The sequence below is a fragment of the Rhineura floridana genome, chromosome 4 (assembly GCF_030035675.1).
Source record: "Rhineura floridana isolate rRhiFlo1 chromosome 4, rRhiFlo1.hap2, whole genome shotgun sequence".
Lineage (NCBI taxonomy): Eukaryota > Metazoa > Chordata > Lepidosauria > Squamata > Rhineuridae > Rhineura > Rhineura floridana.
Genome location: NC_084483.1, coordinates 64455254 through 64527342, shown reverse-complemented (window position 1 = coordinate 64527342; position 72089 = coordinate 64455254). Strand labels below are relative to the sequence as shown.

At 41.7% G+C, this 72089-nt stretch overlaps 1 protein-coding gene across 5 annotated transcripts; it reads right to left on the bottom strand.

Annotated features, from left to right (window-relative positions):
* Positions 1–18233: 18233 nt before the first annotated feature.
* On the bottom strand, positions 18234–69105 carry TTK (TTK protein kinase). Of its 5 annotated transcripts, none has more exons than XM_061623199.1 (23): positions 68674–69105; positions 58024–58221; positions 56218–56361; positions 54673–54898; positions 53764–53870; positions 53014–53157; positions 45041–45137; positions 44870–44951; positions 44684–44781; positions 42854–42941; positions 39031–39154; positions 38389–38555; positions 37323–37492; positions 36697–36823; positions 34971–35063; positions 31609–31766; positions 31372–31523; positions 29461–29585; positions 24559–24639; positions 22665–22841; positions 21116–21206; positions 20842–20933; positions 18234–18938 (listed from the first exon to the last, which is right to left on the bottom strand). In XM_061623199.1, exons 2-23 carry the CDS (start codon positions 58052–58054, stop codon positions 18849–18851), a joined length of 2664 nt encoding a protein of 887 aa, XP_061479183.1. In that variant the 5' UTR covers positions 58055–58221; positions 68674–69105; the 3' UTR covers positions 18234–18848. The 5 variants fall into 5 exon arrangements, with proteins under 5 accessions (XP_061479183.1, XP_061479182.1, XP_061479184.1 ...); XM_061623198.1 differs by lacking the exon at positions 68674–69105 and adding an exon at positions 68558–68642; XM_061623200.1 differs by lacking the exon at positions 58024–58221 and having other exon boundaries at positions 68674–69104.
* Positions 69106–72089: the final 2984 nt, after the last annotated feature.

Below are 72089 nucleotides of genomic sequence, written 5' to 3'. Positions count from 1 at the left end.
CTGCATGCCACTGAATTATACCCCTCCACAAAAAGGCACAAGAGCAGACAAGGCTGATTTTTTCTGATCAGTTGGCCACTTCTTCATTTATTATGATAGTAGAAGGAGTTCATGGTGGCATACACCCCCTCCCCATTTTATCCTCACAAGAATCCTATGAGGTGGGTTAGGCTGAGAGATATAGTGATTGGCTCAAAGTCACCCAGTGAGTTTCATGGCTGAGTGGGGATTTGAATCCTGGTCTCCCAGACCCTAGTCCAACATTCTAATCACTTTAAAACAATGGCTCAGCTAACTAACTGGCAGATGCAAGGCCAGGAGAGTCTAACTGGAAAAGGATTTTATAACTGTGGTCTTACCTACTATCTCATATTCTGCAGAACATGTCACTTGGCTCACTTGCTTGAGTCACCTAGAACTACCAGTTTAACCAGGTTACTCCCTCAATCCTTTCATAATTATCTTTTGAATTAGTACTCGTGATATCAAGAAAACATTTTCTGAATAAGGTTATAAAAAAACTTTGAAGTTGTGTAATTTCTGGTTAAACTGGGTGATACTCTGGTGACAACCAATATGTTGCAGGCTTTCAAGGGTCCCCCTCCCAAAGTGATTAAAATATTTTATACCTGAATCTGTGTTCTAAGAATGCTGTACTTTTTCTCCTTCTGGCAAAAGATCTCTCTTCAAATTTAAAAGCATACACACTTAACATTACCTGATGAGAAAAGCCCTTGCATAATTTCATTGTCACTTGCAGTCCAGTCTGGCAGAATTTCCTCATCCAGAGTGTTCCTATTGGAGTTAAAAGGGATTACTCCATTTGAAACGTTACTCCCAACAGTACAACAATAAAATGACTCCCCCTGTGGTCCAGAATTATACTCCTGAAATAAAGAAAGCTTCAGCTAACCAGGGGTAGATTTTTGTGTGGAAGAAGTCAAACTTCCGTCCCTGTTCTCAAAATAAATTCCTGGATCCAGCATTTTTAATTCCAAGTAAAAACTACAAAGAGTCCTATGGTACATTAAAGATTATCAAATTTATTATGGCAGAAAGTGTGAATTTTTAGTTTGCAAATATATAAAGGAGAAAATTGTAAGGTAGGAGTTGAATGGCAATGAGCTTCAGAATAATACAGTTGGTAATAATGAGCTTACATGCATGTTCAATAGGCACTTATTTTACAGTAGCTGATTGGTAATAATAGATGAAGCTAACAGGGAGGGTGTGGTTTGAGGAGGAAAGGGAGTGTCAAGGGTCCCCTTGATAGCCTATGTCCAAGGGACCCCAGAAACCTGGAGCTGGCCTTGAGTGATAGTGTGAATGTGAGAATGGGAGTGCTCAATGATGACAATGTAGACAGTCCAGAGAACCCCTGCAGTACATCCATGATACCAAAAGAACTGATGTTCTAAACGTCCGGGTAGTACTACAAATTCTCCTGACACTTCCAGTTACAGTTGCCAGTGGCAAATGTAGCTTTTCAAAATTGAAACTCATCATGGCTGCCCATTAGCTACCAGACTAATTTCAAGGTTCTAGTTTTGGGGTACAAAGCCCTATACAGCTTGGGACCAGGATACTTGAAAGATTGTCTTGTCATTTATATACCCAGTCGATCACTGCGCTCTGCAGGTGAGGGCCTCCTGCAGATATCATCTTATTAGGGGGTCCATTCCACACAACATAGGAAATGGGCCTTTAGTGTAGTGGCACCTGCCCTTTGGAATTCCTTTCCCTTAAATACTAAACAGCCTCCATCCCTGTTATCTTTTCAGCCCCTACTGAAGACCTTCCTCTTTCAACAAGCCTTTTAAGTAGAGACCTTATCCTAGTCTGCATCTATGTTGGAATTGTTTTCTAAGATGTTTTAAAAGCTTTGTAAAAATATGTTTTTAAATATATTTTGTCTTAGTATATTTTAAAGTCTGTTTTTAATTATGTTTTAGAGTGTTGTTAGGGTTTTTGTTCGCTGCCCTAGGCTCCTGCTGGAAGGGTGAGATATAAATTGAATAAATAACTAAATAAAATAAAACAAACCATACTTATGATCTACTATGGCTGATGAGAGGTTCACATCACTTGCTATCATATCCACATTTGAGAACGACACTGCTCAAAAACCTGATCTCTCAGTCACTGTGCTACCATTTGCATAAGCCAAAGCTCAAAAAGCCACATTCTGAGCTGGGCAGCACACGATGTAACCCTGCAGAACTATTACAGGTTTTACTTTCAATCTTTTTTGTTTTGTAAGAGTTCCTATCCTTTGGTGAGCATTCTTTATTTTAGAATAACCTTTATTTTTATCTTTAAAAATAATAAAGAAAAGTTATAAATAAAAAACATATCCAGCTGACCTCTTACAGCTTACGGTTTTATTTTATTATTATTTATATAGTGTTTATAGTATTTGAAGTGCTAAGTGCTCAAAGTAAAGCTGTGTTCCACTTATTTTTACCTAGCACAAATGACATCAAAGTGGAAGCTGAAAAGAAATATACTTTAACGCTAATTGAAGGAAGATTATTTTTATAGTTAGTACTCCAAACAACCTGTAGAACCTTGGAGGAGAAAGGTTACAGACCCTTGCTTTTGCTACCCTAGCTCACTGCAGCCAGTACATTAAAAAAACAGACACTGAATTCAGCTTGGTGCCCCCCTCAGCTTGGTGTCCTGGGTGAGTACCCAGCTCACCCACCCCTAAGGCTGGCTCGTAAGGCAGGTACTTTGAATTTAGCTAATTGGCTGATCATTTGTGGTCACAAGTGGCAGTTAGCATAGACACCAACGTAGTACAAGGCTTAGATGGGTGGCCACCCGACAAGTGGAGTGGCATTACTGACCAGCCCGTTATTGCCAGCCAGCTTGAGAGGATATAGGAAGGGGGTTGCCCCTGGACCCCTCTGGCTTTAGTCCCTTGAACACTGATTGGTGGGGTCAGGATGGAGCAGGACAGGGCCCTCTGCCTGCCCTTGGATGCCACAAAGGCAGTGATGGAAATGGCATGACCCTGTCTAGATCTCAGGTGTGGGGAACCTTTGGCCCTCCAGATGTTGCTGAACTAAAACTTCCATCAGCCCTCGCTATTGGCCATGATTGCTAGGGCTGATGGAAACTGTAGTTCAGCAACATCTGGAGGGCCAAAAGTTCCCCACACCTGAGATAAGGGGATGCTTTCTCTGAGATTTCTAATGTTAGATGGTGCTTGGACTTATCCAAAGGATGTTTGTTTGTCTAACTGTGAATTCTTGTATAAAATTGTGATCCTTTTCCCCAAACTCTCTCTCTCTGTGTGTAGACATGGTTGTGTTTATTACAAGTTAAAAAAAATTCTGAAGTTGCAGTGTTTGAATGAGACAGAACCAAAGAAGCAAGAATGTAATGTGGTGAAACAATAATCTATTGGTGAATACTATTATGATGTAAATTAAGTTCAGAAATATTGCACAGGCTTCACAGACTTTGTTTTTAAAGCCAATTAATCATCAGGCATTTGAAACATCTCCTCCCAACCTCAACTGTTCTTTAAGTGACTCATGTGCAGCACTCCTCCTCTTTCTGCTGTCACCTCCCTGCCCCACTTCCAGTCTCTTGCTTTGGCATAGACTATGTGCATGCTGCAAGATAGATACAAAGCATATGCATCACCCTATCCCTAAATGGTTAGTTCCTACTCCTCCCATTCCCTGAACCAATAGCCAGGGGGAATCTTGCTGCATGCACTGCTTCTTCACCCCTTGGGATTCCAAGGCGAGCAGGTAGTCACGAAGTGCAGAGTAGAAGATTCACCTTTTCCCCTCAAAGCATGCAACTTTTGGCTCCAGTGGCCATTGCCCCGTGCATGCAGTCCTAAGGATATTTTGCTGACCTAAGGTCAGCTAAAGAGCACAAGCAAGCAATTCTCATGGTTAATGGTTCTTCCCACTCCCAAAGTACATGACACATTAGTTTGTGGCCTTTGACTTTCATAATAAATGCAAGCCAAAGGCTTGCAGTTTATATTGAAGGCATAGGGAACTGGTGGCTCTCCAGCTTGTTGTTGTTGTTGTTGTTGTTAGGTGCCTTCAAGTCGATTACGACTTATGGTGACCCTATGAATCAGTAACCTCCAAGAGCATCTGTCATGAACCACCCTGTTCAGATCTTGTAAGTTCAGTGGCTTCCTTTATGGAATCAATCCAGCTGTTATTGTACTACAATTCTCATAATCTCTGGCCATTAGCCATGCCTGTTGGAACTGCTGGGAGCTGGAGTCCAACAGCACCTGGACAGTCACCAGTTCCCCAACACTGCTCTGTAGCTTCAATCATGTCTGCATCCAGTAGTAACGTCACTTTGGAGAGTCTTTTGTAAATTGTATTGGGTCACATGTTAACAAAGCAGATTCTATGTTAAATATATCGATTGCTATCAGCTTCTAATATTAGAATACTCAGCAAGATCACCTTTATTATCAGTTCAAAGTGCACAACAACACTTGGAGAATTCAGAGTGTTTCTCACCCGATTATGTTACTATTCCCATATTTCAGGAGATGCCACCACATTGCAAACTGGTAAAGCTGACACAGCCATGAATGATCCTGCCTATTCCTTTAATCCATGCTCCTCATCCTTGTCTTTCCTCCCTTCACATTTATTTATTTATTACATTTATACCCTGCCTTTCTTTTTTCATGAAACCCAAGGCAGCTTACATATGGTTCCCAGGTGGTCTCCCATCCAGGCATTGACCACACCTGACCCTGCTTAGCTTCAGCAGGGAGCTGGCCTTATGTGCCTTCAGGCCATAGCCTGGGACATGAGCGAGTAAACAAGCTAGCAAGCCACGGTTAGCCATTAAATCCAAACCAGGAATTGTGGTTAACAAACCAGGATCTAGAAGCCAACTCTAAACTGTGGCTTCTTGTTTTTGCTCATTTGGAAACCATTAACAATAGTTTTCTGGTCTGCATATATCAAGAAGCTATGGCTAACTGCAGCTTCTTGTTTTGCCCCGGCATGGAGGAATGAAGCTCATGCATCTCTCAACTTGTTTAGCCCAGATTTGATCACACAAATGTGGCCCGTGTGACCATCTAACCCAATATTGTCTACCTGTATTAGCAGTCAAGATCTCCAAGATCTCAGACAGAGGTCTTTGCCATCCTCTATTAGCTGACCCATTGAACTGGAGTTGCTAGGGAATGAACCTGAGGTGCTTTGCTGCCAGCCTATGGTCCAATACTTTCCCTTATGCATTTTCAGAAGTACTAGGTACAGTTGCCTCCCCTACTGGTTAAAGGCTACCTTGATGAACAGCCTCAACCTCCAAGCAGAGCAAAATGGAAAAAGACTGCACCCACTCCTGTTGAACATCACTCTAGCACCTGTTAGGGTGATTAATCCAGAACCAACCTCCCTTCTCACTAAACTAGCAATTTGCATCTTTGATAGCACCACACATCTGTTCAACAGGTATGTCAAGGCAATTCCTTTTGTACAAGTCAATGATACACATAAGGATATTTTATCAGACCTATCTTCTATTGCCTGAGCATGGAATAGCTAAAGCTCTTTTGTGAAGAAATTAATAATAACCAGTATCGGAACATTAAATTTTTGCAATCCTACACATACCTACTCAGAAGTGAGACCCACTGAATTCAATGGGCCTTTCTTCCAGGTCAATGTGTATAGGATTGCTGCCTAAGTGTTTAGGTCACTGACACAGCTATCTCTTCCTTCATTAACAATCTTTTCTGTCACAAGAACCACCCATATTTTAGCAATCCATCTGATTAGGGTTAGCGTCTCATGATTACACCACTGAGAATCCTGCCAGCCAGTGTGAGGAATGGAGGTGAAGAGTCAGATGTTATCTTAGATTTCAACAATTCCCAGGAGAGGACACAGAGAACACCTATTACAAATCTGCTAATTACTCTTTAGCATCTGGACTAGGATTCCATAATTGGGATTCTTCTGGGAGGAAGTACTGGATATAAATCAAATAGATAGATAGACAAAGAGAAAGAGAGAGAGAGAGATTGCTTCGAACATTTCCATCATTCAGGGGATGGGGGGACAAAATGAAAATTTATTATGTGGAGAATTTCCATTTAAGGCGGGTTTCAGATGGCATTGACCACCTTTGGGATGGCACCTCCTACAGGAGTCAAGAGGCACAGCTCAGAGCTGCTTCTTCTGGAGGAGGAGCTGCCCTTCACCTCCCAGATCACACTGAGCAGAGCAGCTTCCCCTTTCACCAAAACTGGAATAATAATAGATAAAAACAGCACAGCAGCACCCCACACTTAACCATCAGGTAAAAGTGAAGTGAAAAACATATGAAAACAGGAGAAAAGAATCCTCCCCACCAGGGAGACCCTACTGACAACCCTCACATGGAAGGCAGCAGCAGAAGCCATAATGTCATTGCCCACACTACCTAACCAACTACCCCAAACCACTTCCCCAAGGTCAGAGTGGGTGTCAATGCCACCCAGAACCCTCCTTAAAGAGAAATTCGTCAAGTAAGAAATTCCTGGTTTTACAGGAGGCTTCTGGATGGCATTGAGCAGCTCTTGGACATAGTAAAGCAGTGACCAACAGAGAGCAGGCCTCGGGACTGATATGCAGGATTGCCCCAAAACCTTTTGCAGCACTTTGCATCCAAAGGCTGCATCTGCTGAGGCAGCAGAATCAGTTTTATAAAAGTGTGAACTGAGGCCCAGGTTGCTGCCTTACAAATTCCCAAAATAGGAAAGTTACCCTGAAAAACCACAGATGTGGCTGCTCCCCATAGCAAATGAGCTGTTACCGCCTGGAGAGGAGGTTTCTCCAAAGCCAAACAGGCCTCAGCAATACAGTGATGCAGTCACTCAGCCATGGTGGAGGGGGACCTCTTAGAACTCATCCCCTGATCCTGAAAAGCCACAAACAATTATTGGGACTGGTGGAAAGCCACTGTCCTGCCCAAATAAAAATGAGGGGCCTGGCGTACGTCTAACTTGTGCCAACTGATCTCACAAAGATGGACTGGCTTGAGACAAAAGGAAGGTAAAATAATGTCTTGTGAAAGGTGAAAAAGGGAGTTAATTTTGGGAATAAACGTAGGGTCAAGATAAAACACAACTTTATCAAGATAGAAAATGCATAACTTGAGATCAGCTGAGAGGGCTCCCAACTCAAACACCCTCCTGGCTGAGGTTATAGCAACCAAAAACACAGTTTTAACATTAAATGTTTGAGAGAACACATTGCCATGGGGTCAAAGGGGGTGACCCATGAGAGCAGAAAGAACCCAGATTCCAAGTAAGAAATCTGTGAATGACAGGCGGATTTGAAAGAGACACACATCTTAGAAAATACTCAACATGTGGATGAAATGAAATCAGACCTTGCCCTTGACAACAGGCTGCTGCTAACTTTTTTAGCATCCTAGTACTCAGATCCTTCTCCAGCCTTGACTGGAGAAAACCCAGAACCTCCTTAACTCTATCTGCAAAGGGTACCACCTTTTCCTTTGTGCAACAGGGGAGAAAGGCCTTCCAGGTAATCAAGTACACATGGTTGGTAGACCCCATGCATGAAGCTAAATGTGTGCTAAGAACCTCATTACCTCGGAGCTAAGAGTGATGAAGCAAGAAAGAAGACGGCTTGAGTGCAAATGGAGGCGAACTCCCTACGGCTGTAATCATGCACTTGTGAAGGTCTCTACCAAACTCTATGTGAAGGCAGTGAGAGCAGCAAAGAAGCAATACTTTGCTGTCTCTATTCAGTCATCCCTTAACCGCCCAGCGGAACTTTATAAAGTTGTCCGGGGACTTTTACACTCTGGTCCCCAGGACACAATAACACCATCAATTGCCCGCTGTAATGAGTTTGCGCGACACTTTCGTGACAAGATCATGAACATCCGCCGGGACCTTGACTCCATTATTGTAGCGGTTGATCCTAATGAGGTGTCCAGAGCACAGTCTTGTCCTGTTTTATTGGATGAGTTTCAGTTGGTACAGCTCGAGGATGTGGACAAGGTGCTTGGACAGGTGCGGGCGACCGCTTCTGCTCTGGATCCTTGCCCCTCATGGCTAATAAAAGCTAGCAGGAATGGAACAGCCGGCTGGGCCAAGGAGGTGATTAATGCCTCTTTACGAGAGGGAGTGGTCCCACCCTGCCTGAAACAGGCGGTGGTGAGGCCGCTCCTAAAAAAACCCTGCTTGGACCCTGATAATTTGGACAACTATAGGCCGGTAGCAAATGTTCCATTCCTGGGCAAGGTCCTAGAGCGTGTGGTAGCTCACCAACTCCAGGCTCTCTTGGATGAAGTTGATTATCTGGACCCATTTCAATCGGGCTTTCGGCCGGGGTTTGGTACAGAAACGGCCTTGGTCGCCCTGTATGATGACCTCTGTCGGGAGAAAGACAGAGGGAGTGTAACTCTATTGGTTCTCCTTGATCTCTCAGCGGCATTTGATAACATCGACCATGGTATCCTTCTGGAGCGACTTACGGATTTAGGAGTGGGAGGCACTGCTTGGCGGTGGCTCTGCTCCTATCTCGGGAATCGTCTCCAGAAGGTGATGCTGGGGGAACATTACTCGAGTCCCTGGGTACTCCAATATGGGGTCCCGCAGGGTTCAGTTCTGTCCCCCATGCTTTTTAATATCTATATGAAGTTGCTGGGTGAGGTCATCAGGAGTTTTGGAGTGCGTTTCCAGCAATATGCTGATGATACGCAGCTCTACTACTCCTTTTCATCTTCGTCAGGTGAGGCTGTTGATGTACTAGACCGCTGCCTGGCCGCGATAATGGGCTGGATGAGAGCTAATAAACTGAAACTCAATCCTGACAAGACTGAGATGCTGTTGGTGGGAGGGCCCTCTGCCCAGATGGTTGACGTTCGACCTGCCCTAGATGGGGTTACACTCCCCCTAAAGGAGCAGGTCCGTAGTTTGGGGGTCTTATTAGATCTGCTCCTGTCACTTGAGGCTCAGGTAGCCTCGGTGGCACGGAATGCATTCTACCAGCTTCGGCTGGTAGCCCAACTACGACCCTATCTGGACAGGGAGAATCTCGCCTCAGTTATCCATGCTATGGTAACCTCTAGATTGGACTACTGTAATGCACTCTACGTGGGGCTACCTGTGAAGACGGTTCGGAAACTTCAGCTAGTGCAAAATGCTGCGGCCAGAGTTCTCACTGGGACAAAGAAATTTGACCATATAACACCTGTCCTGGCGCAGCTGCACTGGCTACCGATATGTTTCCGGGCCAGATTCAAAGTGTTGGTTCTTACCTATAAAGCCCTAAACGGCATCGGACCGCAATACCTGGTGGAACGCCTCTCTCACTATGCACCTACCCGTTCACTACGCTCGACGTCGAAGGCCCTTCTCCGGGTCCCAACTCATAAAGAGGCCCGGAGATCAACAACTAGATCTAAGACCTTCTCGGTGGTGGCCCCTGAACTATGGAATGCCCTCCCAGACGAGATACGCCTGGCGCCTTCTCTGTTATCTTTTCGGCGCCAGGTAAAAACCTACCTTTTTGCCCAGGCATTTTAAACATTTTAAATTTAATATTTTAAACCTAATATGGATCTTAATTTATAAACTCAATGGCAACTCTATTTCAGATTTTTATCATGTTTAATGTTTTTATAATTGTACTATATTTTTTTTTCACACTTGCTCATATTTTAATTGTGATTTTATTTGTTGTACACCGCCCTGAGAGCTTTCTGCTATAGGGCGGTCTAAAAATGTAAATAAATAAATAAATAAATAAATAAATAAATCAGAGTAACCCAGTTGGCTTAACTGGATCTGCTCAGCTCCAGGCTGTTAGATGGAACACTGGCAGACTGGGATTAAGCACTGGCCCCTGGCAAAGAAAGTCTGCCAAATCAACAGTCTCCATTCCTTGACTATGGACATTGACACTAGCTCCACAAACCAGGGTCTCTTTGGCCAAAAGGGAGCCACCACAATAGTTTCTTGAGCTTCCTCCCAAACCTTGCCCAGAAACCTGGACAGGAAAGGGAGCATCAGAAAGGCATAGAGCAGCCCCCCTCCCAGCATCTGTGTTTATGGCCTCCAGATAAGGAAACCTGGAAAGAAAGGTCCTTATTTTTGCATTTTCTGGAGTGATGAAAATGTCTATTATGGGGTTGCCAAACCTTTCCACCATGATCTGGAACATCTGGGCATGCAGCTCCCGCTCTCTTTCTAAGATAGATGTCCAACTCAAGCCGTCCACCATCTGGTGGAGACACCTGCCAGATGCTGATGATGCAGTACTTCTGTCCCAGTCATCTGTGGTTTGAAAAGAGCTCTGCGAGTCCTTGCTCAATAGTGCCATGATGAACATTTGCAGATAAATTACCAGAAAACAAAGATTGTGGTTTTTGCTAAAAAAAAACCGAGGTCACATACAGTAGTTGGTCTTTAAATGGTCACAAGATTGAACAGGTAAATATCTTTAAATGTCTGGATGTCATTTTCCAAGCTAATGGCAACCAGAAAACACACACAGAGTGTGCCATCCAGACAGCCCAGCCTGCCATACTAAACTTTTTCGTACCAGAAGTGGACATTATGTACTGGCTGCAATAAAGTTGTTTGAGGCTAAATAACTTATCCAGCATTTATATGTTGCACAACTGGGCCCCTACTCCAGTTTCACTCCTCTGGAAGCAGTTCAATCTAAATTTTAGAGGGCTATCCTTCAAGTGCCTCACTGTACTCAAATGCTGCCTTGCAACTAGATGCTGGGCTCCAGAAGGATGAATCTTTAACTACTGGATGAAGTTAATATTTCCAACTGGTCTAGCGCCATTAATTCCACATGATGACTTCCAGTCAGTATTCCTGCCCCCAAAGCTTCAGCTATATGAACTCTTGTTGGATTACTTCATTTCTTTCAGATATGTACCAGCCAGAGTAATTCTCAGGCAATGTATTGCAGATGTTGAATGCCAACACGATCTAGGCTCAACCTCCAATTATACCTTAATTGATAGAGCACTCCAGCCAAATAAACCAGCTAACCATCCTTATATGCTCTCCATCCAAAAGCATCACAGAGCCTTCACATTGGCATGCCTCAATGTCCTTCCTTCAGCAGTTTTGGAGAGAAGATACCAAAATAAATCTCCAATTGTGAAAGTAAGTGTTCCAGTGGTTCTAGAGAGGTCGAATTGGTGACCTATGTTCTTTTGTGATGTCTTTTCTACTTAATCTATGAAAAAAATTGAACTTCTATTAAAACTACCAGGATGATCAGATGTATTTTATGCTCTTTTACTCTTCTCCAGTCAAAATACAGCCACTTCTAGATATTAGCTTTCCCAGCCACAAACCTGCAAGTAAATGGGAAGTACTTCATAGTGGATGCACCTATTATCATGAGCATTTAGAACTAGCATAATTGGGGCTGCACAGTAACTCTTGTTCAACCTGCTAACGCCTTAAGATTACAAGCAATCAGCATTGGGACTAACAAGATTGACAACTGACTGTGGGCAGGTAGTCTGCCAGTGTGTCAACATAAGTCACCCACAAAAGCACTACAATCACTGGGAGAAGCCAAAATCTGATAGCAATCCCCGAGTGATTGCTTCCAGAAGCTGCATGGGGAAGCTTATTTCTTCTTACAGCAGTTTACAAAGTATAAGGGTTTTATCCTTTCCCCCCTTTTTTATTGATTCCCACAGCACTGGCTCAACCAAGGCCACCCACAGCAAGCTTATGGCTGAAGTTTTGAGCTGGGATCACACATTCCATCTTCTTGCTCACTAAGAGGTATTTCTTCTGATTGCAGCACTCACTATTGGCAATGCTTTGAGAATTCTCTATCAGTAATAGAAGAGAGGAAAAGGGACTTGCAACAAAATGTTACAGAGTGGATGGCTTCTGTTCTGGACATTCCATTCCATTCCACCTCTCACCTGGTTTTCCACTGTGTCTCCCATAGTCTGTATTCTGTGGCTACCAAGCACGCTATGGTAGGGGTGGGGTAATCCCCACCCTTTAGTTTGTTTGTTTTTTTAACTCCCAACAGATTTTTAACTTTTGGAAACCTTAGAAATTATCCGCTCCATAAAAAAAATCTTCTGATACCTTTTCTCTCAGCACCCTTCACTAACTACACTTCCCAGGATTCTTTGGGAGAAGCCATGACTGTCTAAAGTGAAATAAAGGTGTGGATGTGGTCAGGGACAGCTTTGGTTTAAATTTGGGTGGGAGGCTACATCTGCCTGCTGACCATATGGTCGTAATAAACTATCTATCTATCTATCTGCCTGCTGTAGAATAAAAAGGTGGGGGAAACCCTGAAAAAGAATGATATTGTTCACAATGTTTTCCTTTTGGAAAGGAAAGGGGTTCCCCCTTCTGCCCATTGCCTGCCCACCCAATCTCCTCTCCTCCCCTCCCTCCTTCCCCCTCCCATTCCTGCCCTCCTCCTCCTCCTCCCCTCCCTGCCCCTCCCCCAGGTCAGTTTCACCTATCCTAAGCATGATTGTATAGGAGTAAATCCCACTGAACTCAAAAAGCATGCAAATGATCAAACCTGCCTTCCCCCTCCTCCCCATCCCCTTCCAATTTCCTCCTTCCCCCTCCATCTCCTTCTCCTCCCCCATGGCCTTCCAATTCCCTCCTTCCCCCTCCTCCTCTGCCCTCCCTCTCTCCCATGGTCAGTTTTACCTATCCTAAGCATGATTGCACAGGAGTAAATCCCATTGAACTCAATAAGCACACATATGATCAAACCTGCCCTCCCCTCCTCCTCCCTCCCATCACCTCCCTTTTGCCCCTTCCCCTTCCAATCTCCTCCTCCCCCCCCCTTCTGCTCCAAATTCTTTCAAGCTATACAGGAAGCAGATTGGACTGTGAAAGATCAACCCAAATTGTATTTGCATTATTACGAATTTGTAGGGTGATACAATATCTCAGAGAGGAGGTCGGGTCTCCTGCTCTCCTGGTGCATTCACTATAGCTGCCCAATTTCCCTGCTTTTTAAATTTTGATAAAAATATCAGTTGACTTTAGGTACGTTCTTAAACCGCAAGGGTTTTTTGCCTATTTGTGAATATAAAATAGAATAAAAGTGTCCAAACATGGCCTGCGAGTTACATTGGAAAGCAGGGTAAAAGTGCAGTTCAGGAGCACTTAGAGGAGCAGTTTAAGATCCATTGGCCACCACTGTACCAAGTACACACATTCTCACTGACCTTTCATACCCAATATCATCTAATTAAGACTTCTGAAAGGTAGGCAAAAAGGATATCACAGAGGACTTAATGCCAGACACTCACTTCAATAAAATCATAGAACTTGACCTAATATATGAAATGGTGCATACATGGTCGTTTTGCACTGGTAGAAAGGGCTTCTGCTTGTGTAAGGCAGGGCAACAGATTTTTAGCAATTCCTCTATTTACTGCAGCCCTCTGTGCCTTATCTCATCCAGTTTCTGAGGGTTTCCCTCAACTGGCAGGCCTAGGTTTGTGGAGGGAGAAGGGGGCACAAAGATTGGCCTCAGGGGTCCTGTTCATAGGCCTTCCTTCAAGATCAGATTAGTAGGTACCAAAGACAAAACCTTCTCAGTAACAGCCACAAACTTGTAGAACTCCCTCTCAAGGGGTGTACAGTTGACCCCATTAAGTTCTGGGTTTCAATAACAGGCCTTGAAAAACTATTTGCTCCAATTTGCAGATTTTTTTTAAAAAAGCAATTTTTTCATTATACACTGTGCGGTCAGTACCGCCGTTCATATAGTGAGGGCTTTTTCTGTGACAGTACTCACTGGTGTGGAGTGTCATCACCTGTTCCTGCTGCCCATGGCAGCCATTTTGTGCTGGCACCCACAGACGTTTTATCAAGGTATAGTACCTGCATCTCATTGTTTTTAACAAAAAAAAGCACTGCACATAGCAAAGATGTTGGACTGATGTTCTGATTATCTATTTTTTATATTATTTCTGATTTTAATTGTTTTTCCAATAGTTTAACTAGTTTTGTACGACTGCTGAGCTGGATTGTGAGACACTTAAATGTTTTAAATGACTATATTGTACTGAAATCCTCTATTAAGATTTTTATGTAAATCACTGGGAGGGGGCTTTTTGCCCTGAAGGGCAGCCAAGAAATGTTTAAAACAATCAGTAGCATACAACCATAAAGAAAGGAACAAAAAGGTCTGAGACGGTGGTAGGCATACTGCTGATATCACAAAGCACTGCTTTTCCCCTTACCACCAGCTACCACTACCAGAATGGGCTACAGCAGACTGAGTGATGCATAAGCACTAAAAGGGCAGGATATGAACGTATGCATAAATACAGTGAATAAGAATGGAGTTAGAATCCTGAGATAAGGAGATAGGACAATATAGCGTAGGGACAAGGATATATATGAAGGAACGAGGAAGAAGAAACTGGGGGTGGTGGTAGCTACACTCACTGAGTTGGAATTTATGCTTACAGGCCTGCTTCTACACATATTCCCACCATTTGGTGGGCACTGTGGTAATCATTATTTATACAGTGCATTAAAAAAAAACATCCCAACTAAAATATTTAACATGTGAGAAAATGAAGGCCAGGTTCTTTTCGCAGGCTCATAATATGAAAAGGGGCACACCCAGCACCCAGAAACAAATAGGGATAGTTTCCACAGAAATAAGTACTACATACACTAAAGGTAAGCCACAGTATTTACAAAATGATGTTGCCATTCCTGAAACTGCAATGAAACAGGTGTTCACTTGTGGGTAAAATTATTCAGATAAATGAATGAAGTCAAGGTCTAGATGAACATAATGTATCTCTAAATATATGCATGCAAGAATTGAAAACTATACCAAAATATGCTCTATGGCCAATAGATATAGAATATCCAGTGATAGCAAAATGGTTTTATATGGCTTTACAACGTCTCATACAAACACAGCGTTATTTTGCATGAAATGATTTTGAGTTCTAGTTGTGTTGACAAAATACAGTGCCTTGCAAAAGTACTCAGATCCCTGACCAAACCGCCCAGAGAGCTTCAGCTATGGGGCGGTATACAAGTTTAACAAATAAATAAATAAATAAATAAACTACAAATGGTACGTTTTAATTTTGTTCTGTATGTTATTTTGTTTTGAAACACTGAAACTCAAAATCAATTATTGTAAGGTGACATTGGTTTAATGTTGGGAAATGTTTGTAAAAAACTGAAACATGTTGCTTGCATAAGTATTCAACCCCCGTGCAGTGGAAGCTCCCAATTTACAGATGAAATAAATTGCCCTATCGAGGACACAGTTACCTTACCACTGGCCTCCAGCTGTGAACCATTAAAGTTGCTGGCACATTGTCAGGATAAAAAGCCTACTGTAAGCACAGTTGTATCAATAATCAGGAAGTGGAAGCTGCATCACACCACCCAGGCACTGCTAAGAAAAGGCCGTCCCTCAAAACTCAGCACTCGAATAAGGAGACTTGTGAGAGAAGCCACAGAGAGGCCAACAATCACTTTGAAGGAGCTAGAGTTCAGTGGCTGGGAGTGGAGTAATGGTGCACCAGTCAACCATATCAAGAGCTCTGCATAACACTGGCCTGTATGGGAGGGTGGCAAGAAAGAAACAATTCCTCAAAAAGTGCCATCTGAAAGTACATCTGGAGTTTGCCAGAAAGCATGAGAGTGCCCCAGCTGCAATGTGGGGAAAAGTTTTGTGGTCAGATGAGGCCAAGATAGAGCTGTTTGGCCAAAACTCAAAGTGTTATATGTGGTGCAAACCTAACACTGCCCATGCCTCAAGACACACCAACCCTACAGTAAACTATGGTGGTGGCAGCATCATGCTGTGGGGATGCTTCTCATCAGCAGGGACTGGGCATCTTGTTAAAATCAAAGGAAGAATGGATGGAGCAAAATACAGGGAAACACTGCAAGAGAACCTGATTCAGTCCACTAAAAAACTGAAACTTGGGAAGAAATTCTCTTTTCAGCAGGACAATGATCCCAAGCACAAGGCCAAAGCAACACTGGAGTGGCTCAAGAACAAAAAGGTGAATGTCCTACAGTGACCCAGTCAAAGTCCTGATCTCAATCCCACTGAGAATCTGTGACGCTCTTTGAAAATTGTGGTCCACAAGTGATGTCCAACCAACCTGAATGACCTGGAGCGATTTTGCCAAGAAGAATGGGCCAAAATCCCTCCAACACAGTGTGCAAAGCTGGTACATACCTACCCCAAAAGACTTAAAGCTGTTATTCCAGCAAAAGGTGGCTCTACCAAATATTAATGTGTGGGGGTTGAATGCTTATGCAAGCAACATGTTTCAGGTTTTTATGTTTCTTACAAACATTTCCCAACATAAAGCCATTATCACATTACAAGAATTGATTCTGAGTTTCAGTGTTTCAAAATAAAACATCCTACAAAACAAATTACAATATACCATTTCTTATTTATTTATTTATTGTATTTATATACCGCCCCATAGCCGAAGCTCTCTGGGAGGTTTACAGTAACTAAAAACAAATATACAAATTTAAAACACATATTTTAAAAACAATTTAAAACACAATTTAAAACAATTTAAAAACACTTGCTAAAATGCCTGGGAGAAGAGGAAAATCTTGACCTGGCGCCAAAAAGAAAACAGTGTTGGTGCCAGGCACACCTCGTCACGAAAATCATTCCATAATTTGGAGGCAACCACTGAGAAGGCCCCCTCCCTTGTTGACAGACTCCCAGCTTCCCTCGCAGTAGGCACCCGAAGGAGGGCCTTGAATGTTGAGCGTAGCATGCAGGTGGGTTCGTATTGGGAGAGGCGTTCCACCAGGTATTGTGGTCCCAAGCCGTGTAAGGCGTTATAGGTTAAAACCAGCATCTTGAAACAAGCTCGGAAACATACAGGCAGCCAATGCAACCAGGCCAGAATCGATTTTATATGTTTAAACCGTCTGGCCCGTTACCAATCCGGCCACTGCATTTTGCACAAGCTGCAGTTTCCGAACTGTCTTCACCCACTAGCAGCATCTCAGTCTTGTCTGGATTGAGCCTGTTTAATAGCCCTCATCCAGTCCACTGTCACAGCCAGGCACTGGTTCAGCACATTGACAGCCTCACCTGAAGAAGATGAAAAGGAGAAATAGAGCTGCGTGTCATCAGCATACTGATGGCAATGCACTCCAAAGCTCCGGATGACTGCACCCAATGGTTTCATGTAGATGTTGAACAGCATGGGGGACAGAACTAACCCCTGCAGAACCCCATACTGGAGAGTCCAGGGTGCCAAGCAATGTTCCCCAAACACCACCTTCTGGAGCCGACCTGCCAAGTAGGAGCGGAACCACCACCATGCTGTCCCTCCCACTCCCAACTCAGCCAGTCTCCCCAGAAGGATACCATGGTCGATGGTATCGAAAGCTGCTGAGAGATCAAGAAGAATCAACAGAGTCACACTCCCCGTCTTTCTCCCAACAAAGGTCATCATATACCAAGGCTGCTTCCGTGCCAAAACCAGGCCTGAAGCCCGACTGAAATGGATCCAGATAATCGGTCTTATCCAAGAGTGTCTGGAGCTGGCCCACAACCATTCGTTCAAGGATGTTGCCCAGGAATGGAACATTTGCCACCGTCCTATAATTATTAACATTTTCAGGGTCCAGGGAGGGTCTCTTCAGGAGTGGTCTCACTACCGCCTCTTTCAGGCAGCCAGGGACCACCATAATTCAGTAATATGAGAGCACTGGTCAGGGGTCTGATGACTTTTGCAAGGCACTGTATGTCTTATAACTCCCAGTGACATCACAGCAGTGGAATATTGTTATCCAATGCCATGAAATACAAAAGATAAATATTGGTTACGCAGAATGCATTCCAAATGACTTGTCAAATGTATTTCGACTTTGAAAAGTCTTCTTCAGTGGCATCTATTTGGAGGGTTTCTCCTTGAGGAGGACTTAAATATTTAATATAATGTATATATTGCTGCTGCAGATTCCATATGTAAGAAATAATTTAAAATTCTGCAGTGCAGAACTATGCACACCCCTATAAATCCTTAATCTTCACTCTTATACACATATGAAAACAGAAATAATATATATGTGTGAGACTTAGTTGGATAAAACCCAAGATTTCAAGTACAGGATTATTATCCTGGTTACCTTTCCAAACTGGAAAGCTACTTAACTTTGTTAGGAGTACTCTGTTTATTTTTTAAAAAATCACATTTCAAGGATATTACAGTGTAAATCATTTTAATTTTTATTTACAAGGTTCATTTTTTGTTTATCACAACACCTGGTGTTATCTATAAATCAAAACATTTCCATGGCAGTATGTACAGCATAAAACAAGAGATACGGCATAAAAGAAGCTAATTTTCAGTATTATCTTACACAGTATCCCCCACCAACAGGATTTGAAAGTCAATATGCCAATTATGCCTGATGGAAAAGAAAATAATAAATTCAATCTTTTAAGGAAAACATTGACAAATACTAGAGGTTTGCAAGTAAAATTTGTTCTAACCCAAAAATCCAAATGTTCTTTGCACAATTTTAAGAAATGCAACAAAATATTACCCACATTTTCAATGTTTAAACACTAATCCATGAATATTTTCCATCCAAATATCATAGCGATGAACCAGTCTGTTAAAAGTATACAGCAAGACTAAGTGCCCCTTAAGACTGATATGCAAATACTGGATAAACAAATAGCAAAGAGCATTTAGATGATACCACAGATATTAAAACAACTTTAAGGAGCAAGACAGATGGGTTTTCAATAGACCAGCCATTGCCTAGAATAGTATACTATGTTTTTATTAATATATTTTAAAGCTAAACTTTATCACTTGGTGCTCCATGTTTTCTGGTTATCGCAGTTTGCAAAAGCAGACACATCTAAACCTTCTCCGTTGTTGCATTGCTCATATAAAGTCTGAAATATTAAAGCAAAACAAATCATATATTACCATTCTTTTTTTTCAAATCCCTTTTATAAACCTGTATTTTGCATGGGGATTTTGACTTGCCTCTGGCCAGCATCCCCAGCTGAAAGTACATTTACAGTATCTGAAAATTTTCTCACATACATCCTACATCTCTCTCTTTCCTTACCCCTCAGTCCCCAACCTGAAAATTTTAAATTCCTTCTATTCTCTCCTATCCACCTGTGGAAATTCAGACTGCAAGCTCCTTTGAACAGGAATTTTTGTTGTTTATGAACAGTTGTCAAGTGATATGCATGGGTGGGAAATAAAAAATTAAACTGCATATACAAATATATATACACATCCAAGAAAACCCTCATCTTTCAATTCAACTGTATCCGGCTTTTAAAAAGAAATCACAGCAGCTTTTATTGCACCTAAAGAAGTATAACTAGAAGATGCAAATGCTGTCAAGAAGGAATACAAATTATGTCCAAAAGCAAATAAACAAGAACACCACAGAATCTTTGCTGTGACAGAAGCTTGTATATGTATATATATATAATTTTGCCTCCTTCAATAGTTAAGGTTAACCTCAATGTGGCTAAATTACAACATTTTTTTAAAAAAATGAAGACAAACTCAGAGGAATTCCGCTTGTTAATTTAAGGTGGTTTTATTGAAACTATCTCAACTTGAGCTTGCTTACACAGCCAAGAAATAAGGATACATATCTATATTCACAATCATGTCCAATGTGAACGGCTAACAGGGCCCCTCAAGTGGCAACTCAGAGTCATCCCACGGGGATTTTTCCTTGACTGTGGGTCAGTTCATCTTCTCTTAATCCCTCAACTTTCTGTGCACCTGAATTTTTATCACAACGTGAGTGATCATATAAACCAATTGCCCTGAGGGAAGGTTCTGGTGTAAATCTGTCATATCATTAAAATCCAATGGGTTGTACCCAACAAAGGTCTACTCAGAATAGACCTGTTGAAATTAATGGACCTACATTAGTCATGCCAATTAATTTCAATGGGTTTTCTCTGAGTAGGCCTAGCATTAGATACAATGCAATGATTACTATGAACACCAGGTTGGCCTTCAGCTGTTCTTCCCATATTGTAGGATGAAGAATATGCATTACAAAGATCAAGAGGGTCTGTCCCTCTGGGTCAGCTTGGAGGAGGCTCTTCTTCCCTCCTCACATGGCCTTTATCCTGCTATATGCTACAAGTTCTCACTCAGACCCGGTTGGAAGTGGGGTAGTGATCCATTCAATCTGTGTCATGTGACCCTGCCTAGCTTAGACTGCGGGAGGGGGGGCGTTAGCCCACTCATTTCTGAATGTGTCCTGCATGTCAACCAGGGAACCAACTTGTTTCTTTTAAGTGAAAGCATTTTTGTAGGAGGAAAGCTATACTATGCCTTATTTTAGGGTTATGTAACTGTCTGGTTGATTTGTTTTCCTGCCACACACATTTTTGGGGAAGATTTTCAGTTCATAGTTTTTTCCCTACTATGCCATGCCACACCCTGTTAGTTAAAAAGCCTCCCCTTCTATATACACCAAACCATTAGCCTCTCTGCCTTTTCAAATCCACTGTTCCATCATCAGCAACACATTTCTCAGTCCATTATTTCTTGCACCACCCCCTACTACCCACCTCTCAATACCATGCCTCACTACACATTTGTCATACCCAAAGTCCATACACCCTCCTGTTCCCAAATGGCCTGCAAAATGGACTTTTCATGTGTCATGCTTGTCCTGGTTTGTGCCTATCTTTATCTTCTTTATGTGGTATTAATTTAAAAAATGGGCTGTAAGCATTGTATCACTTCTTCACTTGTTACAAATATCAAGTTGCTAGTAACAATACTACTACGACAAATTTATTTACTTACTTTAGCAGCTCTAGAAATGGAGTTCGGAGAGTTCAGACCAATAAGATGACCAAGGATACGCTTCATTTCCGCTGTTGTTTCTTTTGGACACCCTAGAATAATTTTAAAAATTGGTGATGCTAAGCTGTGTGAAAATATGGATACCACAGCACTTGTTAATATACTCAGGTTAAGGGGTATATTGTTTAGTCTGTGAAAGTATAAGCCAAGAGAATGAACACTTGTATAAACTCTGGTGAAATAAAGTGAAATTCAGTAACAAAGCTACAGTTACCTGTGTGCAAATCGGCTTGAATATGTACATAAGGATGAACCAACAATTCAGAGACAGATATTCTTTGTTTAGGATTCCTTACCAAACAGCGCTGAGGAGAAAGATTAGATGTTGGAATTAATTTGAAAAGTTAGCTTTCAAAAACAAAACTAAATTTTCTAAGGAATATTGGATGGTATCCAACTAACTCATTCCATCAGTGCAAGGATTTATGCTTGTGCAACAGAACATGTCCCCCCCTTCCTCCACGCCCTCCCTAAATCTGCTCCAGAGGGTTGGAGAATCTCCAGGACAGATTTAGGGAGCGCACAGGGGGAGGAAAGGGGAGAAATTCATTACACAAGCATAAATCCTTGTACTGATGGAATGAGTTAGTTGGATACCACCCGTTATATCTCAACATAGTTTTCTACATTTATATAGGGAAAGTTTTCCTTATGAACCAAATTTGCATTCTATTAATCTAGTTTGTGAGCTTGTGCCTTGCAGCATAGGATTCAGTCTGCTATTTCAAAATGGAATAGATTTTGTAAATATTCCAAGAGACAAGACTAGACAAAGATCCATTTTCTTATCTTGGCTAAACAAGCTGAAACACAATTGTCTGAATCAGGTCAATGTGTCCAGAGCAGCTATCACTACTAAAGCCAGGTAGACAAGACTCCTAGGATGCAGCTTACATGCCACTACTGTGAAAGAAATGAAGGGGGCGTGCAAAGCTCCTTGATTGTTACTTCATTGTGAAATACAAATGTTATGGACTACATTCTTTTCAATAGGCTAGTTATCTGTATGTAGGCAGAGTATTTTCATAGCAGAAATAATTTGATCATTTAAGTCCCAATTGACAGCTTGATGTTATAGCCAAGACTTGGGTTTACCACATCATTGAAAATTAGGCCTAAGAAATTCAGAGTCTAGTACCTAGGAATAGTTCCCTCTTAACATCTATAGTACAAGGTTAGCTAAGTGAATGAGAGCCAGAAGGGGAATGAAATTTTTCACAGAAACACTTGAATGCTATTACCTTCTTCAGTTATAATTAACACACAACACACTCTTGTCATTTTTAAAAAACAATACATTGGTGCTCTTAAATTTGTCTGGTCATTGGGGAGAGAAACAAATGCATACAAAAGGACATAAAGTTTGACTCCCAAGAATCATGTGCCAAAAGAAGATTGTGACCTGTGGACTCTTTCCTGCCCTGTCCTCCCCCCACAGCACTCCCCCCCCCAAAAAAACTCTCGAAGAAGTCCTTCTGCCAGATTCTGAGCAATTCCTCCCTCCCTCCCCCCCCAGCAGCCTTTTCATGTCCCATCACATGCTATTCAGGGGATCCCCCAACTTTCTGGGGGGGGGGTTAAGGGGGAGGACCACCAAGAACGTCTCCTTTTATAAGCTTCCTTTCCCCCATGATTTTCAGGACTCAAGCCCAGATGCAAATTTTCCCCAGCCATAATAAAAGTCAGAAATTGTCCCATATAAACAAAATATAATTAAGACAGTCAAAGAAAATGGTATTATAAAAAGCAATAGAGATGTTTACCTTTAAGACATCCTGGAGATCTTTTTCCACAATATCAGGGAATATTATTTCATAACTAGGGTCAATAATGGCATGAAGTTTTGTGATCTGATTTGTTATGTGCTGAAATGGAGTTCTTCCATAAGTCATACAGTATAAAATGCAACCCAATGACCAGACATCATTTTTGGGACTTATCTAAAAACAAAAGCAAGAAGTAAAAAAAAGGGAGGGGAAGGATCATCCACAAAGTTTATACAATGATTTTGAAGTTCTTGCCATTATTGACATAACATACTTGATTCAACAGAATAAGATATCAAACAAAAAATCTCATGCAATAGCATACCAACTAAGCAAAAAGGAGAGCATCTATAATATAAAACCTGATCAATGACACACCTTTTTGATGATGCATGTTGCCAAATGTAGTGCATTAACTGACAGGACAAGTAATTTGCTTACAGTTAAGATCACAGAAAGAAATCTACAACAACAATTTTAGAATGTAAAGGCTAATTGATAGAAACACTGCTTTAAAGTCAAACAATTTTAAACTATGTTAATGAACACTGTGTAAGAAACTGATGCCCTGATGAAAGATCAATAGGAAATGGAGTACAATGGTAAAGATTCTCTCATATTACTTGCCCTTACTGAACCTTAAACCCGTCATACCGGAGAGTTTGCTTTTAACTCATGCCCAGCAGGTGAGCTGTTTAGCTTCAAAGGAAGGGGAAAAACAGATGGGCAACAGAAACTTCAGTCTTGTGTATATTTACATGCTGCCACAAGAGCCAGTTCACAGAAGGGAATGAACAGAGGCAACTAATAGAGGGTAATTACTCTGTTCACTTTAAAAATTGACTAGAAGAAAAAGCCCACACATCTTTGGCTTAATTAATTTTGCATAATAGTAATATCAAGTGCTCCCTACCTCAGACCCCCATCTGCAATATGGGAATGTTAATACTTTATGGGGCTACTGAAAGGATTACGTAGAAAACACATGTGAAAACCTTGTAAAACTCTGAAGTTTAACAACAATGTATTATTTTTATATGTATTATATTTTAGATCTTCTGCTGGCTAACATCGCTGTTGTATGAAGTTTATTAAAAATTAACTGCACATTTAATATAAGACAGACAACAAGGTGTTTCTTTTTTTTAAAAAAAGCAACATAAACATAGGAAGCCTACATACAGTAATAAAAGAAAGATAGTTAGGCTATGTTTCAAATGTTTTCCTAACCCTTGTCCTGTCTTTGCTGACAGTGCAGGGCCAAAATATGTATCTGACCTCCCCTACTGAAGAGTCTGACAGAAACCAAACAATGTTTTTAAAGCTGTTAAAAAACAAAAAAAGCAAACAAAGAAAAACAAAGCTTGCTCTCCCTTATATTTGCATAAATATGCTAGTTTCACACTAGTTTTGCTTCCCACAAATTGCATCAGGAAGTATTCATGGCCAATACAAGGACCCTTGTTCCTCCTCACTGTAAGCCACCTCCACCCGATTCCCCTCCTCCCATTCCCACTGCAGGCTCCTGCCCCACATCTCAGGCATTTCCCAAGGGTGACCTGGTTCTCTTCCCTCCCCCACCAGAGGTGCAGAAGGTGCAGTCGTGAGAAGGGAGCAGGGGATTTCCCTTGAAGGGGTAGGTGTCCTTGCACTGGCATTGGATATAATCCATTTTGAAGCTTTTCTTATAACCAGGATAAATTCTCATTTTTAGGTTCCCATCTTTAATATTTGATGCTGTTTCTCTTCTGCAACCACCATCCCACTGCCCATACTAGCCTTTCTGTCTGTTTTATTACCATCACTACATCCAAGAAAACCAATAACTTTGTCCCGGGTTTCTGCATATTTAGAGAGTAAGATACAAAGCATTACCCTCAGAATATATTACCTTTGACCTTGGCTTTCCATTTTCTCCACAAGTTGACATATCTTTAATTACCTCTGGTGCCATGTAGTTAACTGTGCCAACCTAGCAGCATTAAAAATAGTATTATATAATTTAATTGACAACTTAAAAATAGTTCTTACTTGCTCAAATTGTTTGAAATATTGCTCTACAAAGGGCCCTGAAAAGCAGTGCTCTCAAATGTACCATTGGTATCACCTGAAGGGTGATTTTCTTAGGTGGTCCGACATCACGTGGGGGGATATAGTGCCATCTAGCATCCGAAGGAAAGAATGGATCGAAGTCAAGACCTGGGGCATCAAGCCCCTCCCACCCTGGTTCATTCGTGACGAGACCGAAGTGAGAGACATATCTGAAAAGACAGAAAAGGCCAACGGGCCTAACAGCAAGGAAACAGTGTCCCAAAACTCAGGGGACAACTGTAAACCCAGATGAGGGGCAAGAGCAGCCCTCTGTGGATCCGAGGGCACTGACTGCACTTGGTGGAGCAGAGGCTGGTGCCTTTGTTGAGGCCAATTAGCAGTGGTCTCATCAGACAGGCAAGATGTATGAGCCCCAGTTGATGACTTGGGTTGAGAAGGACAGTTCCCAGTAGGTTGGCTAGGGGGCCCTTCCAAGACATCCTCAGACGAGCCGGCGGGTGCATGAAAGAGGGCTGTTAATCAGTCATAGCCAGCAGCCTCTGAAGTCGGGACAGACACGTATTGTGCTTTCCTGGCAGCGGTGTGGCCAGATAAGTGTGTGGTTTTGGCAACAGCCTTGGAATGAAGTCTGGGATGCTTGTGCTTATTACACGGAGATGTCCTGTGGCCTCACACGGTTGCTGTGCCCGTTGCACAAGGTGGGTGGTGGATTATATAACACCAACACACTCCTCGTACACACCACACAGATGGGGGAGACTGTACAGTATATATATATTGCCAACACATGCTGTTGTACACGCCCACAGGTGGGGGAGAATGTACAGTATATATATATCACTAACACACGCTTCAGTGCACGGCCACAGGTGGGCAAGAATGTACAGTCCCAAATGCACTTTGGTAAATACGTAGCAGGGGTGCAGTGCAGCTGCTGTGCAGATAAGTTGTATGATGAGAAAGGTCAGTACACGCCCCCAGGGGGGAAGAATGTACAGTTCCAAATAGCCTTAGTACACATTCACGTATGGGTGAGAATTTACAGTTCCAAACAGCCTTAGTACACGCCCAAGGATAGGTGAGAATGTACAGTCCTGAACAGCGCTAGTACATGGCCACAGATGGGGGAGAATGTAGTTCCAAATAGCCTTAGTACACGCCCACGGATGGGGGAGAAAGTACGGTTCCAAACAGGCTCAATAACCAGCCTCAGTACACATCCAGGCTACTATACTGGAGGGCGTTGTGTAGGATTCTTTACCCTGCAGCACACACACAGCAACTATACTGAAGGGCCTTGTAAAAAGAAGGCTATAGTCCTTGTAGAGGGGCACAGCTGCAGGGGGTTCACTGGACTGGTGAGATGTATGAGTCGCAGGTGGTAAAGTGGATTGAGGGGGGCAGTCCACAGGCTGGTTAGGAAACCCCTTGAAGTCATCCTCAGACAACACAGCTGGCGAGTGAAAGAGGGTTGTTAAACCTTCCTGACCAGCAGCGTCAGAAGGCGGGATGAAAAAATAACAGGGTCGCTTGGCTAGGCAGATGCTTGGTTTTAGCCACGGCCTTGGCATGCAGCCTGGGTTGTTTCTCTTAGCAGACTTGTGATGTGAGGTCTTGCAAGGCAGCTTTGTCCCAGACGAATGTGCCTCTTGTTGTTCCACCATTGTGCAGGCACAGAGATGTAGTCTATGTAATATATCACCAACACACGCACAGAGGTGGGGGGTGCGGTGTGGCGTGGGACTATCACCTACACACGCACAGAGGTGGGAGGTGCAGTGTGGTGAGGGACTAATACCAACACACGCACAGAGGTGGGGGGTGCGGTGTGGCGAGGGTCTTCAGTATACGCCTTCTGATGGGTAGTCCCAAAAGCACAATGGAGCAGTTGTGGAACCAAGCATGTTTGTGCAGATATGCCTTCTGATTATGCACATGAAAATAATAAACAGTCCAATTACTCTGAATTATGTCACACACAACGACACCGTCATGGGGAAAGGGCTTGGCACACACCCACAGGTGGGGAGATGTACAGCACCAAATGTCAATCAAAGGAGAACAGAAAAGGTGGGAAAAGGGGGCAAAACAAATGGTGCCCGCAAAAAGGGCGGGAAACTAGAAAACAAATGGCGGCCGTGAAGGAGAAGGAGCAAGGGCGGACGGACAAAAAAGTGCCACGTGCGTCTGTCAGGCAAAAGTTAGGAAAGGAGGTGCAAGGGCTCCAAGCACTGTCTGTAAAATTACAGCGCCGCCGCCACCACCGCCTGAGAATCAAAGCTGGCGGCAAAAGGGGGGAAGCTGCAGCCGCAGGCTCCCAGTCAGGCTGCAAGCCTGCAAGCATCACCCAAGCCCGGATAAAAAGCAAAACCGGCGGCAAGGAACAAAGGAGAAGCCGCCACCGCTAGCTCCCGGCCAAGGCTCGTCTCAGGCAAAAACGCCTGAATTGACAAGGACAAGCTGCCGCCGCCTGAGAGAAAGGCAGGCGGTAAAAAAGCTAAAGGAGCCGCAGGAGCGAGCTCCAACCGCCACTCGCCAAAAGGAGACTGCAGCCTCCAAATACTAGCCGCCACCGTTATTAAACTGGCGGTAAAAGTAGCTAAGGGAGCCACAGGTGCGGTTCCCAGCGAGGTAAAAAACAGTAAAAAACGGCCGCCACCTGAAGAGATGGCGGCAAGGCAATGAAGGGCTGAAAAGAGAGCCGCTGCTGCAGCTCACAGCAAAGCGGCCGCCGCCTGAGAAAGAGACGGTGGCAAGGCAAAACAGGGGGACTGAAGGGAGCCACAGCCGCGACTCTCAGTAAAGGCTCGTCTCTCAGAGACGGGAGCCCAAAGGGAAAACGGCAGCCGCCGGATTCACCAACGAAGGGACTAAACGGGGGAAGCAAATGATCCAAAAAATAAAATAACCCCCCCCCCAAAAAACGTCCCAGACAACACAAAAGGTGAGGGAGGGAGGGAATGAGAAGAAATTACAGATGCTCACACTAAATCCCAAACTTAGCTATGCTAAAGAAGATCCAAATGCCTCCAACGAACAAACGCAAGAATGAACTGGGGTGGGAGGGGCTTGATGCCCCAGGTCTTGACTTTGATCCATTCTTGCCTTCGGACGCTAGATGGCACTATATCCCCCCACGTGATGTCAGACCACCTAAGGAAAAACAACCATTTTATGATTAATCCTCCTGTAATTCTGCTATTATTCATGAGAAAGATTAAAACAGAGAGAAAGAAGCTTGTCTATGGAACTTCGGAAAGCTCTCAACATAATGCTTTAGGCCATCTATATCTGTTTGATTCAACAGAGAAAACAGTGATATGGGAATTTTTTGAAAGCTCCCAAAGATTCTGAATGATGCAGACAATGGTGTTTACATTTATTTTTTAAAAATGTATCCCATGTACTCAAAATGGTTTTCTCAAGCTACATGCCCAATCCTCCAGCCCAGTAAAGCCACCAGTGACAACTTTTGTCAGATTTGATAGGCCAGCGGTAAGTAAGAGACCCACATCTCTGTCCTTTCAGAGCAAATTCTTCCTCTTGCCTTAACTGAAGTTAAGGAATACATCAGTGCTGATATTAACCATAGTTAAGGCGAATCAGATTCTCTGCTTAACCAGGATCTGGATGGTTAAGAACCTTGGTAAAATAGAAACCTTGGTTAATATCTGTGCCTATGTATCCATTAATTGTGTAAGAGAAGAACCCACTATAGGGAGAGACGGATACAATCACACAGCCCATTCCCCGTCTCTTAACCATTGTCAAGAGATTGGACCTGTTATGTATATACTGATACTAAGTGAGCTGGATTATGTTTTAATTATTTCCTAGCCAGAAAAGTACAAAACAGTATTTCTCTGACTCTGAAATTCTATGTCATCCCACCCTTTAAGGACACTCTTTGGCTGACCCATCTTTGGTGGATATACCTATACATCCCTGGAGACATACATATACATATACATATATATACACACACACACCCCTGGAGACACACACACACATATATATCCCCCCCTCTCTCTGTCTCTGTGTGTGTGTGTGTTTGACACCTCCACTCAACATACAGCCCACTCCTTGCAACATTTCAGCAGCAGCCTGAGGTAATTGGGGCTACAGCTTCAATTCAGTGCCATAGCTCAGTGACAGAATACATAATTTCCATGCAACAGACCCCAGGTTCAATCCCTAGCATCTCCAGGTAGGGCTTGAAAAGACTGTATGAAACCTCCCAAACCCCTGCCAGTCAGTGTAGACACTACTGAATTAGATAGACCAATGATCTAACTCTGTATAATCCAGTTTACTATGTTTGTAATCATAATATCACTTCCCTCTTTTCTCAGGTAGTTGTGAATCCTGCAATCCACACCCTGGGAAACCATGAGCCTCAACTATCATCATCATCATCTAGTACCCACCCTTCATCCAAAGGGCAGGTTACAACAATTTAAAAACATAATTAAAAACAGTTAAAAACAACCCAAATGACATCACAGAAAAAAAGAGTGGGTCCTGAAAATATACATCTCAGGAGTCGAAGGCCAGGGTAAAGAGGTGCCTAGCGCCAGCCATCTATCCAAAGTAGGAAAACACAAATCAAGACACACAAAATCCTTTGCATTCCTCCTGATGATCCCTTATGATGACGGTTTAGCAGTGATGCTAAGAATTCAAGACAATTGTACTATTTTATTCATAATAAGGTAAGACAAGGATGCCCCAGTAGTCTCACCTGTGAATCTTTAAGAATACTTGTCACATCTGGCTGCATTTGGTTTGCAATGCCAAAATCTATTAGTTTTAGCATTCCATCCACTAGCAGAAAGTTTGCTGGTTTCAGATCACTATGAACAATACCTGCAAATTAAAATTTGTTCATCAGCCCAAATTACAAATACAATTTCTGAGTTTAACTACCAGTAAAGCTTGCGATTACTATGTCCTCTCACTCTCTCTACACCAACGAAACAAAAAACAAATAAAAAACACTAATAAACAAAGATAGGGAGGAAAAACCAAGTCCTTTTGTAGCTGTGATACTACACCCTAAGACTGCAGTTTGGCAGTGGTATTCACCTGTCTCCAAGACGCCCATTTATTTTAACTGAGGGAACATTTTTCTCCAACTTTTATAATTGCAAAGCAAAATGAGTAGACTCTCTGGAAGCATCTTCCCAGCACTGAGCTTGCTCAAGTTCACTTACACAAAAAGACATTACTTTTTATCAGGAAACATAATTAAATGTTAAAATATTCCACTCAACTGTTGAGAAACTTGCCTATTGTTGCTACTGGCCTGGTTCACACTTAACAACAATGTTGTTATGGTTATTATTATATTGATTAAATTTATATCCCACCATTCCTCCCAAAGGGAGCCCAGGGTGGCAAAGAGATGATAAAGACCTAAAAACATCTTAAAATCAGAACATCTTTTTAAAAAAATCTTTACAATAAATTCCAATACAGATGCAGGCTAGGATAATTCATTTTTAACTATTGCTTCACACAAATAGTTAATTTACATTAATGCTGGCACACGCTGCTCAGAAAGTCTTCATTTCACTCCTCCAGTTTTGCCATGTGGGGGTGGGAAAAAACCAGAGACTGGCTTCGCTTTACATGTGAACCAGCACTTGTGGTTTCTCTCCAAACAAACCATAAACTGAATTCAAGAACAAATCTTGGCTTCCATTGTGTGGTTTGTGTGGAGAGAAAACACAAGCACTGGTTCACATGTGGTTTGTTTCTTCCTGGTGTTGTAAAGTCAGGAGCAGGGGAAGAATGAAGCGGGGACTCTTATTCGTATTAAACTATAGTTTAAAAATTAACTGTGGTTTAACATTATGTGTGAGCTGGGCCACTGTATGGAAAAATAATGGAACAGAAACATCTTCCTATGTCTCACTGATTTCAATGAGACAAAGCCATGTTCACATGCCACACTAAACATAGCTTAGCATGATATGAATCAGGAGGAATAAGCCGAAGCTAGCTGTCTCCTGTTCTTCTCTATGGCTGGGAAGAGCTTTCACTTCCACTTTTGCTTAACCATGGTTTGTTTTATCAACTAGATCAACAAAATGTGGTTAATGTTAACTATGGTAAGCTTTAAACAACCTAACTTCAACCCATAGTTCCTGAAGCTGGCTTGCTTAAACTAGCTATAGTTCAGATTAGCCAAAGTTCTGGGACAGGATGACACTGTACATTGTGGTTCATCAAAAGTGAAAAAGAAAACCTGAACTACTCCTCCCAGCTGCACAGGAGTTGGGAGAGTGAGGAGGACATGAGCCTGATGCTTGCTGAGGCTCAATCACATCAAACTAGACTCTTGCTGTAGTGATAAACTCTAGACGAAGCTTTAAAAAGGATGTTATAGTGACATAAACCATTAAGACAGTGCAAACAGATAGAGAAGGGCATACCTTATTTGACTGATAGATCTCCACCTTTTTCTTCATCTGCACATTGGAGTCTAAAGATGCAGACGAATAAAAAGGTGCACATTTTTTTAAAAAGGGCATATGTTATTTGACTATCCACTGTTTATATTCTTTGTTAGCTGTTTTTGTGAACAGCAAGTGTTGACAATTGGGGGTAGGAATCTTACAAATAAATAAAAAACAGCTTTTATACATACCATGTTGATGGATTGTATGGACAGCTTCCAACATATTTTTCCAATAGCTCTTCCGCTCCCATGGGTTAACTGTCTTTTTCTTTTTAAGCCAACTATTAAGATCAATATTTCCACACTCCATCACCATGTAGATGCTCTTCTTGCCAATTTCACTACAACAAAATGGTTATGAAGTTATGTTTGAGAAAGACGCTGGGGATGGGGGGAATTAAACTGATTTTTTAAAAAATTACTCACTAGTCATAAAGTCGAATAATCTTATCGCTATGTTGCTGAAGTTTAATTAAATGAGCAATCTCATTTTTATAGCTTTCTAAAGTCTGTTCATCTGCCTCTTCTAGGCTAACATATTTGATGGCATAGAGCTGCTTCTTTTCATCTAGTACTTGAAATACCTGCAAAAAGAGAACACAGAGCACCAGGTTTGCTTCTTTCTGAGTGCACTCCCAAGTGTCCAGGACACAAAGGTAGTAGTCAAATCATAGCATGGCCATGGCCAGATGATCATATATTGGCTTAAGAAATTGAGATACGAACAAGCCTTATTCATGCCTCCCCTGCTACCCCCAGCCACTTTGCTCCTACCTTTGCACGAGCAACAAGTCAGGAAATCTTCATTTAACTTGTTTCCCCATTATATCTGAACTTGGAAGCTATAGCTAATGCCTTCTGAACAAGCCAAAGTAGGAAACCATGACTTGACATGCATTCCCTAGAGAGGGAAATTCCCTTATAGGTACAGTAGGGCCCCGCTTATACGGCGGGTTAGGGACCAGGCCTCCGCCGTAAAGCGGAAATCGCCATAAAGCGGAACCCATTGACTTTAAATGGGTCACATCACGCGAAAATGCCGCAAAACGGCAAAATCAGCTTTAAAACAGGGAATTTCCCGACTGAAAGCCACCGCGTCAGTGGAATGCCGTAAAGCGGGGCCCTACTGTACTTACAACCACCACTCGTAACAGTTTGTGAGGAATAACAATCTTATATAGGTCTACTCAGAAGAAAGTCCCATTGAGTTTAATGGGCCCAGGTAAGTGGATATAGGTTTGGAGCACAAATATGGGAATACAGGAATGTGTACCATGGATAATTCTGTATTCTCTTCTTTTCAGTGTTGCTCCTTTCTGCTTCACTCTGCCTTGGCCCAGGCCCAGCCTCTCAAAAACCAAACAGCAAAAATAATAATAATTTTTTTTAAAAAAGTCAAGACTGCTAGACAGGGAGGACAGGTGAGAGGGGACATTATTATTATATTATGGAGAGAGTTTCAGCAGTTGTAGCTTGCATGACTATGACAGGTGAATGCAAGGACTGAAAGTTACTGGGCAGACAAGAGCAATGCATTTTCATCAGTGTGAAAAGGAAATGTATTTGGCAGAGTGTAAATATTCATATTTGAGAAACAATCAAATTGCTTCTTCATTTATGTAGAAGAGCGTCCTTTTACTTGATGTACTGGTAGAGGCACTGATTCAGTTTAGAGATACTAACTTGCTTATACCCCAGGTTTAATGTTAACCTAGTTATTGGGAAACTTAATATCTACAATTTTAAGAAATAAAAAAAACCAATTTAAACTTTTTAAAATCCATTTTTTAAAAAAAAAATCAATGTTATCCACCCTGATGAGGCCTGAGGACAGTTCTGAGGAGATTGGGACCCAGCCAAAGGTTCCCCAAGCCCTATTTTTGAGGGAGAGCCTTCCATATCTGGAAAGGTCCCAATCCTCATTGAAGCCAACATATAGCATCTGGAGCAGAGACTTATTAGCTGATCTGAAAGCCCTGTGGGTTTCACACAGGAAGAGAAATCACTCAGGTCATTTAGAGCTTTAGAAGTCTAAAACTGCATTGTTAATTGGGTCCAGAAGCAAACTGTTAACCAATGAAGATGTTCTGAAAGGTTAATGCCAATCCACACCTGTCAGACAAGAAGCAATAATTTGCAACAGTTGCAACTGCTAGACCAATTTCAAAGGCAGCCCACACAGAATGCATTGTAGTAGTTCAGTCTATAGGGCACCAGGCTTAAATAAGGATCACGTCTCTTATATTCCACCATTGGTTGCAGCTGGCGCATTAGGTGAAGCTGAAAAGAGGCTCTCTAAACCACAAACACTAATCTAGCAGCAATGAGTAGCAAACTGTGAACCTCCTCCTAATTTCATGTAGAACAGGGATTTTCTCAACCACCTAGTCCAATAACCAGTCTGCATATTAGTATCTCACTCCATATCCCTCAATATGACCTCATTTCAACAATTTCACATAATTTTAACAAGACCTAATGGAACTATATAATAACTCCCGTGGGAGGAACAATAGTACTCCAGCATTATTATCCTGCTCGAACTCGAACAACTCAGACACGGCTGTGGTTTTTTTCTTTTATTGTAGTAAGAGGCAGTTTCAATTCAATGCGTTTCATGAATCTACCTACAGCTTACTCAGAACTCAGCATCTCTCTAGGACTAACTAGGCACTACTTCGTGGCATTGAGACATTGACTCAGCAACTACTCCCCCCCCTCACTTAGCTTAAGTAAGGCTGGGCAGGCACCCTGTGACTGTTGGGATGAAGCGCAGATGAAGACTCTGTCTCAACTGTGTCTGTTGAATCTCCTGCCCCATTCACTTCCTGGCACGAGGCAAAGGTGGAGCCTCCGTCACCATCCTGTCTTCCCCCTCCAAGGGAGGGGGGCTACCTACTGGAAACACAGGTGCAGGGAGAGGGGAAGCGCCAGGCCAGGGAACAACCGGCTGGTCTGTGACTCTCCACAGGAGTATCTGGAGCTGCTGGGGTTGAACTGTCCAAGTCCAGAGCTGGACCGTCCTCTAAGTCCCAATCCCTGCTCGGCTCTTCACTGGCTTGACCATCCCACTCTAAGTCCTCCTCCTTTGCTTTGTTCTCATCTGTCCACCCCCTCCCAGAAGGGCTCACAATTATCTTCTAGAACCACCAACACAAAGTTGTACCTCCAATGCCAATCCGGAAAGGCAGGCTAAAATACCATGCTAGATAGCTTGATACCATCAACAGGTCCAGGGCAACTAATAGGGTTTCAGATGTCAACCCAAAGCCCCACCACCCAACCCTCTATCTTTCCTTGCATTAAGGTTGTCAACCAGGGAGGCAGGGCAGTCTCTGTCAATTACCTTAAACTGGGAACAAGTATCATTTATGTCTCACATGGTAGCATCAATAACTGAAGCAACTGGGAGCCTCTCCCTTTATACAGGTGAACAGTGGAAAAGCACTCACCTCTCCAAGCCCATCCCACTACCAGTCGAGTCATACCTCATATACTCATGGTAGGAGACTGACAAAGACACAGAAAGCTAGCCACACCATTCCTTGCTAGTCTCCATTGTCTATAGTCTTGTCTATCTTGCCCACCCCCAGAAACAATAGGACCTCATCAACTGTAAGGGACCCTATTACAAACATAATACCAAGAGTGGTGTTGCTTAAGAGGGGATGGGGACAAGATAAAGAATGACATGATGTGTCATATCAAAAATTACCACCATGTGCATCACTTTAACGACGCCTCCCACTTGCAGCAGTTATCACTAGTGAATCAGACTTGCATCTCACCTTACTTGATCCTCCACTACCAATTTGTTTCAATACAGAGTACCATTTTCCTTTAATAGCAATGCATTCATTTGTAGGTGCAGAAGCTGAAATCTGAATAAAAAAACATTTACACTTGTAAAGCAATATATGTTAGATACTTGGTTAATATTTCCTCTCACTGGTTTATTCAAGTATTTCTGAAGATATAATGCTATGTTATACCTTGCAAAAATCAACGTATTAATATTTTTGCATCATAATGCATTTTAATGATTGTCTTATAATGAATATATGGTAGAGGAAATTGTCAACATGTTGTAGATTAAGAAAACATCTTAAAGGACACAATAAAGTTGTTTAGACTCACAGAAGCATCAAAACTGTTAAGATACTAGCCCAGAAAGAAAGCTGAAATTTGATACATATGTAGTACAAGATACTCTTATTACTATAAAAATCTGGAAGTGATACATTTATATGCCTGTTCTTTGAAATGCAAGAAATGAAGTCAACCTCATAACAGCAGCCAATGTTCCAATATAGCAAGCCAATCCACACCTGCAATGGAATGAATGAATGAGTGAGGGCTTCCACCTTCACATATTTTCAATAGTACTTGGATTTGGGGATGTCTGGAGTGGCAATTCCAAGAATATCTAGGCCTGTAAGCTGCATTTACAGAGTAAACACACACACCTCTTATACCTATATTGCCATATACACCCTACTTCACATTATTAAACACTGTAACTGGATGCTGGCATGTGAATGGGAAAAGTTGTACATCTCTAAATGCATGAAGAATCCTATGTATATGAAATATACAAATGGATTGGATCCTGTGAGTGGAAAGGGAGGTCCTAGTACCTGCTAACCAAGGCAATTTTCACCAATCTCCCCGCCCCCAAGTTCTGCTCAGGAGGATTCAGAAATCCTCCAAAACAGTGTAGGAGCAATACTGAGGACAACAAAGGAGAAGAGAATAAGTTAAAATCATATCCCCTTTCCTTAGCCAGAGTGCCTGCAGGACTGAAGGCCCTTGTGTTGACGGAAGGACCACTTGTATGAGTGGAAAGATACCATTAGATCATACTCAATGCATGTTGGAGAATGGCATGCTATAGAAATGTTGACTGCTGTGTGGATTCCTAACATATCCCACTGACAATGCTGGGAAGGTAGCTGCTATTCAAATCAGACTATTAAAAATGTATTTAATAGAGACCCAAATAATTCAAACAAGAACATGGTTCAACAATAGTTCTATATTCCATAGCAGGTGGGAGATTATCCAGGAACAGAGAGATTCCCATGAGGAAAACCACAAAAGCATATGTGGCTTATTTTGCAAGAGAAATTGGACTAATGTTGACACCTCCATTGTGTACGTTGACACCACCCATACTCTCCTGGGCTAATTTTTTTTCTTTTAAGAATGCCTTTTCTACCAGGTACCTAATATGTAAGCTATGCCAGTACTTACTTTAAAATTCTTCCTTTCTGCTGCTCCAAACTGTTTACCAGTGGTCAAATTAAGTCTGTCAATATCTTTTGGTATTGTTATTCTCAATAAAAAGCTAAAAGTGGTTCTGAAATCTACACAAATTTAACAGGCTCAATTTCTAACTGCTTGCTTGACCCTAAGAATGAGATGCAGACTATTTATGAACCAGTTCTTTTTTCATAATCACATCATGCACTTTCACAATAACTTTAAAAAAAATAAAAATAAAAATACTGTTACCGGTAATCTAGTGTGCACTTGGAATGGAGTTGTTGGAGTACAGGGTTGCGAATAGGAAAGCTGGTTGTATGGTGTTGTTGCCTTACCCATGAGAAGAAAATCATTTGTTACAACTGGAGTACTGAAACTGTCAGAAACATTTGAACGTTACAATCTTGCAAACACAGCAATACACTCCCTCCCCACAAATCAACCATACCTTCAAGTAATGAGAAACCTGATTTTTTTCTTTAAGCCGCAATATTTGAAGTCAAATGTTTCGTTTAAAGCTTGCTTACAATATTTAACACCTTGCTCTAGCATTTTACAAGACTGCCTAATTACTCCACAATTTTTTAGACTTCACAATCTTAATTTTGAAGCACATGTACTTCTACTTGTTTAGATTTTACACTACACAGAATTAGTGTCAATGGGATGTCATCTCAATATTTTAGTTCAAAGTCATCCAGGACATTTTTTCAAGTTCAGGCACTTTGAACATTCTTCAACCCACTTTGAAGATGTACACCTCTCCTTTTTAGTACAATTAACTGATAGCTTGTTTGAATTCCACAAAGGCAAATTCCAACAAAAATCTAAAACTAAAATAAAATACCACATGCATGCACACACCCACACATTACCAGGCCATGTAATCATGCAGCATGTTGTTGCTAGGTGTTGTGCCAACAAATGCCTGGCTGTTTCTTTTTGAAGCAGTCTCTGGCGGTGAAATGTTTTGCAAAATTGGATCTGGCGGTGAACATCTTTTAGAAACTTGAAACGCTGGCTGTCCAAAACTTGAGGTTTTTCCCTACAAAAATGGGGAAAACCTTTATATCATCAGTTCTCAAGTGAGCACACATAATTTTCACTCACTAGTCCAGATTCGCTAATGAAAATTTAAGTTGGATCCAAGACACACAATTTCACTTGATATTTGGACTGCACACTCTTCTAGAATTCAAAGCTACTGCCTATCTATTCAACGTTATGGTATTGACATTTGTGTGAGATCATCATGCACATTAGAGTCTAAACAACACTAGGCATGCACAAAGGAAGCTTAGGAGCTTTTGACCAGTATGTGTGTGCAAATAATACTATCTTCAGGCAATTCTAGCCTCTAGAGAGACTACTGGAATGAGATTGGAGTTCAAATGATAGGATTATACCACACGTCAAGATGACCCCTGCCTTGCTGGTTACCTGCACTGCCAAACCAAGTTTCAGTAACATGTTTTAAAGATCCCTCTCTGCTAATGTCATCTTTGAACACTGCAGGCTGAAAAATAGGATCTAATCTATAGCAATGAACTGCTTCCTGGGTAATGAGACTGAATGCATATAATACACCACAATACCCCCTTGTCAGCACTAAGAATTGTATCCAGTGAAGCCATTGTGCTTGTGCAATGGACCTCCCTCTGTGGACCTCCCAAAATCTGTTATAGGTTCCTCCCAAACTCTCTGGAGAAGATTTGGGGGGCCCTAATATTTCTAATGTGTGAAACAAAAGTCATATTATGCGCAGACAGATGGTTCAAGGTACTTCTTTATACAATTTCTCTCTTGCTCTTCAGCCAAAAAAGGATTGCTAAAAAGATTGCTACAAAGAAGACAAGGTGAACTTTTAAATTTCACTACTATTGACAATGCAGACAGCAAACAAACAAAAGTGGTAAATCACATAAAAGTAAATAAAATTACCTCTGAGTTTGTATTGTGCATCATTTCAGGATGAAGCCACTTGTTTCCAGATGCAAAATAATTTGATCTCAACTGTTCTTTTTGGTCATTTTCAAGACAATGGGGCTGCAGCCTTTCTAAGCAGCTCAGTTCAGTGGTCCTTGGCTCCTCATGCTGTTCTTCAGTTCCTAAAACAGTATTTCTAGTTATCCAAACGGGCATGGTGGCACTTACAGCACAATGTCTCAAGGAGGAACCGTACAGGGAGTATTAAAGGTGAATGGACTAAAAGTGGTGCTGATCCTGATTGAATTTATGATTGAACACATGGTAGAGGGTGAGAAAAGAGTGGCTGGAGGTAGGACCTGCAATCATCCTGAAGGAAGGAGAATGCACTAGGCAAAGTGATCTTTTGCATAGATCCCAAGTTACAATGAAGGCAGAAGATGCAAAATATGAAAGACTGGGGCAGTAGACAAGAACTACATGCCTGTGTTTGGTTGAAAGAACAAAAGCAGTTTATTATCTAATTTTCAGCTTAGCCATCTGTGCTGTGACAACCTCCATGCTTTGCTTAACAGAACAATCCATGAGCACCAAGGTTAAAAGCCAACAAAGCCATGTTTGTCAGCTCAAGCCCAAGCCCACATAGTTAAAACAAACCTTTCTGTTTAACAATGTAACTGGAATCATGTTTATTCTTTAAGGTTAGAGTTGAATTGGTAGCTACTTCTGAGCTCTCTTCATTTGACATCTCCAAGTCTATAGGCCTACTGCTTGATAAAGGCTATTAAAAAGAGAGAGAGAGAGAACTTTTATAATAAGGCCAAGAAAAGTTCCAAACATAGACATGATGCCAGCTTGTGTGTTAAAACGGATGAATCCAACTGGTTATCTCATTCAGCCTCATACAAGCAGATTTACAGCCTACCTTCTTTAAAAAGGCTCAGGTTAGGTAACAGTATTTTTTCACAACAAGGTTGATACAGAGCACTAATATATTTAATTTACTCATATGGGAATCAGAGATAGCCACTTATCCAACCTACTTCATGATTTAGCATTCTATTCTAATCTATTCTATTTAGCATAGAATTAGAACTGAAGTATCCCAGGGGTTCTAATATCCTACATCCTTGCCTTTAAATTCTAAGCTCCTTGGAAAGTGAACCATATAACCTGAATGCAACAACAAGGCAGACTCTAGAAGCTTTTAGAGTTTGATCTTCTGTTGAAGCAAACTCTGAGATGTGTGTCTTACAATCTTCAAATGTGTATGAATTTTGAATAAATGCATCTTTATCTTTAAAACTGAAAGATCAGAAATGGCACAGATAATGCTTGCGCACAGGGGAACCTGGAGCTCTCTGTCATTAAATCTGTGCAAATGCCTTGCTTTGACAAGATCACTTGCATATTTGGTTAGCACACTTGCTAATTTGAATGGCAGTGTGATCTCCAATTTAAAACAGTTTCGCCATCCTTACTTCATTTCCTATTTATCATAAAGAATGCCACAAGTTGCTCCAAGAAATAACTCATTAGTTGTAGAATATCAGCTCACCAATTCCATGGGCTGCAACCCACTTAAAGATTTGGTATAGGACTGCAATTAAGAGCATAATGTAGTAGACATCCCGATTCAAATCTCATCTCAACCATAAACTAAGAGAAGGGAACGTAGACTTCAAACTTGTAGGATTTTTTAAAAAAACTACAACCCCATGGTGCAAAACAGTGGTGAGGGAACAGGGACGAGCTAGATCTAAGCTTATTGATCTACTTTCAGTATTAGTTTGTAAGGATTATCAAGAGTGTCAAGCAAGTGCTTTGAATGCAAAAAGTAATACGTATTATCATTAAGCTCCGCAGTCGCGATCTGGATTTTTTTTTAAAAAAGAACCTTTTAAATGGTAACAGAAAGGTGTGGCTGAGAAACATTTGTTTTTAATTCATATTAAGAGTGTTTTCTTTAAGGACCAACACAGAATGTTTCTGAAGCCACAGACTTTGTAAACTACATAAACAGTGATGTCTCCATAAACAGTGACTCATTTCATTATTACCTTAAGCCATAAATGACACATCAAGCACGCACTGCTTAGCCCCTTGGAATGATGTAGTGTTTCTCAGAGAGTGGTACAACAGAGAGTGCAAGACACAAACTACGTTTCACAACTTATTGGTAACAAACTAGGGGCTGAAGGGAGGAGAGAAAGAAGTCAGGAGTTTCCCAGATGGCAGGATGTGACTTCACTGGGATTTTAAATGGGAGAGGCAGAGTCATGGAGTCTTGATTAGCGTAGACCAATTGACTCAGGCTGCTTTGGTGACAGGACAAGCGGCATTTAGGAGCCAGGGGAAAGGAATGGCATGTAGGAATCAGTCAGGTAGGCCCAATGTGAACTGAAGGGATGGGGGTGGGGAAACAGAGAAGAAACCTGTACGTTGGAAATTAGAGGTGTACACTTTTATTAAGTTAGAAATGCTGATAGGACCCATTTCAACATGTTTTTTCTCCACAGGAGGATACAGGAGGAACATATATTAAATACCACACTGGATGTTTAAATCACTCATCTGTTATACCATGCAGACAGAAAAGTCTGCATGGAATCAGGAGGCGATTGCATGCTCCTCCCACCTCCTCCCACTCACCTGGAATGTTTCTTCCAGCCAGTTTGAGCCACAGTAAGAAGAAGTGCACGTCCCATGGCCTGCTCCCGTACTCTTGGATAGTGAGCAGTATGGTTTAGATCCTATGTTAGCTTAAGGAGGTTTACAGAAGAAATGGTTCATTTCCCCTTCTTCCCCTGCTGTTCTCCCGAAAAGCCTCTGCAAAGGGTCCCACAGAACAATGCAGGACGGTACTGCACACATTCCACCCTTGGGCAGCAGGCCAACCCCCCATATCATTCAGCAAAGAGACTTTTCAGGGGGCTGCAAGAGTGGAAGGGATGGGAAACGTCTGTGAACTTCCCTAAGTTAACATATCTTAGTGAAAATGGCTATGTTCTACCTCCACTGTCAGAGGCAGTATGTCTCTGAATACCAGTTGCTGGGGACGGCAGGTGGGGAGAGTGCTGTTGCACTCAGGTTCTGCCTGTGGGCTTCCCCAGGGCATCTGGTTGGCCACTGTGAGAACAGGATGCTGGACTATATGGGCCTCTGGCCTGATCCAGCAGGCTCTTCTTATGTTCCTATGATCCAAGCCTATGTCTGCAGTAGCCCACAGATCTAGTGGGACAAATCAATATGCAGAAACAGGCTGGAAACTAATCTGCTCATGGATCCTTGCAAAACACAGACTCTACTGTAATATTCCTCTGCTTCATATCTTCTATTAAGGAAAAAATAGATTCAGCAGGTAGTCTCATCTAAATTTTCCTCCAACAGATTGTAGAAACAGCATTTAAGCATATCACAAACACATTTTTCATAAAGCAAGAGAACCCATTGAGACCCAGTACTAAACTATGATTTAGTGTTACATGAACAAGCCAAGGGGAGTCTCAGGATCACACATTGCCCTCCAGCAAGGTGGAGATTGTAAATTTTTTTATTTAACTGTTGTCGGGACCTTAAATTATGTTTTATCCTAACTATGCTTTATTGAAACAACCCAGCTTCATAAACCATGGCTGATATTGGCTTGTTTCAGTAAACCATAGTTAAGACCACACAGTCAGATTCTAACTTACAGAGCAATCCAACTTGTCAGTGGCTGGCTAACAGAAGCCAGCGGAGGTGGAGCTGGCAGAAGGAGGATGCCTTATGGTGGGGAAGATACTGGCTGTGCCAGCAGAAGAAAAGAAAATACATATTTTCTTCTGCCACTCCTTTTCCCAGCGTACCAGCTGCTGCAATGGACAGCCGCAGGGGGGAGCCAAATGGGACCTGGATATCGTGAAAGTCCTTACCCCTCGGCCCCTCCTCCAACATGCCCCCGGAACCCCCCTTTTACTGGCCTTCCACTGACTCCCACTCCTCCAAGCTGGGCTTCTCTGGTGGACCTCCAGCTGAGCTGGCTGGGTTCCGGCTGAGCCATGGCTGAGCTGGGGTGAGGGGCTTATGCTGGCATAGCCCAGCTCAGCTGGAGGTCTGCCAGATCTAACTTCCCTCAGCCCAGCATAAATAACAGTTGGATTGTGCCCTGAGACACTAGACTGCACTGAGTTAAAAACGGAAGTTCGCGCTTCCAATCTCCTCCTCGTGGCTGCACTGGAGGCAAGGGGAGGAAGCACATGAGCCTGAGGCTCTCCACTCATTCACGGAATGCAAACCAAGCTTTAGCATTATATGTCGAATAAAGCTAAGGAAGGAAGACACTTTTACGGAAAGGTATAGTGAAGAACAGACCCAGTTACTTTGTATTTCCTCACTTAATATTAAGTTATTTTGGTTTTTGGATCATGGTGTTATTAAATTCCTATTTTGACTTTGATCCCATTTCTCTCTTTAGCATGAAAAAGAACATTCAAATTACCTTCAAATCTCCTAGGGGATATGAATAATTTCCATTACGTTTTGATTCATGTAGCGACAACTGGATCAAATTGGTGCCAGGTATTTGCCTGTTATTGAGCAAAACGTTAATAATCAGTTAACAAACACCCACAAGTTCTTCTGTCTTTATTCAGAAGAGTGCAAAATACACGTATAAAGTCTGCTGAGAAATTTCCTAAGACAAAGACACAGAAGCAATCAGATATTAGTACAGAGAACAAATTGAACCCAATATTGCATAGCTTTATGTTAAAATTTGAAGATTTTATGCATTATGGGGTCCACTGGAGTAAATATTGTCCTCAATATTAATAACAAACTCAAACAGCTTACAACATAGCAGAAGACACTAACAGGGACGTAAAAGCAAAGCTAGCGAAACTCTCCAATAACTTGTAGTGTGGGGAAAAGTGCATGTTAACAAACATTTAGCATAGACAATAAATACTCAGAACAAAGCCTCTCAGATACACACACAAACACGCAAAAGTACACAGTGCAGTCTCAACTATCTGCACTAGCTAGACTCTATTCCATGCCTCACTACTATCACTTTCAGCCTCAACCAGAAATTTCAGGTGCTGGCTATCAGTTTAAAAATATTTCTTTTGTTTTCTTTGTTTTAAAAACATTTTTTTCTAAACAATATGTTTTTTAACCCTTTTTATTTAAGATGTTTTTAAAGCTTTTTTAAAGAATGTTTTTAAAGTTGTTTTGTTTTAATGTATTTTAAGGTCTGTTTTTATGATGTTTTAAAGTGTTTTTACTGCTTTTGTTTGCCGCCCTGGGCTCCCGCTGGGAGGAAGGGTGGGATATAAATTAAATAAAAAAATAAATAAGAATATTTTCTACCTTTTAGTTTAAAAAGTTACTATCAGCTGCTCAGCAAAGGGTCTTAGAGCCACCTTGTTAAGCAACAGCTGCAGGATCCTCCCTCTTTACAACCTTACAGGAGAGGCTGTGAGTACAGTATATGGGTTTTAGCTGATTCTCAGCACTGGGGCTCAGAACCCCTCCAAGTAGCAGCTGCAAGACCCTCCCTTCCTGCCATTCTTTGCTGTAGAAAAAGAGAGGGGAGGAGCATGCTTCCAATCCCCTACCCAATGGCTTTCCTACAAACTTTGGAGAGGGGGTGGGGATCATCCTGAAGCTACCAGGACAATCCCTCCTAATTTCTATGGTTCAGAGTTGGGAGGGAGGCTTTTTACTGGTCACACTCAGCAGAGGTTTAGACTTATTAAATTTATGTATTGCTTCCACACTTAAAAATAGTCTCAATGCAATTTACAACCAAGTAAAAAGGACAACCAAGAAAAAGATGATAAAAATCACATAAATATATTAAAAAGATATTTAACAATACAGTATCATTAGTAGTGCCCAAATGCCTAGGAAAACAAAAACATATTTGCCTGTCCCCAAAATGACAGTTGGTGGGGAGAGCATTCCATAAACCAGAGGGTTGTGCCACACTCACTATGGGGAGCACAACTGTTGAAGCCTATATATGAACAATTTTCTTTGTTGGAATAGACTAACAAACAACTTAATAAAGCCATCATCCCATGGCTGGCCATTGGGTGTACATGGATCACAGCATACTGGTCATTATTCACAATGGAAAGCCACTGTGTCCATCCTGTATACTGATCTATCTACCCTTTCTCTCTACAGGGGCCTGGATTGCAAGTTACTCGTGCATCAGAAGAAGGGATTGTACCCCAAATATTTTTGTTCAATCCATTAATTTCTAATAGCCTTTTAAAAACAACAGATACTTAAGCAATCACAAGTTTCAGAGTAACTATACCTCTTTGCAATAGGGGTTGCACATGGAGTAGCCATCTTCACAGAATCACCCTCATCATCACTTACTAATTTGATAGGAACTCTCCCAAAAGGACACATCTAAACATTGAAACATAAATGGAACTTAACTCAGAGGCAAAAATTCAAATACAAGAATACACAAAGACGGATGAGCAAAAAGAACTACCGGGTTAGATTTATTTAATTGTTTCAAGGGTTTGCGTCCTCCCAAGACCAATTCAGTTGCTTGAGGAGAATTATTTTTCTCCCTGAAAACAAAGGTAGATAATTTTAGTTATAACAGAAGCACTTAGAAAAGAAATAAAAATAATTCTACACAGTATTTTAAATTACTTACGCAGAACAAAAACTGGGAGTACTGGCAATAATCTCAGAAGAATCAGCATTTTTTTTCCTGTTCAGGAAGTTTCCAACTATATTATGAGAGTCTGATGCTGTAAATATGTAATTTTGTAAGAGACAAAATTAAAAGTTCTACCCATTACTTAAATACTGAAAGCTGAATTTTTACCAAATTTCTTAATTCAGGTTTTAAGATACCTTTAACCACAATATTTTGGCCTTTAAAGAGTTCATTTTCCCAATCCACCAAGTAATAGGTTTTAGACAATTGTGAAGCATGAATGAATGAGTGTCCACATTTTATTGATCACGATCCCACATTTAACATAGCACTTGTATCTTAAGAACATAACAAGAGCCTACGGGATCAGGCCAGTGGCCCGTCTAGTCCAGCATCCTGTTCTCACAGTAGCCAACCAGATGCCCATGGGAAGCCCAGAAGCAGGACCTGAGCACAAGATCACTCTCCCCCCGCAGTTTCCAGCAACTGGTATGGAGAAGCACACTGCCTCCGACTGTGGAGGCAGAACATAGCCACTGTGGCCAGTAGTGTAGTGGCAAATTTAGAAGTGCAGAGTCTGTTCATGAGTCACCAGGATCAGCCTCACAGGCCAAATTTGACAGGTGACTGGGGGCACCCACCTGTCAATCACATGACATCATTATCTAACCCACTTATCAAAACCCCTTGTAGGAGGTTCCCAAGCACAACATCCTGCTGGCAATCAGGTGCTTGGAAATTGCTGCACATGGGGCGTTGCTAGCCCTATGCTCAGCACATCCCAAATCACCAAACACAGAGCTGGCAAAACGATTGTTTCTCCCTTTCCCATGGGGGGGAGGGTAGGGGCAAAGAAGCTGGTATTTTATAGGCATTGCTGCCTACAAGAAAGGTACCTTTCACAGCTGCTCTGCAAAAAGCAGGTTTCTTCCCCCAGCATTTTGCATATCAGCTGAGAGAAGGACTTCTCTCTTGCACACGATGCCTGTAAAATATGAGGGGTATTGCTTGACAAGTGTTTCTCCTTGCACAGACTTGCTGCAGCCAAAATGGAGGGTGCATGAGGGTTAAAGACAAGAAAGAGAAAGAGGGTTAAAAAGAGTGAGTGGAGAGTGAGGTGTGGTGACATTTCTGCACAAAGAAGGGGGCAAAGGAAGGCTGAAGAAAGGGAGAAGGAAGGAGGGGAGAGCCTCATGGAGGGTGTGGGAAGACAGAAAGAGCAAAGGGCTAAGAAGAACGAGGCTGTTTGTATTTTACAAGGGGAAGGAACCTGCATTTTGTAGATCAGCTGTGAGAAGGAGTTCTGTCTCGTGCAGTGATGTCTGTAAAATACCCCCATCCTCTTAGCCCTTTGTCTTTCTCCCCCCCCCACCTTCTCAAAGACAATCAGCAAAAAGCACCATTGAGGGAGAAAAAAATGCTTTACAAGCAATGCACCCTGTATTTTACAAGCAGCCTTCCTTCTTTCAGCCTTCCTTCGTCCCCCTTTTCTGTGAGAAAAAGCTGCTCTGCCTCACTCTTAGCCTCATCCTCCCTCCCCCACTAGTGTGGCTGTCGTCACCTACCCCTCCACATTGGCTGCTTAGAGATGTAAAATTTCCAGAAATTTTGAAGCCATGGGGAAAAAACACAGTTTTTTCCTTCTTTTGGAAAAAACCAGAAATGTCTGGGAAAATTGAAAAAATGCAGTTAGCCGTTTTTACAGATTGAAAGTCACTTTGTTACTTCAGGAGTATAAAATGTAATTTTGTACAAGTTGGTTTGGCAGAAAATTATCACATTTGGTATATTAAAAGTACATTTTATTCAAACAATTATTACAAATTGAATTTACTTTTTTTAAAAATTCCTTTTTCTGTAACAAATGGAGCTACCAGCTCCTGAACAGTAAGGAACCTCATTCATTTTGGCGGTTTATGAGGATCAGGCAAAAAACAATTTAAAAAAACCCAGAAGAAACCATCAACATTAATAACAAAGAAAATTATTTATGTCTCCGCTAGTCCTCTACAGTGTCAAGCAGACATAAAACATCCATTCCCATAAAAAGAACTGAGAAAAAGGGGGGACCAAGATTCAATGAAAGATCTAATTCGTCATGCTAAAATAAAACATTCCATAATCCATTTTTTCTTCATTTTTCCAATTTTTCAGGAAAAAACAAAAAAGGCTTCACAAAAAAATGGGGAGGGGAACGTTTTTTTTCTGAATTTTTCCAGGTTTTTTCCGGGACTTCACATCTCTATGGCTGCTATGGGTCTGCATGGGACTGTTTGAGAGCCCTTCGTTTTAAGATTCTGAAGTGAATCCCCTCTCAAATCAGACTTGGCTATCCCTCCTCTTCTCAGTATACTTCCCTCTCTCAATTCACATTGACTCTTCCTCCTTGCATTTCTCTCCTCCCCACAATAGATGGTGGAAGCCAACTGGCATGCAAGGAGATTCATACTGGCTATAGTGACTCTTGACCTTGCTGGATTATCTGGCTGTCTAGCTTTTAAACTCAAACATATTCACTAATAGGCAAAAAACCTTGTGGTTTAAGAACATACCTATAGCCAACAGATATTTCTATCAAACTTTAAAAAGCAGGGAAATTGGGCAGCTATAGTGAATGCACCAGGGAAGCAGGAGACCTGACCTCCTTTCTGAGATATTGGACTGCCCTATACATTTGTCAAAATGTAAACACAATTTTGGTTGGTCTTTCACAGTCCAATCCACTTGCTGAGTAGCTTGGAAGAATTTCATAACATGTGCCTCTGAGCATATGGTGAGTGGTGGCAACACTTGCCATGTCCAAAGATAGAGAATTATATTTTTGTATGTTTGTTGGTGTTCTTACTTTGCTTCTTTCCTGTGTTACTAATGTTTCTACAGAGAATCTAATCTAGAAAATTTTTTTATTATTATTATTACTACTACTACTACTATTATTATTATTATTAATTCATTCTAGAAATCTGTGTCAAATTTATTTTTATTAATTTCAAAGCCATTTTACTGGTGAATGTCATATGATGGTGAAGACAGCCTTTTGTGTTTCACATTGGGGTTTATGTTCTATTTCTATTTTGGGTGCATTAAAAGTTGAATCTGAAACTGCAGTTTGATGTACAATCAGGCTGATTCCAGTATGTTGCTACTTCAGCAATGACTCTAGCTGTTGGAAAAAAGAGGATGCATGTTTTCAGCCTGCTATGTTTAAACCACTTTATTTAAGGCAAGGTGGGCACGGTCAATTAAAAACACAGAACACACCTAGAATTTTGCTAGAATATATTTCACCTCCCACTGTTTTAAGTTATGCAAATTGAGACACCCCTGAGGTCCACTGGGGACTATTCTGCAGAAGTCAGTGCCATTATTTGTTGTAAACCGCCCAGAGAGCTTCGGCTATGGGGCGGTATACAAATGTAATAAATAAATAAATTCCACAATTATATTTGGAGTTTTTTAGTGTAAATTTTGCAAAGTGTTGCTGTACTTCACATCTTCACAGAAACAGAAACAAAAGAAAATGATTTCCTATAGGAAACTTCACTAAAATTGCAAATTAAATCAGACATATTTAAAGTGACCATCTGAACTATATCAACTGTCTTAATAATGTTGCTTCCTCCCTGCTAAAACAAAATCAGCACAGCACATGTCTTCTTTCTATTATATGGGTTGGTTGCAGGTGTTGCCACCACTCACCATATGCTCAGAGGCACATGTTATGAAATTCTTCCAAGCTACACAGCAAGTGGATTGGACTGTGAAAGACCAACTCAAATTGTGTTTGCATTTTGACAAATTTGTAGGGCAGTCCAATATCTCAGAGAAGAGTTCAGGTCTCCTGCTCCCCTGGTGCATTCACTATAGCTGCCCAATTTCCCTGCTTTTTAAAGTTTGATAGAAATATCTGTTGGCTATAGGTATGTTCTTAAACCACAGGGTTGTTTTGCCTATTAGTGAATTTCCCTGCTTTTTAATCCGGCAGGTAAGAAATGGGATCCTGTCCAAGTTTGCTGAGAGTGGATCGATCATTTACATGCTTATTGAGTTCAGTGGGATTCACTCCCCTGCAATCATGCTTAGGATAGGTGAAACTGACCACAGGGGATGGGGAGGGGAGGAGGAGAAAGAGGAGGGAGGGGAGGAAATGCAGAGGGGAGGACTGGGATGGGAGCAGGCAGGAGGGGGAGGGGATGAAGACAGGTTTGATCATTTGCATGTTTATTGAATTTAGTGCGATTTACTCCCATGCAATCATGCTTAGGATAAGTAAAAGTGACCAGGGGGGAGGGTTGGAGTGGGCATGTGAGGAGAAAGAAGGAAGAAGAGAGGGGAGGAGGAAGGGAGAGGGGAAGGAGGGGAAAACCAGGTCTGATCATTTGCATGCTTATTGAGTTCAATGGGATTTACTGCTACGCAATGATGGTTAGGATAGGAAAAACTGACCATGGGGGAGGAGGGGGAGGGGCGTATTGGAGGGGGACAAAGGAAGGGGGAGGGGAGGGCAGGTTTGATCATTTGCATGCTTATAGAGTTCAATGGCATTTACTTCCCTGCAATCATGCTTAAGATAGGTAAAATTGACCATGGGGATGAGGAAAGGGAGTGGGAGGAGGGGAAAAGGGAAGGAGGGGATTGGAAGGGGATGGGTAGGGAGGGATAAAGGAAGGGGGAGGGAAGGGGCAAGAGGGGGGGTTAGGAGGAAGGAGAAGGGAGGGTGGGTTTGATCATTTGCATACTTTTTGAATTCAATGGGATTTATTTCTGTGCAATCATGTTTGAAAATGGAAATGGACTGCCTTCAAGTCAATCCCGACTTATGTTGACCCTATGAATAGGGTTTTCATGGTAAATGGTATTCAGAGGTAGTTTTACCATTGCCTTCCTCTGAGGCTCAGAGGCAGTGACTGGCCCAAGGTCACCCAGTGTGCTTCACGGCTGTGTGGGAATTCGAACCCTGGTCTCCCAGGTCATAGTCCAACACTGACCTGGGGGACGGGCAGGGAGGGGAGGGGAGGGGATTGGGTGGGTGGGCACTTGGCAGAAGGGAAGCCCTTTCCTTTCCAAAAGGAAAGCATTATGAACAGTATCATTCCTTTTCAGGGTTTCCTCCACCTTTTTATTCTACAGCAGCCACATGTAACCTCCCACCCAAATTTAAACCAAAGCTGGCCCTGGCCACATCCACACCAGGCCTTTATTTCACTCTGGACAGTAATGGCTTCTCTCAAAGAATCCTGGGAAGTTTAGTTAGTGAAGAGTGCTGAGAGTTGCTAGGAGACACCCAGTTCCCCTCACAGACTTCAATCAGAGTGGCTGACTGTTAAACCAGTCTGGCCACTGAAGGTCTCTCAGTGGAACATGAGTTTCCTCTCAACACCCTTCACAAACTACACTTCCCAGGATTCTCTGAGGGAAGCCATGACTGTCTTAAGCGAAATCAAAGTCTGGTGTGGGTGTGGCCCCTTGATTAGCCAAGCTCAACAGCTGTGAGGCTTTTAGAACTCTGACAGTTGGTTCTTACTGAGCATGCCCCGCATTATAATAGGCTTCCAGCCAAAATTTCTTAAATGAATTAAAAATCAGCCAGGCTTTTTTTAAACTTTTAAACTGCAGAAGATGACGGTCAGAGTATGGGGCAAGGTCAGTATTAGGATTACAGGCACTCTGTGAACATGGCTGATTTTTAATGAATTTCAACAGATTATGAGAACTCTGGCAGAAAAAAGTCCAAAAGGGCTCTGGAGGTTTTTTCTCTCTTTTTACACTTTGAACTCTCTATTCTCTCTGACTGCTTTGTGTATCACCATGAAAATTGAGAGGGTTGTTAAGCAAGCATTTCTCAGTTCAGGACTATAAGTTTTGTAAGGTTTTGTTTTGAAATGAGTTTATGGGAAGCATCAGAATGGCATGGGGGGTATTTTCAATTTAACATTGCAGAATGTGAAAAATCCCTGCTGACTATAGTATACAGCCACTCTCGTGGCTGTATAATACTTGGCACTTGGGAATTGCTGTGGCTTGATTGGCTGTAGAAACAGGCAGGGGGACTCCAGGAGGGGGCCAGCTACAAAGAAAGTAATGGGGCTGCGTCCTGGAGCGTCTCCCCAGGAAACATACCTGATTGTGGCTACTAGCCTTGGTGAATTTGTCTAATCCTCTTTGCTGTTATCTGTTCCCCTCTGCACCATATTTTTTCTATAATTTTATGTCACTTAACAATATAATCTAAGTGGATTACAGCACATGCCCACTGCTATTCTGATTGGACAACAACAAGCTTTGAACTGGTTGGAAGAGGGAAGGACTAACGGTGGCTGAGCTGTGCCTGTGTATGCATGGATTCAAGTGTAAAAGGTAGGAAATATGGAGCGGGGCGGGGAGAGAAAACAGGGTATATAGAAGAAGGGGAAGAAAGAGGAAAGCCACAGCCCAGGGGAAAGGGCTGAAATCAAGGCAGATGGGGACTTGGGGGAGTGAAAAAAGCAGATAAGGCTTTGGGAGGGGTGTTGTGTGTAACGGGGGGGAGAGAGAGAGAGAAAGAAAGAGAGAGAACTAGGTGTATGCATGTGAATGGATGAGCAAGAGTGCAGGGCAGTAATCATGACAGAGAGAGAGACTGGGATAGAAAGTTTATTTAGAAATTGGTTGACGGCCAGAGAGGACCCTAGGGAGTGGTTGTGTTAACAGCTTTCCTCAATTTGCCACCTCACAGTGGGACCAGACCATAACAGGATTACTAGCCTATCCACTGGAAAATCCCCATGATCATTCTGGAATTTACCAGTTTCCATTAGTCTCTAAGGCAGACCATCCAAATGGGTAACCCATTCCTGCAGGGAGGGACTGCTGCCTTAAGTCCAAACTTCAATATGAGAGTGCCCCATAACTGCTATGGAGACCCTGAAATCCCAAGCTGGCCCCTTGGCATGGATATTGAAGTTGCTTAAGACCACAGTCCTAAAACACCACACTGGAGAGCAGTTCAATCAAGAAGGTGGAACAGGGAGGGCAGTATATTAGCAGTATCCCCAACCTGTCCCCATGATCCCACCTCAAATGCAAGCTCTCTAGTCCAGTGCCTAAGTGGAGAGGTTTCCTAATGACTCAGAATGAACCATTCTATGAACTACGGCACCCCACCCAAACCTAGTCTGGATTGGTGTTGCACCAAGTACCCAAGCAGGCAAAACTACATCAGGGCAGGCTCTTCCAACTCCCCCATGCAAGTCTCAGTTATTCATGCCAGCCTGGCCTTTTCATCCAGGATAAGATCATGGATTAACATGATCCTATTATGAACAGACCGAATGTGCAATAACAATACTACCAGATGACTGGGCACGACGGATGAACCTCCTTATCAGATGGGACAAAGGCCAGAGCAAGGAACAGAATGCAAGCATTTGTAAACCTCTCTCTGACACACACCCTCCAGCCATGCCTCCCCAAATTACCAGAACGGCTGCTACTGTATTTTTTTGTAACTTTATTGTATCCCACTTAAGACTACACTGCTAACAGATATATAAACTGTTAATATATAAACAAACATGAATTACATTCAGCTGTACACTTACCTACATAACAAACTTTTGTGCACAATAAAGTGATGAAAGCTAGACTCACAGTTAAATTACTCTTCACTGGAGCAATGAAACTTGCTAGCTTCTCTTTACCAAATTAGTTGAGCCACGATATTCTGAGAACACATTTTTTGAAATTGAAGGAAACGTCCACAGATCTCACTGACAAAAACTGGAGACACGAACATATTTGCATAGCAATGCTGAAATTTTCACATTCAGCGGTAACTGAAACCCACATAAAGGATTAAAAATGTAAATGGACTGCCTCCAAGTCGATTCCGACTTATGGCAACCCTATGAATAGGGTTTTCATGAGGCTGAGAGGCAGTTACCTCACTACAATTTAATTAAACACAATATTCTCATTTTAAGACTCACCTGTCAAATTCTCTTTTTCTTCAAGTGAAAGTAGCTGCTTTCTTTGTAAACTTAAATTTCTTAGAGCGATTTCCAACATTTCTAATGGAAGTGCCCTAGATTCTGCAGCTTTTTCAAGAAGCTGTTTACACTTTTTTACATTTCCTAATAAAAGAATAAAAAATAATCAACTTTGTACCCTCAAGAGGGGGAAAAAGATAACACATTTTTTAAAAATAGTATCTCTTTCCCAACTGTTAACATTTTTATCTCTTCAAGGCACTGCTTTGTCTAGTTTCAAAGGTAACTATTCTTAGCAAATGTTTTAATGTTTTTCTAAATCCAAGATTGAAACACAGAACCAGTGACAGATATACCTTCATATACGTAGTCTATTTTAGGATGTTTTCATATCTGTTTTTAATGTTGTAGGTCACTTTACGTTCCAAGTTGAAAAAAGCTACTAATAAATATAATAAATAAATAATGATGATGATACACAAGAATTAAGGCAACAGGGCCTGATCATAGGAGGATATGGTAGGCAGCAGTTCCAGAACCAGTGGAAGAAAGAAAATATCTTGGGCATTCAGGTCCTACACTCAGCCTTCTGCTAGGTGATCAACACTTCACTTTTAAAAAGTCTATCATACGACTTGAAGGCATATAACAACAAATCATATCAAAAAAGCTATTACTCCAGAACACTAAAGATGGTCAGTAAAAAAATTTGGCCATGCCCAATTTATAAGTAAAATTGTATCAACAAACCTTGTGAGAGTTCAAATTGTGCAAAAGCTACATGAACAAAAGCAAATTTCTTGCAGTTCAGTCTGACAAGATGGAACTGATCACGTGCCTCTTCTGGGTCTTCAATGCTGCAAGGAAACATACTGATTAATGCACATACAAGAATGTCAAGCCTTCACCTACACACACAAATGATATTTGTTACTGGGGTAACTGGTGATTCCAGCTAGATTTTGTGTCATTTACAAATGAACCCACAGGAAATTAAATTGTTTTCAATAAGAGGTTAGTAAGTGTCACAATACATACTGTACTGCAAACCACATATCCTGCAAACCATTTGTACTCCCCTTTGTAGGATTCGGATGGGACAAAATTCTATCCTGGATGCACTCTTCTTTGCACACTTTACACAGAAAGAGACCTACAACATAGTCCTTCTCTGACACTGATTACTACAGTACTGAAAACAATGCCCTCTATTACCATTGCGATCTCTACCCCCTCTCAAAATCTCTGAAACAAATCTTAGAAATGTTATTTAAAGTGTCCACTAGAAAACAATATGAAAATCAAATCTGCAATATTATCTATTCTTCCCCAAACACAAAGAACTACAACTGCAAAGGGGAACTTCACACCTTGTCCACTGAACAGATTTCAACTGTGCCTCCCATTCTAGAGATGCACTAAGCAGCCTATCGTGTGCAGAGCTTGGAAAAGTTACTTTTTTGAACTACAACTCCCAGTGCATGCTGGCTGGGGCTGATGGGAGTTGTAGTTCAAAAAAGTAACTTTTCCAAGCTCTGAGTGTGTCCTACTAAATAGCAACAACTACTAAAAGGAAGCTGGAGTAATCAAGTAGCAGGAGTAGGCTAGTTATAAAGGAAATATTATTGTTGAAAGTTTTTGTCAGATTTGAATACTTACGCTTTCAGTTCTGCAAATCTAACCAAGATGTGAGCATAACTTTCATTCTCGCTATATTTTTCTGCAGACAATGCTGCAACTGCCTGGCTGTAACGACCAATCAATCTATTTAACAAGCTGATGTCAGTCTGAGGATTGCCCTTTTTCTCCAGTTTAAGCAGAAAATTCAACCAATCTTCAGGATTATTTGCAGTCATCATAATCTGATTAACTGTTCCAGAGTTATCTAAGAAAAACCAAGAGAAAAGTGAAGTTTTTATTATAAACAACAAACTGCTGAAAGCTCTGCCCAATATTCCTTCTAGGCAAAGCTTCCTTAGCCTAGCAGTCTAGTCTACAAACAGCTAAAGGTACAATTAATCAAAGCAATCCACATTTTAAAGTTTCTTTGGTCCCAACATTCTGATTCATCTCTCTGGAAATGGCCAAACTACCTTCTGACAAAAAATAGTCATACCTACTTTCTGTTCTGAAGGACCAGATTGCATTGAATTGAAAGGTGGAGTGTTCCTCCACCAAAGTTATTTTCTAACATTTTCCCCTGCCCCCGAAAGGAAGTGAAGCTAGATATTGAAAAGCAGAGCTATCATTTTAGAGTTTAATATGAAATGCTTCATTATTCTTGGGGATTACAAGTACTCTGGTTACCCTGCGGACAGCTTCTCATTTTGTTTCCATCAATTTTGGGAGACTAATTTATTATAAATCAACTTTTTTTCAACAAATACAGGAAATGCCTGCTGACTTGCCTGTTATATTCAGAAGGCAATAGATATCACAGGAAAGCAATTATTTTATAGTTCTTGTAGAACTAGAAGTTATTACATATGCTGGCACTTTATGCCCAGACCAGAAATGTTAGGGGAGATGCTTTGGACATCAAAATGAAAAGGCAAGATCCAATGTAGTGCAAATAGGTGTCCACTTCTGCTTCCTCTCCCCCCCACCTGACAGCTTCCTGTGCCCCCCAAAAATCTGCAGGGTTAGGGGGCCCTCTGGAACAGATTGTGGAGGTGCACAGGGGGCTAGAGGGGGAGAAGAAAAACTGGAAGTCCCACTACACAAGCAGATTTCTGTTGCACAAGTGGGCAGACATCACACAAAAATATATGCATAGAAGAAGAAATTTAGGAGAGCAAATGTAATCAGTTCCCTTTTCCATCCAAACTTTAGCCAATACTCCAAAGATTTTTCACTACAAAAATGCAGTTACTAGAGTACTATTTAAGAATAAAAAGGTAAACAAGGATTATTTGGGGAAAGCAATTACAGTAGGGCCCCGCTTTACAGTGCTTCGCTAATGTGGCGGTCTCAATTAGATGCAATTAGACTAAAGCCCCACTCATATGGTGCTTGTTCCGCTTTTATGGCGGTTTTCGGGCATTGCGCCCCATTCTATTCAATGAGTTCTGCTTTTCAGCAGTTTTTGCTTTTCATCGGGGGTCTGGAATGTAACCCGCTGTATGAGTGGGGTCCTACTGTATAACTATTCAGTTGGTTGTTAGCTTAGTTCATGAACATACAGGTCACAAAAATACTACATACCTGTTGTATCAGCTGATACCTTAGTGAAGTTAAGTTCATCTGTAATATTGTCTTCATTTTTATATTTGCTTTTTAGGTCTCTAACTCTACTCATAATAGAAGCAACAAACAGCCCCTTTTCATTTAAATCTTCTTCCTGCATCTCTAGAAAAATGTTAAATACAAAGAATAATGAATATGCAGCTAGAGATTTTATAGAAAACAAACAGATTTCTTCATTACTAATATTTTGCTGCAATTGCTAAACATATCTCATCCCTTTACTTTAAAATGTTTCAGGAAAATAGCTGCAATGCAAAATGCTTGCCTAAAAAGGTATTTACAGCTGCTATCCTAGTCATACGCATCTAGAAAAAAAATCAATTGAAATCAGTAGGACTTACTTTAACACATATTCATTTCACATTAAATTAGAACAAAATAAGTAACCTGAAGGACAAGAAGATATCTGCCCTTTCCCTATCTTTTTGAGAAAAAAATTAAATGTACTAATTTGTATGTTCCCACAGAGCCAGTCAAGCAACTTTTCTGAAGATGTGACATGTATCTCCCAGTTTGCTGGCAAAAATAGCAAGTTAGCAATCTACTTGTGACATACCAAGGTGCGAACAGAGGTTGCAACAGCTGCAATTTGTTGAAATTTCAGGGCCACCCTAGAGCGTTCTCACATTTGTTCCACCCTAATCCGTACTCATCTGTGCCTCTGGTGCTAAATCAAACAAATCCAGTATTTCTTCAGGGAAAAGACATGGGATTCTTATTTAAAGTTATTGTTTGCACTTATATTAGCTATGTTTTTGGGGGGCATATTTAATCTTCTTCTTGCTAACGACCCTCAGCACTCATTTCAAGTAAAACAAAACGAAATTCAGCATCAGGCAAGCGGACTTCTATTTGCATAGCAGGAGTTCCCTGTCTTCTATTCTACATATTCCTGTGCCCTCCTCAAATCTTCTCTGGAGTGTATCCCAAGCCCCCTGGAGCAGATTTTGGGGTTATGTGGTAGAGGAGAGGAAGAGCAGCTTCACTGTATGAGTCAAAGTCCATTGCACTCACACACAGATACCACTGAATAGAAGCCATAATCATTGACACAAATTCATCATTTTCTCATTTTTCTATAGATTAGAAATTCAACACTGTGGACTTTGCCTCTCTCTGCAACAGCAGTTTTTCATCACTGAAATGAGCCACCATTACTGTCATGGGGTGCTTAATGTGCCACAAGCATCTACAACCCAAACTAGCTCTGCCATCGCCACCTTTCATTCCCACAGACAATAACATTGTCAGCAGACTTTTATTTTCTTAAAGTGTAATTGCATTTAATTGTATTTTCTTAAAGTATAAGTGTAATTTGGACATGTATGCTTATTGTGTTTTTGGGAGCTGCCCTACAGGCTGACACTTTGCTTGACTCACTCTTGAAGCTCCCATCTGGGTGCCATCTTTTTGACCCATCACCCTTCAATCTTGCACAGTGGAAATCCTAGTGCAGCCTGGGATAACCTGATTGACCACCCCCACCACCATCATTCTTTGTGCCCCTGACTGGTTGATATCCTAGAATAGCCTAGGAATACCTTGCTTAATTTACCACCGAAGGTGCTCCCTCTCCTGTTCTTAGCAGCAAACTAAGGCTAGACAATAAGCCCCACCCTTTTGCACTTCCCCTCTCCCCTACTTTTCTCTCACTCATTCTGTCTCTTTCTCAATCCACCACTCTGCTTCAAAGAAGACTTTCAGATGTTCCCAAAACAAAGTGTATATAACTTAATGTTCTTTTGACTTTACTTAATAAAACACCTGTTTCCTGACGTCTTGGCTCCATTTCCATCCTTGGAAAGCTTACAAGGATGTGCCACTATTTAGATCAAACCTCCTGTTAATTTGGCAGAAGTGAACCAGCTCTATTAGATGGATAGTGGCCTGTTCTCCGGAAGGAACACAGCACTGGGCTGCAAAGGGTACAGCACCAAACTAATCCTCAATCACCCATTGCACCTGTGGGAAACAGAACATACAACTTGGTTCTGACATGTGTTAAACACATGCATCTGGCTCCCTGGGCAACTTTAGTAACTCTAGAGAGGTTCAGTAAACTCACACAGCTTTTCTTATGAGGTTGGATAAGATCATAATGTTCCAGGGTAAAAGTTTCATTTTATTCCAAATGTAAGTGATATTTATTGAAACCTTCTATGAAAGTCATAGAATCAGTATTCCACATGACATCTAGCATGCCTGGGGCTTGTAAATCAAATATGGCATCTATATTGGTAAGTATGACATCAGCAGAGAAGGAAAAGGATAATGGGGCCTTGTTTGCACTTGTTGAGAATTAAGGCCCTTCTAGATATTAGCTTTCCCAGCCACAAACCTGCAAGTAAATGGGAAGTATTTCATAGTGGATGCACCTATTATCATGAGCATTTAGAACTAGCATAATTGGGGCTGCACAGTAACTCTTGTTCAACCTGCTAACGCCTTAAGATTACAAGCAATCAGCATTGGGACTAACAAGATTGACAACTGACTGTGGGCAGGTAGTCTGCCAGTGTGTCAACATAAGTCACCCACAAAAGCACTACAATCACTGGGAGAAGCCAAAATCTGATAGCAATCCCCGAGTGATTGCTTCCAGAAGCTGCATGGGGAAGCTTATTTCTTCTTACAGCAGTTTACAAAGTATAAGGGTTTTATCCTTTCCCCCCTTTTTTATTGATTCCCACAGCACTGGCTCAACCAAGGCCACCCACAGCAAGCTTATGGCTGAAGTTTTGAGCTGGGATCACACATTCCATCTTCTTGCTCACTAAGAGGTATTTCTTCTGATTGCAGCACTCACTATTGGCAATGCTTTGAGAATTCTCTATCAGTAATAGAAGAGAGGAAAAGGGACTTGCAACAAAATGTTACAGAGTGGATGGCTTCTGTTCTGGACACTCCATTCCATTCCACCTCTCACCTGGTTTTCCACTGTGTCTCCCATAGTCTGTATTCTGTGGCTATCAAGCACGCTATGGTAGGGGAATCCCCACCCTTTAGTTTGTTTGTTTTTTTAACTCCCAACAGATTTTTAATTTTTGGAAACCTTAGAAACTACCCTCCCCATTAAAAAAAATCTTCTGATACCTTTTCTCATGAGTGTGGTGCTTTTTTGACAGCATAGAGACCAGTACTCAGGGAACTGACATTGCTAACTAGTATTTGGAAGTGGATTGGACTGTGAAAGACTAACCCAAATTGTGTTTGCATTTTTACAGATTTGTAGAGCAGTACAGAGGAGGTCAGGTCTTCTGTTCCCCTGGTGCGTTCACTATAGCTGTCCGATTTCCCCGCTTTTTAAAGTTTCTATAGGTTATGAAAAATGGAAATGGACTGCCTTCAAGTCGATCCCAACTTATGGCAACCCTATGAATAGGGTTTTCATGGTAAGCAGTATTCAGAGGGGGTTTACCATTGCCTTTCTCTGAGGCAGAGAGGCAGTCACCCAGTGAGCTTCATGGCTAGGTGGGGATTCAAACCCTGGTCTCCCAGGTCATAGCCAGCACCTTAACTACTACACTACACTGGCTCTCTCTAGGTTATAGGCATGTTCTTAAACCACAAGGGGTTTTTTTTTTGCCTATGAGTGAATATATCTTTGCTCACCTATCATTTATACCTTTGGACCTGCAGACCAAGTACACACTGTTTCTTATCCCTTAGAAAGGCTCTCACTATTGTCAGAGGAAATGAAATGAAAGGAATAAAATGAAAGTAAGTTCATGTAGCATTATGGTTTGGTCCCTTGAATTACTGTTATCTGGAAATGGAAATGGACTGCCTTCAAGTCAATCCCCACTTATGGCAACTCTATGAATAGGGTTTTCATGGTAAGCCGTATTCAGAGATAGTTTACCATTGCCTTCCTCTGAGGCTGAGAGGCAGTGACTGGCCCACAGTCACCCAGTGAGCTTCACGGCTGTGTGGGGATCAGAATCCTGGTCTCCTAGGTCGTAGTCCAACACTCTAACCACTACACCACACTGCTCTCCTACACCACACTGTTATCTATACATTCTACATATGCAGATTTGTTTTGTAGACCTCTTTGCAAACCAAGTATTTTCTGTTAGGACCAAATTATTAAGTTGTATATTCAATTAAGCCTTGTTTATCAGGAAACTAAGTTTGCAAAGTGCAAGTTTTTACAGGAATAGGGCATAGACTTGGATCCTGATTTAGTGGCAAAATAGGCCAAGGGCTGCTTAACTCCTTCATACAGCAAAATAACTCAATTTCTGCAGTAAGGTCTGATGGTAACTGGGAGTGAATTTCATTTGTGGCATACCTGTGAATTATGAGAAGCCAAATTCTTAAGAGCAGATGCTATCAGCCTTACAGTTTTATATAAAAGGGAGTGTCTTAGGCACAGCTAGAGATATTGCCTCATTCACAGTACACCTTAACAGATCCACTTTTAAGGTAACTTATTAAAAGCTTAAGAGGATTTGGCCTATTGGCTTCCACATATTGCAGAACTGGAAGAGAATGTTAGGAGTAACAGTAATACCTTTCCCAACTAAAACAGAGGGATTGAGATTGAAAATCAGAAAGATTAGGTTTCAAAAGAGGAAAGGTCTCCGGATGGCAATAATACCTACACCACATTTCTATTACTTTGTACCAAGTCCCTCCCTAGCAGGCATTCTTTCCAAATTACTGCTAACATAGAATGTAATCTCCTTATGCTTTGCTGCTTTCAATTTTGAATTCTGTACACTTCTTCCCACCTCTTTCTACTTTAAAAACTGCTGCAGAGGATCCTCAAACCTAAGCCTAAGTATGGGAATATAACAAACTTCACACTGTACAATGTTGTCTTCTTCTCTCCAATGCTTCACTGTGCCTTGGCACAATTATTTTCTCTGGGCAACAATGATATAGGAAGTCTACAATGACTGGCAACAGCTCTGCAGTGTTTCAGGGGAGACATTCCCACCTCTGTCTGGAGATGTCAAGGATGGAACCTCAGATTTGCATGCAAAGTAGATACTCTACTAATGAGCTACAACCCTTCCCCAGAAAAGGCAAAACAAAAGCTTCAAAATGGACCAGGCAGTCCTCCAACATTCGATTTTTCTCTCTTGTGCTACACTTTGGAAAAAAGGTCTTTAGGGAACTATTTAATTTATTCTGACTCCAGTTTTGAAAGAAATTGCAATCATGCAGTGCAATCCAACCAAGAAGCAATGATTGTGAAAACTAAGAGGGTGGGAATTATTTTTAAGACATCTTGTCAATTACAATAGGCCTGTTAAGTAAAATCTTAAACTATACAACTTGTTATCCACCAAACTAAGTGCAGCCCCTTAGCTCTGTATGGCAGCCTGGCAGGTGCTTGAGCACCACCCCTGGTTTCATATCAGAGGTTAGAGGATTGTTGAGCGCCTTGTAGATTGCATTTATCTTGGTTGGTCACAAACTGGACAGGCCTGCATTCAGTGTGAACTAAAGAGTTCGGAGGTAAATGGGAATATTTTCAGAAAATTAGATAAAATAGCCAAAGCTGATAAGATCAAAGTTCAAGTTTAAATTCTGGGAGTTAGCCAGGAGATTCTGTTGTTGTAGGCAATCTCCAGAGCATGAATGAGCTTAACTTGTTGGCCAATAAAGTATTACACTGAACTGTATCCAGTTCAGGCTGGGAGGGAAACAATAACCCTGACAATCAAATAAAGAGCATCTCGAGGGCAACTTGAAATAAAACAATGGAAGGTAAGTGTCAACTATAAATTTATACATTCATTTTCTAATACAGATGCACATGTACCCACTGAGCACTAAATCCTACAGTGTTAGTAGAAAGATTTTAAATAATCCTTTGAAACTAATCCCCAATGAACAAGATTAGATAGCTAATTTCAGATTAGCCCTTAACAGGCAAGGAATTTCCACACTGTCACCCAATAATTAAGAAGCACACATTAACACCAGATCCAGTGCCCCAAGTCTCACTCATGTGTAGCTGAGGGGAAGACTCTGTCATTTGTTATTGCAATAGCAGAAAGTTATACAACTTTTCCCATTGGCAATTGAAGATTTTGCTAAATTTGTTCCACCGATTACACCGGATAAATTTTTTTTCTTCACCACACCACCCCTTGGCTTCCAATGATCCCAACATCTTGAACAAATAGAGACTTGCAAGAGTTTGGAAGCAAGTAAGTGCTTCTTAAATTTCAATTGGCACATTTCCTGATGACACACTGCATTTTTTTATTCCAAGGTAGTAGCCATGTTAGATTGCTGCAACAAAAAACAAATAATATTGTATCATAAGCAGATATATCATGGTATAAACTTGTAAGGACTAAAGCTGATTTTGACTGATGCATGTTGCATCTTCCTTACTTGGCACTGCAGATATCAATTTCAATGGATAAAGAAGAAAAATATCAAAAGTCGGGTGATCATAGTACCTACAGTCTATAACATTTGCTCTGTGCAGATTACCTGCAGGCTTTTTTCCACTACCTGCAACTCAAGGAAAACTGGCACTCCTCTGAACAGTGCACTGAGACTGTTGTCATCTGCTCAGTGTCACAGAAAAAATTCTTCAAGGATCGTTCTTGATAGCCACAATATAAAACTTGGGGTTTTTTACCTAGAGTGCTTACATTACCATGCCCAAATCAAGATCAGCAAATAACATGATTTGCCACTATCCAAGCCATGCAGCATCTGTTGCCAACCACAGAAGCAATTTATCAACATAATGAAAGAGGTCAACATATGGTTGTTATTAATGAGTTGAACTGCATGTGAGAAGCTGAGAAGTAACTCTCCAACAAACATTTCAGTTTACAGGCCACCATCCTCACACCCAATGAAGAATACAAGAAAGAAATGCAAACCCGATAAAGGGAATTTCTTGTAGATATGTAAGGACGAGTCCACACCAACATATTGCAGAAGCCTGAACTGGAGAATCTTCCATTTACTATCCAAAAGATACAAAACAGACATCAATGGGCATTCATTGTTTTGAACATGGGTAACATCACAGCAGGATATCTTGTTAAATGGACTCCATATATTGTCTGATTATATGAACTCTATCCTCAAGTCCTATGTTACCGTTACACTTAATTATTTACAGGGCACTACAGAAACTACAATCCACAATCAATCACCAAGATGGTATTCTCTAGGAAGCCATGGATAAAGGTTCTTTTCACCAACTTTTCACTGAAAGACCAACTAAAAGCCAGTAGAATATCACTGCTGATGATACCACCGTACATCTAACAAAACAATTATTTTAGATTTGGACAAATCATAGTTGTGAATGAAAACAAAACCAATGGCTGTGTCATATTGTTGTAACCCATCCTGAGTTCTACAGACAAATGGTGGAAAATCAATTACAAAAATAAATCAATATGGCTCTAGTATACCAACATATTCATGACCTTATATCCTTTCCTACAGGTTTCTGCTTTGCCTGAGATACATCCATCATGTAATCATTACTCTAGACCCAGGGAAAGAAAGCCCTTGTGGAAGAAGCCTCTTAAGAAAAATTCCCCTTACCACAACCTGAGTCTAGAACAGTCCACACTTTCCAGCCGCCACTACTTAGTTCATTATATCAGGAACGCACTGATTACTACACATATCAACATACTTCTTAAAATTACAGTTCCAACACAATGAAATGAAGAAACAGATTGACAAGGCCAGACTGGCAGCCAAAAGACTAGGTTCTATAACAAATCTAGATGCCAACTCTGTCTCCAGATCCACTTAGACAACACTATTATGTCACACCACCAGCCACACTGCCATAGGGGCTCATTCACTTTCTTACCTTCCATGCTATAGTGTAAGTCATCAACTACCAAAAGTGCCCTTTGATTGTCTATGGAAGACATAGAGATACATCCCCATGCAAAAGCAAAGATGGACAGACATCACGCATCAGACTTGCAGCATTCAAAAACCGATGGAAAAGCACTGCAACCGTACCTCAGGGGTTCCCAAGGTGTGGTCCATGAACTACCAGGAGCCAATGACCTTCATTCAGATGGTCCACAGCAACAACTCTGCAGAGCAAAATAACTATCTGCATGTGAAAAATTATGTGTGTTTGTGAAGAACAATGGGTGCAGGGCCTGCTCCATTGTTCTTAGAAAGCACCCAGAGGTGAGTCAGATGGATGGAAAGTGATGGGGGAGGAGGCTCTGCCTTCCTCAGAGGAATAAAGTCACAGCTGGCAGCTAGACAGAGGAAAGTCCCAAGTGTGGAAAAGAGGATGAATGCTGAATCTGACTTAAGACTCAGGCTGACAAACATTACACCAAACATCAAAGAACCTTGTTTAACACAGTAGACCCATCCATCACATTAAAACATTCATACTGATTTTAATTGTATTGCTCCTTTTATTTCTTAATATGTTTTATTGTATTAAAATTTGAATTCCCTATTTTTAAAAAAATACTTCATCATCTACCACAGTGCTAAACAGGCAGAGAAGTCATTAAGAGGTCTGCCAAGAACCTCAGCAATTTTCAGGTGATCTGGGGGGGAAATGTCTGGGAACCACGGCTCTAGGACACTCTGCTGCTGACCTAAGAGTCACCATTCTCCAACAAAATGATTTCAAAGACAAACTAGAGCATGAAATTGCTAAATTAGAATTTATTAATGATTCTATTCATTTATGGCTTTATCAAGACAAGGAATATCTCAACCACCACAGATATTTAAAGTGGCATAGCATTTGGAGCTTTTTCGTTTGGGTGGGTGGGTGGGTGGGGAGGCATTTAAGTGTAGACAGCTTTTTAAAATTACACATGGTATACAGCAGAGATGGGAAGAAGAAGATTGGGATCCACTGGCAAATCCCTACATCAGCAAAGGTTTCCAACTTCCAGCTTTCTAACAACAGCAAAAACAAAAGAACTTTCCTACTTAAATTCTAGAATTCTAGTAAAAAGCAAAGTTTGAAGTCCGCTCACCACTGGTGTAGAGGAAGTAGACACATAATTCCCTCCTAATCAACCCACCCTTTCACAAAATACTAGAGCTTTGGGTCATCTAATAAATATGATAGGTGGTAGATTTGGGTCAGTCAAAAGAAAGTGTTTCTTTACACAAACATTAATGAAATTCACTGCCACAAGATATAGTGATGATTATAAGCTTTGATGCCTTTAAAGAGAATTAGAAAAATTCATAGGAGATAGTTCTATTAATGGCTGCTAGTCACAACAGCTATATGAAACCTCCAGATTCAGAGACAGTATTCCACTGGATAAAATTTCCTGCAAAACAATTGCAAGGGAAGGGAGACTGTTGCCCTCATCCCCTACTTGGGGGCTTCCTGGAAGCATCTGGTTGGCCACTGGGATACACAGGGATTCAACAGTGATCTTCATAAGTTCTTTAAAGGAAGGTAATGAATGTGTCGATGCAGAGACTTCTTTCACTTTATGCCAGTGCTATGGGGCAGAAATTTTTCCAATGCTTTATTTTTCCAGGGAAAAATTTCTATTTCATCAGTTAATTAGTAACAATGAGTGGATGCCAACTGCATATACAAATTTAGTCAACCTTGGCAATTTAAAGTTTGTTGCTCCATTTAGTAAACACTAGTAAATAAACATGCTAAAATTTCAAATTGAATCTTCATGTAAACTAAAAAAAATCTGATGCAAATTCTGATGCAAAGTTTTCCAGAAAAATTTCCAGAAAACCCACATTGCTGTTTTACACAATGGGTACTCAGTAGCCTACAAAGGCAGCTCTCCTTATTACTTGGACAGTCTCATGCTCCCTGTCAATGGAAGCGGAAGTGCATGACCTAATACTGTTTCTGATCTTGGGAGTAGGGAGTTCAGCTTTTAACTTAAAGCCTCAAGGAAGCCCCTCATATTGCTCAGCCTAAACCCACTCCCATCACACTAAGGCTGTAATCCAGTACATGTCTACTCAGAATAAAGCTTCATTGGGTTCAATGGGATTTACTCCTAGATAAGTGTATATTGGATTGCAGTCTAAGTGAACATTCTGTTTCTGTCACTATGGGGGAAGAGCTGACTCTAATCCACATCTTACATGGATATGGTTTTCAGGACCTTAGACAAACAGCTGTTCAACCAGCCCTACGCTCATTATCTGAAACTGTAGGTCTGTCTTTACCCATCATTCATTTACCTCTTTGAGTGGCCAGCCCAATTCTTATATCCCATACTCATATAGTGATTCTGTATATGACTGCAATGTGTTATCAACAGTGTAATGCTGAAGTTTATTTGCTGGAGAAGTGAGCAATTTTTCCCTACCCTTTGGGATGAAACTATAAATTCCACATCCATTTTGTCAGAGTACAATAAATTATATGAACAATAAGTTTGTACTAATCAACTTCTGTAAATCTGAAGTGCTACAGAATGTACACACAGAATATACACCAGAATATTCAAATTTCATGTGACACTTTTGCATTGACTCTATGTAGACCTTTTCTTATCTTTAGCAACACTTGTAAATTGTTGAATTACAGTCAGTACTGCAGTGCTCCGTCACCAGCTGCAAGAGCACAGCAGCATTTTGTCAGACAAGATAACTCTGCAATGTTATTTCCAGCTCAAGAGAAAAAGAGCACAATGTTTAATACACCATAGATCTATCCCAGCTGCTGCTGCAGACTTGCAGTAGCCAGGAAAAGCAGCCAAATATCACAGCCTTTTCCCCTGTAGTTGGACACAGCACCTAAAGTATCAGGGCAGTAATCTCTGGTTTCCAAAGGCCAAAGTACAGCAATACTAGATCAGAAAAAAGCATTGCCATAAGAGATAGCTGCTTTCCTAGTTCTATCCAATTGGGTCAATGCTGTTCTCCACAGGCAAGTGGCAAAATGCATTTTATTTTCAACATTGCTTTCATACTGAATGAATTCTCCAACAACCAGCAAATACAGCTGTATTTCAAATGAAGCTGTCAGACCCATCATAATCACGCTTGTCCAAAAGCATATTCCACTGATTAATGGGAAGTATGCTTCAATATTGCAGAAGTATGCTTTAATATTGCAGCCAACATAGTCTCCAGAATAGCTTAGACTACTATCTTATGCATCTTTATGATTCCACTTAGATCAATGGCCTTACAATAGGGCCCTGCTTTACAGCACTTCGCTTTAAGGCGCTTCGCTAATGCAGCGGTCTCAATTACACACAACCAGGCCTTATCCAAATGGAGCGGGATAATCCACGGTTTCCATATTCGGTTTGTCAGCTGATAGTCCTCACTTTGCCTTTTTGTTTGCTGTTTCCCAATGGAAAAAAATGCTTTTTTGTGGCACAGTGATGATTCCCGATTTCAAACAGCAAATCACATTTTTGCTGGTACTGGAAGGAGCGGATTTAACCCGCGAAAATGCGTGACAGCGCGCGATGTCATTTGGACGACTGAAAAATAATAAACACACATAGCGCGCGTGTCACACATTTTAAAGTCGTCTGGAAGAGCTCTCAGACTAAAGCCTTTTATGGCGGGGTTCAGGCGTTGCGTGCCATTCTATTCAATGTTCCACTTTTCAGTGGTTTTCTCTTTTCAGCTGGGGTCCAAAACATAACCCACCGTATGAGTGGGGCCCTACTGTACTTATAAGGAAATCAAAAATTATAGGATTAGGCTGCATAACAGCTATTTGCAAGGAAACTTTTATCACTGGCTATCCTAACCCCACTGTACCAATTAGTTAACCTTTGGTTTCATCTGCACAATTGTACTACATTCTAGCAAATCCTCAAGCAACTTGCTCTAAGTCAGTCAACTGTGTTTAGATACTTTGAACTTTTCCATTGACTACAAGAACATACTTATTGTCCCTTTCTTCCTAGCCAACACTAAGTTCAGGTCTAGGAAGAAGGTCTGGTGGAAATGACTAATACAGTCCCATCCCCGATACGCAGTTTTCTTCCTAGATGAGCCAGGCTGTGAGGAACTCTTCCTCTCCTCTTACACTTTCAAGACTACAATCCTGCTAGAATAATAAGCGAATTAGCTATAGCAATGCAGTGGATCTACTTGGCATCATGTGCAAATTATGCTGCTTAAACCGAGATCTTCAAAATGAATACCCAATCCCAACCATTGTGGCATCTCAATGGAAGGCCCATGGCTTCAAGATCAAGCATGTGCCATTTTTACACCACGGGGAACAGACAACATCGAAATTCGTCACTAAGAAAGGAAAAAGAGCAACATGCGCAGACAGAAGCAAACTCTCCAGGAGAGAAAAGCGGCGCGCGGAGTCCGTGAAGAAGAGCAGCCTCCTAACCGTTGAGCGAAACAGCCGCAGACCGATTAAGGCTAATGAGCTTTTCGGCGGGGGCGCCGCTAGGCCACGAACAACACCCCCCTCCCCGGGAAGTAAGCGGGTAAGGCCAGACTCACCGGGTTAGCTTATATTTTGTTTTCCCTTCCGTGTCTCCTGGAACGCTGGGGGAAAAGGTGGTACGGAAGAAGGAACCAGTTTCCTGCGTTTGAATTTCGTCACCAGCCAACAGCTAGCTCGTGATTGGCCAATCAGTAAACGCCAAAGAGATGCGTCTAACTCTCAATTGGCGTGCCGTTTGATTGGCAAGGCAGCGGACGCTCTTTCCCCTCACCTCTGCAAAGTGACGGCAGCGGCTTCCTATGGCCTGAAAATCTGGAGGGGCGGGGCGGTGGGTAGGAAAGAAAAAATACATAACACACATAACCTGCAGTTCCCTCCCTTGTTGCTTTGACTACCGCGGAAGGGGGAACTCAAGCTGGTGGGGCGCGCGCTATAGTGACGAGTCAATCCTCCGGCTCGGATTCTTTGGTCAGTTCAACCCAATTCAATTCAACTTGACAGAACAAGAGCGGCAAAGGGTTGATGCCATGGAAGCCGCAAGCCAGAAGCCCCGCCCCTTCCCCCCCTTCGGAACGTGAGGTAACAAAATATGAAAGCGACGGAGAGCGTGACATCAAAGACGTCGCTACTAGAAACTAGTGTCTAGTAGTGTATGTTGTTCGTTTCTGGAGCGTTGCGAGGAACAGAATCTCCTCAAGCTGCTTTGCTTACGAGTCGTCTGGCTTCCTTCCCTTCCTTTCTAGAATGAAGATAAATATTGGTGCCTGGTAGAGAGGTGCTCAGGAACTGACTGACAGCGCCATCCTATACAATTTCCAGAGTTTTGACTTTATAATTAAAAGAAAAGTAATATGGGGAGGGGAAGATCAACAATAGATCTTGAAGTCGAGCAGGAAACAAACGTTCTCACGTTAAACTCCTTGGCAGGTTTTGTTTTTTAAAACTGTTTGGATGTTTTAAGGCTGCAAGCCTATACCTGGGAGTAAGTCCCACCAAACTCAATGGAAATTACTTCTGGGTAGATATATGTAGGATGTACTCAAGGGTTTTTGTGCGACAGTACTCACCCATATGGAGTACCAGCATTTTGGGGGGGGTTTGCTGCCCATAGCAGCCATTTTGTGCAGGCACCCATGGCACTTTCATCAAGATATGAGTATTGCACACCTCATTTTTACCAAAAAAAGGACTGGATCTACCACAAGCCATGCAGGTTACGTTGAGTGGGAAGTACGGATGCTGTTTAAATTTAACATTCACGGACATATGAGAAGGTCTCTGACATCATAGCCCTAAGCATGTTTGCTCGTTTGCAAGGTCATTGAGCGAGTGGTGGCCAATCAGTTGTCGACACACTTGGATGAAACGGATTACTTAGATCCATACCAATCGGGCTTCAGGACTGGTCACGGAACTGAAACAGCCTTGGTCGCTCTGGTAGATGATATGAGGAGGGCATTAGATAGGGGAGAAATTACCTTCCTTGTCCTCCTCGATCTCTCAGCGGCTTTTGATACTGTCGACCACAGTATCCTTTTATATCGCCTAGACGGATTGGGAATAGGAGGCACTGTATTACGGTGGTTCCGCTCCTTTCTCTCTGATAGGTACCAACAGGTGGCATTGGGGGAGGAGGTTTCAGACCCTTGGCCTCTCAATTGTGGTGTGCCACAGGGTTCTATCCTCTCTCCCATGCTATTTAACATCTATATGAAGCCGCTGGGGGCAATCATCAGGAGATTTGGGCTGCAGTGTCACCAATATGCGGATGACACTCAGCTCTATCTCTCATTTAAATCTTCACCAGAGTTGGCTGTGGAGACCGTGTCCAAGTGCCTGGAGTCTGTGAGTGGATGGATGGGAAGGAATAGGCTGAAACTGAACCCCGACAAGACCGAGGTACTGCTTGTGGGGGACAAGAGAAGGTTGGGAACCGTTGACCTGAAGTTCAATGGGGTGAGTTTACCCCTAAAGGACCAGGTCCGCAGCCTCAGGGTTGTACTTGATTCCAAGCTGTCCATGGAGGCTCAGATTTCGGCTGTGAGCCGGGCAGCTTGGTACCAACTACACCTTATACGTAGGCTGCAACCCTACCTTCCTGTTCATCAGCTCCCACTGGTAGTACATGCCCTGGTCACCTCTCGATTAGATTATTGTAATGTGCTCTACGTGGGGTTACCCTTGAAAACGGTCCGGAAACTACAACTTATTCACAATGCGGCGGCTCGATTACTCACAAACAGTCGTCGCCGGGACCACATCACGCCAGTGTTGTTCGATCTACACTGGCTTCCAGTTGTTTTCCGGGCCCAATTCAAAGTGTTGGTTTTAACCTTTAAATCCCTACACGGTCTCGGCCCAGTTTATCTAAAGGAGCGCCTACAACGCCACCAATCATGCCGCCTGACAAGATCGGCCACACAAGGCCTTCTCTCAGTCCCGCCAACCAAAGCAGCTAGGTTGGCGGGCACTAGAGAGAAGGCCTTTTCAGTGGCGGCCCCCACCCTCTGGAACTCCCTCCCACAAGATCTTTGGCACATCTCTTCCCTGAATATGTTCCGCAAGGCCTTAAAACCTGGCTTTTTCAGCAGGCTTTCGGGACTTCTGGGGAGGCTTAATATTCTTCTGTTTTAAATGCCTCCTATTATGTATTGTTTGCTCTTATAATTTATATATTTCACTGTATTTTTGTATTGTATTCTGCCACATTTATTGTATGTACGTCGCCTAGAGTGGCCACTGGCCAGATAGGCGACACATAAATTAAATTTATTATTATTATTTATTAAATAATTCCCACTGACTAAAGTGGGGCTTGTTTTCAAGCAAGTGCATAAACTGCTGAAATCACTAAGACTTGAGCGTAACCTGTTTAGACAAAACAAAGTTTTGAAATAACAATGCAGGAGCATTTGACTTATACAATAGGGCCCCACTCATATGGTGGGTTATGTTCCAGACCTCCACCTAAAAGCAAAATCCATCGAAAAGTGGAACTCCGTCAATAAAATGGTGCCTGATGCCTGAAAAAATGCCGTAAAAGTGAAACAAGTGCCGTATGAGTGGGGCGTTACTCTAATTGAAAGCCACCGGATTAGTGGAACGCCGAAAAGCAGGCCGCCAAAAAGCAGGCGCTACTGTACATAAAAGAAAAAACTATTTCATGTTAATAATATAAACAATGTAGTAAAAATGAGGAATATATCACCAACCGTAAATACTAACTCAATTTTAATCCTATAATACATACCAAAACAATACCTTTTAATACAGTAGATAAAATGGTAACTTATCCCAAAAGGGTGCTTGCTAGTGAATTAGATTTATAATGCACATAGCCTAGTAACTAATGTAAATACTTAAGAATCTTAAGAAGATCCGGCAAGCCATATCTGTGATGAGTCTATTCTTGAATCCTCTCCTTTAGAATAACACTTATCAGAATAAAAAGTTTAATTAATTACAGTTCATT

What these genes read in the sequence shown, in the direction of transcription:
- TTK (XM_061623199.1), bottom strand. Translation starts at nt 58,054, where the DNA reads ATGGAAATGGAGCCAAGACGTCAGGAAACAG. An exon ending in GGTATCAGCTGATACAACAG is followed by an intron (nt 54,899 to 56,217) that starts GTATGTAGTATT and finishes GGTTTTTCTTAG; the next exon opens with ATAACTCTGGAACAGTTAAT. An exon ending in CCATACAATCCATCAACATG is followed by an intron (nt 29,586 to 31,371) that starts GTATGTATAAAA and finishes TTTAATTTGCAG; the next exon opens with GTATTGTTCATAGTGATCTG.